The 61,088-nt window shown below is 56.6% G+C and overlaps 4 protein-coding genes and 1 long non-coding RNA gene across 11 annotated transcripts; all 5 read left to right on the plus strand.

The window, feature by feature from the left end:
* The first annotated feature begins 342 nt into the window (after window positions 1–342).
* LOC310892084 (snRNA-activating protein complex subunit 2-like) lies at window positions 343–2,845 on the plus strand. Of its 3 annotated transcripts, none has more exons than XM_083854253.1 (5): window positions 343–578; window positions 1,293–1,412; window positions 1,513–1,578; window positions 2,125–2,295; window positions 2,393–2,576. In XM_083854253.1, exons 1-5 carry the CDS (start codon window positions 381–383, stop codon window positions 2,567–2,569), a joined length of 732 nt encoding a protein of 243 aa, XP_083710379.1. In that variant the 5' UTR covers window positions 343–380; the 3' UTR covers window positions 2,570–2,576. The 3 variants fall into 3 exon arrangements, with proteins under 3 accessions (XP_083710379.1, XP_083710381.1, XP_083710380.1); XM_083854255.1 differs by lacking the exon at window positions 2,393–2,576 and adding an exon at window positions 2,663–2,845 and having other exon boundaries at window positions 346–578; XM_083854254.1 differs by having other exon boundaries at window positions 346–578; window positions 2,125–2,576.
* A 342-nt stretch (window positions 2,846–3,187) lies between these two features.
* Window positions 3,188–5,029, plus strand: LOC310892085 (uncharacterized protein). The gene is made up of 3 exons (XM_083854256.1): window positions 3,188–3,873; window positions 4,482–4,586; window positions 4,659–5,029. Exons 1-3 carry the CDS (start codon window positions 3,555–3,557, stop codon window positions 4,757–4,759), a joined length of 525 nt encoding a protein of 174 aa, XP_083710382.1. The 5' UTR covers window positions 3,188–3,554; the 3' UTR covers window positions 4,760–5,029.
* Window positions 5,030–13,655: 8,626 nt separating this feature from the next.
* LOC310892086 (uncharacterized protein) lies at window positions 13,656–41,368 on the plus strand. The gene is made up of 20 exons (XM_083854257.1): window positions 13,656–13,796; window positions 16,067–16,363; window positions 16,729–17,070; window positions 17,679–17,783; window positions 17,856–19,477; window positions 19,874–19,948; window positions 20,255–20,320; window positions 20,758–20,829; window positions 21,129–21,200; window positions 21,560–21,661; window positions 22,676–22,783; window positions 23,254–23,325; window positions 23,415–23,516; window positions 24,525–24,632; window positions 25,103–25,174; window positions 25,264–25,365; window positions 38,474–38,575; window positions 38,935–39,042; window positions 39,859–40,010; window positions 41,029–41,368. Exons 5-20 carry the CDS (start codon window positions 19,369–19,371, stop codon window positions 41,362–41,364), a joined length of 1,758 nt encoding a protein of 585 aa, XP_083710383.1. The 5' UTR covers window positions 13,656–13,796; window positions 16,067–16,363; window positions 16,729–17,070; window positions 17,679–17,783; window positions 17,856–19,368; the 3' UTR covers window positions 41,365–41,368.
* LOC310892087 (snRNA-activating protein complex subunit 2-like) lies at window positions 30,466–35,140 on the plus strand. 5 transcript variants are annotated; one of them, XR_014577866.1, is made up of 8 exons: window positions 30,482–30,713; window positions 31,349–31,468; window positions 31,544–31,609; window positions 32,236–32,406; window positions 32,981–33,277; window positions 33,643–33,984; window positions 34,593–34,697; window positions 34,770–35,140. XR_014577866.1 is itself a non-coding variant. In XM_083854258.1 (5 exons), exons 1-5 carry the CDS (start codon window positions 30,516–30,518, stop codon window positions 32,678–32,680), a joined length of 732 nt encoding a protein of 243 aa, XP_083710384.1. In that variant the 5' UTR covers window positions 30,477–30,515; the 3' UTR covers window positions 32,681–32,687. The 5 variants fall into 5 exon arrangements, 3 of the variants coding, with proteins under 3 accessions (XP_083710385.1, XP_083710384.1, XP_083710386.1); XR_014577865.1 differs by lacking the exon at window positions 31,349–31,468 and having other exon boundaries at window positions 30,480–30,713; XM_083854258.1 differs by lacking the exons at window positions 32,981–33,277; window positions 33,643–33,984; window positions 34,593–34,697; window positions 34,770–35,140 and adding an exon at window positions 32,504–32,687 and having other exon boundaries at window positions 30,477–30,713.
* A 1,884-nt stretch (window positions 41,369–43,252) lies between the features above and the next one.
* On the plus strand, window positions 43,253–50,974 carry LOC310892088. The gene is made up of 2 exons (XR_014577867.1): window positions 43,253–43,390; window positions 48,409–50,974. It is a non-coding gene; the product is annotated as an uncharacterized lncRNA (long non-coding RNA).
* Window positions 50,975–61,088: the final 10,114 nt, after the last annotated feature.

Below are 61,088 nucleotides of genomic sequence, written 5' to 3' on the forward strand. Positions count from 1 at the left end.
TGGGGAGCCTTTACACAACCCCCCCACACAACGGGACTCTGCGCCTTCTCTCTCTCCAAACTACCCTAAATGTAACCCTAATTACGCCCCTAATTAAGCCTCCCAGCAGAAGCCTTTGGGTATACCTGATCTCCCTTGGGGAGCCTTTACACAACCCCCCCACACAACGGGACTCTGCGCCTTCTCTCTCCAAACAACCCCGACCCTAACCCTAATTACGCCCCTAATGAAGCCTCCCAGCAGCAGCCTTTGGGTAGACCTGCTGTCCCTTTCTCCTCCCCCCCCGAACCACATCTCCCAGCACCCCCCGGCGGGCCGTTCCCTCCCAGCTCCCCCCGTTTCCACCCCGTTTCGTCGCCCTGACGCCATCTCCCCGCGCCATGAAGCCTCCCCCCCGGCCCCGCCTGGTCCCGGCCCGCTTCGCCGAGGCCCCGGCGGGGAGGCCCCGGGCCGCGGCCTGGTCGCTGCGGGAGAAGCGATCGCTGCTGGCGGCGCTGCGGGCCCAGGCCGCCCTCGGCCTCCCGGAGCTCCAGGCCCGGCCGCTGCGGGAGAGCCTCCCCCGGCGGAGCGAGGCCGAGGTGGGCCCGGGGGGGGGCTTAAAATCCCGGGGGGGGGCTTAATGGCCCGGGGGGGGGGTCCTTAATATCCCGGGGGGGGGCTTAATGGCCCGGGGGGGGTCCTTAATATCCCGGGGGGGGGGAAGGGGGCTTAATGCCCGGGGGGGGGTCCTTAATATGCTTGGGGGGGTCTCAGGGAGGGTCCTTAATGGCTTGGGGGGGGGCCTTAGTAATCTGGGGGGGGGGGGGACTCCTGGAGAGGGTCCTTAATGGCTTGGGGGGGGGGTCCCTTAATATGCCCGTGGGGGGGGGGGTGGTCCTTAATAACACGGGGGGGTCCTTGGGGGGGGGTTGGAAGGGGTCCTGGGTCCCCAATTCCTCGGGGAGGGGGCTTGGGGGGGTCCCCGGGGGGGTCCCGGGTCCCTGCGTACCCCAAGGTACATGGGGGGGGCAATGGGGGGGTACAATGGGATGGGGGGGGGTCTGGGGGTGCACCGGGGGGAAATGGGGGGGTACATGGGGATGGGGGGGGTGCACGGGGGGGGCTGGGGGTACACGGGGGGGGGCAACGGGGGGTTTTGGGGTGGCAATGGGGGGGGGGGCATATCAGTGGGTCCTACGGGGTCGGGGTGGGTGGCAGCTCCCGGGGGCTGGAACTACGGGATATTTTTGGGGGGGGGCTATGGGGTATTTGAGGGGGGGGTCCCTAATTCCTGTGCCCCCCCCCCGGCAAAGATCCTCGGCCTGGTGTCGCGGCTGCGGGGCCGGGCGGCGCGCGAGGCCGTGGGCACCCAGCACCGCGCCTGCCTGGAGGAGCAGCGGCGCCGCCGCGCCCGGCGCCCGGCCCCCATCGAGGTGAGGACCCCCCGCCCCAGGGGGGGGGACACGATTTTTTGGGTGGGGGGGGGACACGGGGGGGTCATATTTGTGGGTTTTCGCCTCCCCCCCCCTCCAGGTGTGGCTGGAGCTGGCACAGACGCTGGCGGAGGGCGTGGAGGAGGCGGCGGCGGCGTTTTCGCAGGTGGGGGGGGGGTAAAAAATGGGGGGGGGGTAAAAGTGGGGGGGGTGGGGGTAAATGGGGGGGTGGGGGTAGATTGGGGGAGGTCGGGGGTAAATTGGGGGGGTTCAGGGGTAAGTTGGGGGGGTTCAGGGGTAAATTGGGGGTTTCAAATGAGGGGGGTGAGGGTAAAATGGGGGGGGTTAAATGGGGGCTGGGGGTAAATTGGGGGGGGGGACCAGGGGTAAAATGGGGGGGTGGGGTAAAGTGGGGGGGTTGGGGGTAAAGGGGGAGTAAATTGGGGGGGTTGGGGGAAAATTTGGGGGGTTGGGGTTAAAGGGGGGTTAAAATGGGGGGGGCTGGGGGTAAATTGGGGGGGGGGGACCGGGGGTAAAATGGGGGGGTGGGGGTAAAGTGGGGGGGGTTAAATTGGGGGATAAAATGGGGTTAAAAGGGAGGGTCCTTAATGGCTTGGGGAGGGGGAGTCTTAGTAATCTGGGGGGGGGGGGGGCCTTAACATCGCCAGATGGTCTCCGAGGAAGGTAACTCCTCTGGGGTCTCCTTAAACAGGGGCTGAGCTGCTGGGGGCACGGCTGGATTTGGGGTCCCACAGGTGTGACTGTCTGGGAGACCCTCAGCCTCATTCCCCCTCCCCATAACAACCCAGTGGTGAAATTGGGTGCTGGGGATTTTTCGTTATCTCACTTTGTTGAGGTCCTGCCTCGTGTCAACACACTGGTGGTGAGTGGAAACCCCTTGAGACCCAACCCCTTCCCGGCCCTCTCCTTCCCACACCTGCTCCTCCTATTTTGGGTGTGGGTCAATGGTATTTTTGTAGGGTTTGCAGCTGGGGGCAGGTAGGGAGGTGGAGACCAAACGTGTTTTCCCAGTGGCTGCTGTGGAGGAGCATCAGCGACGGGTTTTACCCTTCACCCTTAGCCTTTTCAACCCCCCTTCCCCATTTCCTATTTTCATAAATTACCAAGTTGCAGCAAAAAAAAATAAAATTGCTTGAAAGCACATTAAGGACATTTCTGCCGGCATGGCAAAGCTGCCCAGGGTGTGGAAAGGGTTTTTGCAGTCTCCTTTCTTTCATCACTTCCCGCAGCGGGACGCAACCTTGTGCTGAATCCCAAGGAGATAAAATGAGTCCTAGCCCAGAGACATTTCTGCTTTACGAGGTCCCCTCTGTGCTTTATTGTATTCCTTGAAATGAAAGCCAGTTTCTTTTCTTTGCGTGGAGTTAGTCCCTTCTGCCTCTGCTCCTTGCACCTCACCTCCGTCCCCCCTGCCTGTCTCCCTCTCTATCCCCCAGCCGCAGTCCCTGCCCCGACCCTCTGGGTGCTGCAGGGACAGAAGGAATATTTCTTTGGAGACGCTGTCACGCTGGTGTGCACCACTCCCCCCAGCATCACTGGGAAGCTGACGTACCAAATTTTTGGCGAGGCTGGCTGGGCAGTTTCAGGATTTAGCTCGACGAATAACTACACGTTTGAGTTCGTCCTCTCCCGAATGCAACACAGGGGGCCACATTTCTGCAGCTATTCCCTCAAGCGAGGTCGGAAGCAGCTCATATCCCCAGCCAGCGAAAAACTGGTGATCAAGATTGGAGGTGAGCTGTGTGATTTCTTTATCTTTCTCTCTGCTTTCTCCCTCCTCTCTGAGAACTATTCAGATGCCCAAACGTGGGTGTCAGCTATCGCCCCGCAATGTGACAACTCACCTGGAAATCAGGATTGGTGGGCTTTGTGGTTTAACCCAGCCCATCGCCAAAATCAGTAGGATTTCTGGGTGGAGGATTTATCTTTCTGGGACCAGCATGGTCTGGAAGGTGGCTGCCACTGGCGCTCTTCTCATGTCGTGGCAGGAAGCCTACAATCCCAAGCTTTGCTGCATGCAGTGGGAAGGCAAACAACTGGAGATCCGTTTGTGCTGTCCTTATTGCTACGTCTCCATTTATTCCTCCCCTTTTCTCAGACCACCTTCCCCAGCCCCTGCTGATGGTGGAGTCCCCGCTGGGAGAGGTGATGGCAGGAGATCTCCTGAGCATCATCTGTAAGGCCCCTGGAGACGCCACTGTACGGAGGTTTCACTTCTACAGGGATGGCCAAGAGGTCCTCCCTACGACAGAAGGCTCTGAGGACAATGCAGCAGATCACGGGGGCAATTTAAGGACTTCCATGGTCCTCCAGCTCCCACGTGCTGGTCCCCAACAGAGTGGAAACTTTACCTGCAAGTATGAGGAAGAAAAGCCTGAGAGGTGGATCCCGTCCTTCACAAGCCAAGCCGTGTCTATCAGTATAAATGCCCAAAAGAAAGGTGAGCTGGCCATCCATCCACCCACCTAACAATCTGTCAGTCCATCCACCACCAACCCATCCATCCATCCACCCATCCATCCATCCAGTAACCAGCCCATTAAACCATCCCTCTCTCCATCTGTCCATCCGTCTGTCCCTCCCTCTCTCCATTTTTTCCTGAAACGATTCCATTCCAGTCCCTGTACATTCCTCTCCAAACTAGCTGATTTTTGCACCGGGCAGCTGCTCTATCTATCCGATCACCATCCTTCTGTCCATGACTCAGCCCACCCAGTCTTGCACCCACCTCTCCCTCCCTCTCAGCCCTTCCATCACCCCAACCACCCCAAACAAGTATCGAGCATCCCTCTGTCCACCTTTATGGCTCAGCAGCCTCTCCTTGGCCTCCCGAGCCATTGTTCCCAAATTTCTCAGTGCCTCCTGCAGAGCCAAGCAAGCGGGGAAAGTCTTTGGGTGTTCAGCACTCAGGACCTGAGCAGAATGCCTGGAGACGGAGGGGTGGGGAAAGGGAAAGAGAGATGGTGGCGGAACGATGCTCACAGCCTTCCCTCCGTCAGCACGCATGAACTGTGTCTACATCTCCTAACCTGTCCCACCCTCTTGCAGGGAAGAGCTGCTTCCTTCTTCTACGGCTCCTGGTTGTGGGCGGCTGCTTCCTCACCATCAACAGCCTCATCCTCCTCTTCTTCTGGGCCCGGGGGAGAACCAAAGGTACACCCTGAGCTGAGGGGGGAATCGCCCCACCTTTGGGCTCCCCACCACCCACCTCGCTCCTTCCCGCAGACGCCTCGTTCCTGTCTGGAGCCAGCCCTGCCGGGATCTCCCAGCTGCACGCCAGATCCCCACACACCCTTCAGGAGGAGAATAAGTATGAGGAACACTAATGAGAGGAAGATGCTGTGGGCGATTCCACCCCCTAAAGACCGCTCCCTGCTGAAGACGCATCCCAAAAGACTGGTGTGCAGCCAAACAGGTGCTCACCTGTGGGAAAACAAAGCAAGAAACGGTTCCTGGGAGGATGAAAGAAGTAGAAAGGGGTCGTTTCACGTGGTAGAGGGGAGGGAGGAGACATGGACGTTGTCGGGAAGGGTGATTGTGAAAGAGAAAATGAAGAAAGACCAGAAATAAAAATGGAAATTGTGAGGAAAAAGAAAGGAGTGAGAAAGGGTGAGAAATGAAATGGAGAGACAAACAGTGTGAGTGAAAAATGAAAGCATGGACAGAGGCTGAGACAGAGTGAGAGAGGGATGGGGAAGAAAAGGGATGCCAGGAGCATCGAGGAGGGCACGACGGTGGGAAGAGCAGGTTGGAGAGGTGAAGGAGAAGAAAAAAGGTGGAAGGAGAGCCCCCAAATCAGAACAAGCCCTTGTGCGGGTCATTAACTGGATGGCCACCGCTGTCACCTCGCCTGGTTGTCCCGGTGTGTTAGGGATGTTAGGGCATCCAGGGAGGGGTGGGAGAGCCGCTGCAGGTGGGGTGGGTGGCTGGGGGCTCTGGTGTTTGGGCTTTTGGAGGGGAATGTCCCATAGCCCATATACGTGGGAGCTGTGGGGCTGCAATAGGAGGATGCTGGAAATGCAGAGACTGGGAACGTGTGAAAATGTGGAGGTGGCATTTGAGCCCCTGGGGGTGGCGTACAGGGAACTGGGGGGATATTGGGGTGGGACGTTAAGGAGTGAGTGGTGGATATTTGGGGCATGTGCGGGGCTATGGGATATGGCATGCCACCAGCACTGGATATGAGGGGAATGCAGGGATGTGGGGAAGCTGCGTGATCAATATGGGAACCTGAGCTGATGGGGGCGCGCTGGGAAATCTGGCTATGGATGGCACTAAGGACAGGGGGCTTTGGGGATACGGCAGGCTGCTGGGGAGGGATATGGGGGCAGGAAGGAGATGGCGACCCTGCCGATGGGATACAGAGCGACTTTGGGGCAGTATGAGGCTGTGAGATATGAGGATAGCGGAACCGCTCTCTCCTGTCCTCCGCGGCCTTATCTCCACCTCGCAGCCTTCCTTCCCCTCCAGCCTCTTTCTGCCATGCCCTCAGCCCCCGGCAGCCAGCAGTGGATGAGAAAGAATCGATAGAGGGGAGGGAGCGTGCTGCCGGGCCATGAGGTCCCAACGCTGCTCCGTGACACCGGGAGGGCTGCGAGGTCACAATACCTCTCGGTGATGCAGTGCTGGGCCGTGACATCCCGACACCCCATTGTGACGCTGGGCCAGCCCACAGGCACTGCTCCGCACCGGTCCTGACAGCAGCAGTAGCTGCAGCTGCAGCGGCGGTGGTGGAAGCATGGTGCGAGTGTGGGGAGCCACGGCCCCTGCCTGCGTCCTCTTCCTCCTCCTGGTGGCCCTGTGTGCCCGGGGTGCCCAGGCTGCGCCATGGCGACCACCGGGAGCAGGTGGGTGGGCAGGGCCGGGGCCAACACCAAACCCTGGGCGGCATGGTGCTGCGCGGCACGCGTATGGATGGAGGGGACGGGGACGGGATGGCAGCAGGGCCGGGCGGGCACCGCGGGCAGGGGGCAGGCAGGAGGCAGAAGCCCCGCAGGGTGGCACGGTGGGGCCGTGGCTGCTGCGGGGTTGTTTCCTGCCGGGGGGGCCGGGAGCGGCGCTGGGGCCGAGAAGCCCGGGTCTGAGCCCCTGTGGGGCTGAGGCCGCTGGCCCCTCTTGGGAAATTTCCACCTGCATCTTTGTCCCGTGACATTGCCTCAGCCCCCTCAGTCACTGCAGGGTGCTGGGGAAGAGGGAGAGCACAGCATGCCATGGCAACGTCTCTCATCTCTGCTTGATTTTAGATGATGACGATGTTGGCTCTCGATATCCAGCTTCTCAGCTGGATCACGGTTTGGAGCCTCAGGAGGATCCCCGAGGTACGTTGCGAGTGTGCTTCCTTGAAGGAAGATGGCTAATGGGCTGTAATAGTTTATTCAGGGTCTTCCAAGCGCGTTTGTGCCGTGAGGGGGCTTGCACAAATGAGCCCTGAATATTTCTTCACTTGGAGAGATGCCACCCCTGCCCCTCTCCACAGAGAGGGAAGAACCCAGGCTTTTCTTCCTGTTTGGGCCATGTCATTACCTGAGCCCCAGCCAGTGCCTCCCGGTCACTGAGGAAGAGGCAGGCCCCAAGAGGCAATGGAAGCTCCCCTTACCTGTGTCTGATCCCACTTGTGCCCACAGGCAGTACTGGTCAAGTGCCTCCATGGAATCCTGCTCCTGAGCCTGCCAGTATGGGTCCCACAGGTGGTAAGTTGTCCGTGTTCATTTCCTTGCTGTTTGTTAAGGGTTTGTTGAGCTAGCTCAGCAAGGGTTCAGCTGCTCACTGGCCAGGGGGCTTCTCCATGACAAACATGGATGATCATTTTTCCCGGGGTCTGCACGCTCCCCCTGCAGTGGGGTCTTCCTTTGTGTCCAGCAGAGATCTTCCCGTAAGAAACACCTGAGGGGCCACATCTTTGGCGGCGTGGTCCCTGCGGGGTGTTGCGCACAGCCTGGAGAGAGGATTTGGGAAGAGGCCAAGAGGGAGCCTCCAGCTCAGCAGGCCCCTTTGCGGCTTTGGAAATCCTGGCTCGTGTCTGGGTCCCACATCCTTGCCTGAGCCCCCTCCAGTCGCTGCAGGTCACTAAGGAAGAGGTAGATCACACCATGCACGGGGAATGTTTCTCTTCTGTGCTTGATTGCAGCAGTTCTCGTAGGCTCTGGCTACTCGACACCTCAGCCTGATGTGGACCACGAGCCTCAGGTTAATCTGCCAGGTAAGTCAGCGGAAGGCAGGAGCATCTAGGTGCTGCAGAGCCAGCAGGCACCTTGCGCTTGAGTTGAGACCTGGGGTGGGCACGGGGAGGGCCCTTCTCCGGGCAGCTCCACGCACGCTTAGTTTGTACCAGCACGGTGCCACTGCAGGCACCCAGCAACTGTTTGCAAGATGCTCTGGAGTGGCAGGGAGAGACGAGTGCCGTGGAGCAGTCCCCTCTTTGAACCGCATTCTCTGTCACTCTGGTCAGAAGGAGTATGTTGGCGTAGTTCACAGGAGGGACTCCACTTGTGTTTACAGATGGGACCGAAGGCGAAGGTGATCCAGGCTCCCAGATGGGTTCCAGGACTGAAGCTCTGGGAGATGGCCTGGGTAAGTTGTGGCTTTTGACTTCCTTTGAGAGCTGCCAGCTCAAAGCCCAAACGTCAGCCAGGCATCTCTGCAGGTGGGAGGGTATAGACCGGCACGTGTGTGTGCCCTGTCAAGGCACGAGCCCTGGTATGCTCTCCTACCGAGCTATTGATGTAGATGGCGCTGGGACAGAAACTTCTCACGGGGCTTTGGTTGCAGAAGTGTCCCCAGGGAGGGCTTTGCCAGATCCTCGGCTGCTTCCTGCGCTGGAGCCCAGCTGGTATCCCAGGGGTGGGAAGTCATTTCACTGACTTCACAAACGAAGCCCTGGTCCTCCAAATTGCACTGGTGCCAAAGTTAACTTCCTACTTTCTGTTCAGGTCCTCTAAGAGCGAAGGACAATGCTGAAATAAGAAAATCTTCCCCAACATCCCCTGACATCGTAGAGGATCTCATAAAGGAGTTAGACGAGGCAGCACATGGTGGGTATATTTCACTCTGTCCGCCATAAGACTTGGGAAGCTGAGGTTCTAAATCCATGTGTGGACACACCGTAACCTGCACAGCAGGAAGGGATGGATCAGAGCGGAGACACTCAATTTCACACCTGGCAGGCACTGGTGAGCGCCAGAGAAGGCCGAGAGCCTCTGCTGCCGCTTGTGGGTCACGCCGTGTCCCAGGGGCAGCTGCTAGCCCAGCACTACCATAAGTGGTCCGAGCTGTTCCGTGCAAACATTGGTATCCAGCCAGCAGCAAAGGGCTTCTGCTGAACTTGTGTTCAGCTCCTGCACAGCGCTGCTTGCAGCTGGGCGAGTTCAAGGCAGGAGGCACAGCCCAAGCAGTCCTTGCTGTCTCATTTGCCGGGAGACACATGTCACTGCAGGGGAAAAGCACCCTTGGCGCTTACCTCAGTTTCAGCTGATTTAGCTGTCCAATTCTAGTTGGGTTTCAAATGACTTGGCTGTGCTTCTCCTCTTGTTTGGGGACTGTGGGCTCTTCCCTGATGCCCACAACTGTGCCCACAACATGGTTCAAGAGCTTGCGGCTCAGCCTGATGTGTGTGACTCTTGCCCTTCCCATGGGATGGAGTCAGCATGATGGGATGGACATGCTTCTCAGAAGGGCTGTTCCTGCCTCTGAACTGGATGCAGCTTTTTTCTGTCCTCTTTGAAGGCACGAATTGAGCAACATCTTGCAGTGTGCCAAAAATGCACTATGTGCGATGTGAACAAGAAGATCTCCTGCAATCTCCTGGTCTCGCAGCAGGCCAGATTTTGCTGTCTGTGCTGGTAGACTGCCAGGAGTCGAACACTTAGATTTTTCTTTGTGAATGACATGTTGTTTGGAGTAGTGAGTACCTCCCCCAGAAGCCCAGGCCGTAGCTTCTAAACTTTAGGGATGTCTTTTGAGAAGCACTACCTTTCAAAGATACCGTCCTCGAAAGGAGGAGCGGTTCCTTAGGGTCACACTGTCCTGCTTTCTTTCTAAAGGGCTGGTTAGAGAGACTGTGCCGAAGAAGGTGCTTTGGCGAGGAAGCGGTCGCACGCTGCCGCTCCCTGGCAAAAGAACAGAGCCAGTGAAGTCAACTGCCCCACCAGGTAAAGGCTGTTTCTTGGTCATCCGCTGTCACCAACCAGAACCAGCATGCGTGTGCAGGTTCTTGCCCTGGTACCCGCTCTTGCAGCTCATGTCAGCAGCCAAACCCAAGAGTGTCAGTAGGCAGCAAGTGTTGCAGAGGAAGGCAGGAGTGGCTCCCTGAGGATGGCTGTCTTCCCCGGGCTGTGACAGCATGTGAGAGCAGTGCAGCGGAGAGACGCTCACAAAGCTCTGTGGCTGTGGCTAGAGAGGGGTCACCTCCCAGCGCACCCAGTTCCCAGGGATTTTGGAACCTTGCTCTTGGGGGAACGAGGCCGTCAGAAGCCCACTGAGCAGACGATGGGAAACAGGACCCCTCCTGTGAGCTGAGGCCCAGAGTGATGCCCTGACCCAGTGCAAACAGGGCACTGCCTCACTGGCACTCCTGGGCTCCCGAATTTTGTTCAGTTTTGTCCCTAAGGCTCCGAGTGTGCCTCGAGCAGCGAAGGTGGGCAAGCGCCTAAGAACTTTTAGAACTCCAAAGAGCTGGGGAAGCAAACCTGAGACACTGGGCCCTCAGCATTATGGCAGGGGAAACAAAGGATGGAGGGAAAACAAAGCTGAGAGGCAAAAGGGAGGCTCCAGAGTGCCTTGAGTTGCAGTGCCTTTGGCAGATTCCCCAGCTTCTGCTGAACCTCAGGAAGCATTGCGGCCTGAGGATTTTCACTTGCTCAAAGATGCTAACCAAATGAAACAGAACACTTCCTGGCAATGTCAGACCTCCGGTGAGATTACCAGTAGTGCGCAGGACACAGCAATGTCCACAATTGTTCTTGCAGGCGTGGATGGGGAGAACAATGCAAACACTGCGAAGCGCCAATATTTCCTAAGTTCCTGGATAGCAGGCACTGTGGCATTCTCGGCTCCCCTCCTGTTTTTGATAGTTGTGTGCTGCGTGCGTGCTTATCCGGCGTTGGAGGCATAAAAATCAGTGAGTTGTTGTTCCCCCGCTCCCTCTCCTCCTCTCCCCCTCCCAAATTCGTTACCGTATCTTTGTCAACATTATTATGTGGCTGCTGCCAGCCAGGAAGCAGTTGTCGTTAGCGTATTGTGAAGTGAGCAGTTAGTTTTTGACCAGACTCTTCTGAAATTTCTGCTGTCCAGTGCTTTAGGTGGCCTCTAATTCCTGGGCATTCTGTTCTGGAGCCCATTTTTCTGTTGCTGGTCTTAGCGAAGCTTGGCCCTTCCGCAGCAAGAGCAGAGCCAGGGACAGCCGTAGGCAAAGCGAGGTCAGGAAGAGAAATGCAGGAGCTGAGAGAGGGTGCCATCAGAGAGAGAAGCGCAGCAGTGCCAGTTCCCCCCCAGCACAAGGCACCCTGTTCTGGGATGCCCTGAATTGCAGGTGTCCGCCTCAGCCAAGGTGTGCCAGCTACTGGGAGCATGGGGATGAGCCCTGCCAGCTGCGGGCATTGCCTTGGAGAGGGGCAGTCGGTGTGTCACAGCCGCACCTGAGCGCTGCCAGCGTGCGTGTCCTCAGCACACACAGAGCTTGTGTGTTTAATTACACATCCCAAAGAGCGGATGGGCAGCACCTCCCCGAACAGGGAGCCGAGGCCGTCACCTTGTTGGGCCAGGGCCAGGGCCGGGCAGGGAGCTGAGTACTGGTCCTTGCAAGGCGCTCTGAAAAAGGGCAGCCGGTGGCTGTTGGGACCCGGTCGTGCTGAGCCCGGCTGTGGACCCCTGTCTCTGCGGGGGCCAGGTCTTCTTGCTGGGACAGCACGTGCAGAGCAGGCAGGTCAGGATGGCTGGCGAGGCGCTGGGGAGGAGACAAGCTGGGGCAGGATGTGGAAGGGAGCAGAGTCCCAGCCGAGGGCACAGGGCACCCTGTTTTCTGCACAGAGCACTGTGTGCCCACAGCTCACGCACAGCCGGGTGCCTGCACCCTGCTGCCTCGCACCCGCCTGGCACCGCAGCCGCAGCACAGCCTCAGCAAGTTCCTGTCTCCGCAGGCGCCTCGCCGCAGCCCAGGCAGCCCAGACATTGACACCCGCAGCCGCTCCGTGAGCCCGTACAGGCAGCCTGACCACCGTGGTACGCCTGAGAGCCAGGCCCGACGCCAGCGGCCACCATCAGTGCCTGGAAGAGCGGCCCGCCTGCCACCAGCCCGGCCTCCACGGCCCCCACGCCCGGCAGCGGATCAGTGGAAGGTGCACGACCGGCCCAGTACCCACCAGTCCTCGTGGGCACAGACGCCGCCCCCACGGCCCCCCCCAACCTCCTCCAAGGGCTGGGGCAGGCCCCCCCGGGGTGCAGCCTTGGCCACACTTCCAATAAATATTGTGTAATACAGCACAGCAGTCCGGGTCTTATGTACAGCGACACCCAGGAACCCACAGCAGGACTTTGTGACTGATCGACAAGTAAGCCTGAGGGTCCTCGGTGCTGGGGGTCAGCCAGACTGTGCCCACCATGCAGGGAACGCAGGGGAAGGGAGCTGGGGAGCAGCACAGCAGGAGCAGACAGAAGGGCTGCGAGCGCGGCAGCGACCCTGCACAGCGCTCACCCGAGAACCCCCTGCTCAAACTGGCAGTGCCGCAGCCACACACAAGCGCGGGCCCTTCCTGATCCTGGGCCGAGGCCAGGCTCCCCACAGCCAGCCCTCCTCAGGTCCTGACCCTGCACGGATGGCCGATTTTGGCCAGGGCGCCCCATGCCAACGCTCCCACGGCTCAGCTCTCCTCAAAGGGTACAAGAAAAAAATCCCAGCTCATTGCCCAAGTCTCCCTTGTGCTGGGCCCCACAGCTGGATGCTCTGCTCTGGGGAGGGGGGTTTCACGAGGGCACAGCACACGGGGAGAACGGCTTTTCACTGGTGACGATAGCAAGATTGAGTGGCTGAGCAATTACAAAGACAGCTCTTCCTTTCCGTAGCATATTCTCCCCTTTTTAAAGGACAGGCTCAGCTCAGTTTTTACCAGATTGTGGTGTTTTTTATTTATTTCTTTACATCATGCAAACAGTGTGCAATATACTTCTTTTTGCTGCACTACCATCCTGAGTGGAACAACAGCTATTAAGACTAGAGGTAGAAAGAGGCGACTGAGGGGAGGCCTCACGGCGGCCCTCAGCTTCCTGAGGAGGGGAGTGGAGGGGCAGGCGCTGATCTCTTCTCTCTGGGGACCCGAGGGAACAGCACGGAGCTTCATTGCCTCAGCCCCCTCCAGTCGCTGCAGGTCACTAAGGAAGAGGTAGATCGCAGCATGCTCCACACACGCTTACTTTTGTACCAGCACGGTGCCACTGCAGGTGCCCAGCAGCCGTCTGCAAGGCGCTCTTGAGTGGAAGGGAGAGACGAGTGCCGTGGAGCAGTCCCCCGATTCTCCCATCAAAAAGTGCCCCCATTCCGAAGCCTTTGGGTACACCTGAACTCCCCTGGGGAGCCTTTATGCAACCCCACACAACAGGACTCTGCGCCTTCTCTCTCTCCAGACCCTAACCCTAATTAAGGCCCCCCCCATAGCCACTAAGACCCCCCCCCCCAAGCCATTAAGGATCCTCCCTGGGACCCCCCCAACCCCCCCCCCAGGATATTAAGCCTAACCCTAATTACACCCCTAATTAAGCCTCCCAACCCAAGCCTTTGGGTAGACCTGATCTCCCTTGGGGAGCCTTTACACAACCCCCCCACACAACGGGACTCTGCGCCTTCTCTCTCTCCAAACTACCCTAAATGTAACCCTAATTACGCCCCTAATTAAGCCTCCCAGCAGAAGCCTTTGGGTATACCTGATCTCCCTTGGGGAGCCTTTACACAACCCCCCCACACAACGGGACTCTGCGCCTTCTCTCTCCAAACAACCCCGACCCTAACCCTAATTACGCCCCTAATGAAGCCTCCCAGCAGCAGCCTTTGGGTAGACCTGCTGTCCCTTTCTCCTCCCCCCCCGAACCACATCTCCCAGCACCCCCCGGCGGGCCGTTCCCTCCCAGCTCCCCCCGTTTCCACCCCGTTTCGTCGCCCTGACGCCATCTCCCCGCGCCATGAAGCCTCCCCCCCGGCCCCGCCTGGTCCCGGCCCGCTTCGCCGAGGCCCCGGCGGGGAGGCCCCGGGCCGCGGCCTGGTCGCTGCGGGAGAAGCGATCGCTGCTGGCGGCGCTGCGGGCCCAGGCCGCCCTCGGCCTCCCGGAGCTCCAGGCCCGGCCGCTGCGGGAGAGCCTCCCCCGGCGGAGCGAGGCCGAGGTGGGCCCGGGGGGGGGCTTAATGGCCTGGGGGGGGCTTAATGGCCCGGGGGGGGTCCTTAATATGCTTGGGGGGGTCTCAGGGAGGGTCCTTAATGGCTTGGGGGGGGCCTTAGTAATCTGGGGGGGGGGGGGCTTGGGGAGGGGGGGGGACTCCTGGAGAGGGTCCTTAATGGCTTGGGGGGGGTCCCTTAATATGCCCGTGGGGGGGGGGGTGGTCCTTAATAACACGGGGGGGTCCTTGGGGGGGGGTTGGAAGGGGTCCTGGGTCCCCAATTCCTCGGGGAGGGGGCTTGGGGGGGTCCCCGGGGGGGTCCTGGGTCCCTGCGTACCCCAAGGTACATGGGGGGGCCAAGGGGGGGGTACAGTGGGATGGGGGGGGGTCTGGGGGTGCACCGGGGGGAAATGGGGGGGTACATGGGGATGGGGGGGGTGCACGGGGGGGGGCTGGGGGTACACGGGGGGGGGCAACGGGGGGTTTTGGGGTGGCAATGGGGGGGGGGGCATATCAGTGGGTCCTACGGGGTCGGGGTGGGTGGCAGCTCCCGGGGGCTGGAACTACGGGATATTTTTGGGGGGGGGCTATGGGGTATTTGAGGGGGGGGTCCCTAATTCCTGTGCCCCCCCCCCCGGCAAAGATCCTCGGCCTGGTGTCGCGGCTGCGGGGCCGGGCGGCGCGCGAGGCCGTGGGCACCCAGCACCGCGCCTGCCTGGAGGAGCAGCGGCGCCGCCGCGCCCGGCGCCCGGCCCCCATCGAGGTGAGGACCCCCCGCCCCAGGGGGGGGGACACGGGGGGGTCATATTTGTGGGTTTTCGCCTCCCCCCCCCTCCAGGTGTGGCTGGAGCTGGCACAGACGCTGGCGGAGGGCGTGGAGGAGGCGGCGGCGGCGTTTTCGCAGGTGGGGGGGGGGGTAAAAGTGGGGGGGGTGGGGGTAAATGGGGGGGTGGGGGTAGATTGGGGGAGGTCGGGGGTAAATTGGGGGGGTTCAGGGGTAAGTTGGGGGGGTTCAGGGGTAAATTGGGGGTTTCAAATGAGGGGGGTGAGGGTAAAATGGGGGGGGTTAAATGGGGGCTGGGGGTAAATTGGGGGGGGGGACCGGGGGTAAAATGGGGGGGTGGGGTAAAGTGGGGGGGTTGGGCGTAAAATGAGGGGGGGGTTAAATGGGGGAGCCCAAATTGGGGGGGGTGGGACAAGGGGGGTGAGGGTAAAGTGGGGGGGGGGGGGTTGGGGATAAAGTGGGGGGGGTAAAATGGGGGGGTTGGGGGTAAAGGGGGAGTAAATTGGGGGGGTTGGGGGAAAATTTGGGGGGTTGGGGTTAAAGGGGGGTTAAAATGGGGGGGGCTGGGGGTAAAATGGGGGGGTGGGGGTAAAGTGGGGGGGGTTAAATTGGGGGATAAAATGGGGTTAAAAGGGAGGGTCCTTAATGGCTTGGGGAGGGGGAGTCTTAGTAATCTGGGGGGGGGGGGCCTTAACATCGCCAGATGGTCTCCGAGGAAGGTAACTCCTCTGGGGTCTCCTTAAACAGGGGCTGAGCTGCTGGGGGCACGGCTGGATTTGGGGTCCCACAGGTGTGACTGTCTGGGAGACCCTCAGCCTCATTCCCCCTCCCCATAACAACCCAGTGGTGAAATTGGGTGCTGGGGATTTTTCGTTATCTCACTTTGTTGAGGTCCTGCCTCGTGTCAACACACTGGTGGTGAGTGGAAACCCCTTGAGACCCAACCCCTTCCCGGCCCTCTCCTTCCCACACCTGCTCCTCCTATTTTGGGTGTGGGTCAATGGTATTTTTGTAGGGTTTGCAGCTGGGGGCAGGTAGGGAGGTGGAGACCAAACGTGTTTTCCCAGTGGCTGCTGTGGAGGAGCATCAGCGACGGGTTTTACCCTTCACCCTTAGCCTTTTCAACCCCCCTTCCCCATTTCCTATTTTCATAAATTACCAAGTTGCAGCAAAAAAAAATAAAATTGCTTGAAAGCACATTAAGGACATTTCTGCCGGCATGGCAAAGCTGCCCAGGGTGTGGAAAGGGTTTTTGCAGTCTCCTTTCTTTCATCACTTCCCGCAGCGGGACGCAACCTTGTGCTGAATCCCAAGGAGATAAAATGAGTCCTAGCCCAGAGACATTTCTGCTTTACGAGGTCCCCTCTGTGCTTTATTGTATTCCTTGAAATGAAAGCCAGTTTCTTTTCTTTGCGTGGAGTTAGTCCCTTCTGCCTCTGCTCCTTGCACCTCACCTCCGTCCCCCCTGCCTGTCTCCCTCTCTATCCCCCAGCCGCAGTCCCTGCCCCGACCCTCTGGGTGCTGCAGGGACAGAAGGAATATTTCTTTGGAGACGCTGTCACGCTGGTGTGCACCACTCCCCCCAGCATCACTGGGAAGCTGACGTACCAAATTTTTGGCGAGGCTGGCTGGGCAGTTTCAGGATTTAGCTCGGCGAATAACTACACGTTTGAGTTCGTCCTCTCCCGAATGCAACACAGGGGGCCACATTTCTGCAGCTATTCCCTCAAGCGAGGTCGGAAGCAGCTCATATCCCCAACCAGCGAAAAACTGGTGATCAAGATTGGAGGTGAGCTGTGTGATTTCTTTATCTTTCTCTCTGCTTTCTCCCTCCTCTCTGAGAACTATTCAGATGCCCAAACGTGGGTGTCAGCTATCGCCCCGCAATGTGACAACTCACCTGGAAATCAGGATTGGTGGGCTTTGTGGTTTAACCCAGCCCATCGCCAAAATCAGTAGGATTTCTGGGTGGAGGATTTATCTTTCTGGGACCAGCATGGTCTGGAAGGTGGCTGCCACTGGCGCTCTTCTCATGTCGTGGCAGGAAGCCTACAATCCCAAGCTTTGCTGCATGCAGTGGGAAGGCAAACAACTGGAGATCCGTTTGTGCTGTCCTTATTGCTACGTCTCCATTTATTCCTCCCCTTTTCTCAGACCACCTTCCCCAGCCCCTGCTGATGGTGGAGTCCCCGCTGGGAGAGGTGATGGCAGGAGATCTCCTGAGCATCATCTGTAAGGCCCCTGGAGACGCCACTGTACGGAGGTTTCACTTCTACAGGGATGGCCAAGAGGTCCTCCCTACGACAGAAGGCTCTGAGGACAATGCAGCAGATCACGGGGGCAATTTAAGGACTTCCATGGTCCTCCAGCTCCCACGTGCTGGTCCCCAACAGAGTGGAAACTTTACCTGCAAGTATGAGGAAAAAAAGCCTGAGAGGTGGATCCCGTCCTTCACAAGCCAAGCCGTGTCTATCAGTATAAATGCCCAAAAGAAAGGTGAGCTGGCCATCCATCCACCCACCTAACAATCTGTCAGTCCATCCACCACCAACCCATCCATCCATCCACCCATCCATCCATCCAGTAACCAGCCCATTAAACCATCCCTCTCTCCATCTGTCCATCCGTCTGTCCCTCCCTCTCTCCATTTTTTCCTGAAACGATTCCATTCCAGTCCCTGTACGTTCCTCTCCAAACTAGCTGATTTTTGCACCGGGCAGCTGCTCTATCTATCCGATCACCATCCTTCTGTCCATGACTCAGCCCACCCAGTCTTGCACCCACCTCTCCCTCCCTCTCAGCCCTTCCATCACCCCAACCACCCCAAACAAGTATCGAGCATCCCTCTGTCCACCTTTATGGCTCAGCAGCCTCTCCTTGGCCTCCCGAGCCATTGTTCCCAAATTTCTCAGTGCCTCCTGCAGAGCCAAGCAAGCGGGGAAAGTCTTTGGGTGTTCAGCACTCAGGACCTGAGCAGAATGCCTGGAGACGGAGGGGTGGGGAAAGGGAAAGAGAGATGGTGGCGGAACGATGCTCACAGCCTTCCCTCCGTCAGCACGCATGAACTGTGTCTACATCTCCTAACCTGTCCCACCCTCTTGCAGGGAAGAGCTGCTTCCTTCTTCTACGGCTCCTGGTTGTGGGCGGCTGCTTCCTCACCATCAACAGCCTCATCCTCCTCTTCTTCTGGGCCCGGGGGAGAACCAAAGGTACACCCTGAGCTGAGGGGGGAATCGCCCCACCTTTGGGCTCCCCACCACCCACCTCGCTCCTTCCCGCAGACGCCTCGTTCCTGTCTGGAGCCAGCCCTGCCGGGATCTCCCAGCTGCACGCCAGATCCCCACACACCCTTCAGGAGGAGAATAAGTATGAGGAACACTAATGAGAGGAAGATGCTGTGGGCGATTCCACCCCCTAAAGACCGCTCCCTGCTGAAGACGCATCCCAAAAGACTGGTGTGCAGCCAAACAGGTGCTCACCTGTGGGAAAACAAAGCAAGAAACGGTTCCTGGGAGGATGAAAGAAGTAGAAAGGGGTCGTTTCACGTGGTAGAGGGGAGGGAGGAGACATGGACGTTGTCGGGAAGGGTGATTGTGAAAGAGAAAATGAAGAAAGACCAGAAATAAAAATGGAAATTGTGAGGAAAAAGAAAGGAGTGAGAAAGGGTGAGAAATGAAATGGAGAGACAAACAGTGTGAGTGAAAAATGAAAGCATGGACAGAGGCTGAGACAGAGTGAGAGAGGGATGGGGAAGAAAAGGGATGCCAGGAGCATCGAGGAGGGCACGACGGTGGGAAGAGCAGGTTGGAGAGGTGAAGGAGAAGAAAAAAGGTGGAAGGAGAGCCCCCAAATCAGAACAAGCCCTTGTGCGGGTCATTAACTGGATGGCCACCGCTGTCACCTCGCCTGGTTGTCCCGGTGTGTTAGGGATGTTAGGGCATCCAGGGAGGGGTGGGAGAGCCGCTGCAGGTGGGGTGGGTGGCTGGGGGCTCTGGTGTTTGGGCTTTTGGAGGGGAATGTCCCATAGCCCATATACGTGGGAGCTGTGGGGCTGCAATAGGAGGATGCTGGAAATGCAGAGACTGGGAACGTGTGAAAATGTGGAGGTGGCATTTGAGCCCCTGGGGGTGGCGTACAGGGAACTGGGGGGATATTGGGGTGGGACGTTAAGGAGTGAGTGGTGGATATTTGGGGCATGTGCGGGGCTATGGGATATGGCATGCCACCAGCACTGGATATGAGGGGAATGCAGGGATGTGGGGAAGCTGCGTGATCAATATGGGAACCTGAGCTGATGGGGGCGCGCTGGGAAATCTGGCTATGGATGGCACTAAGGACAGGGGGCTTTGGGGATACGGCAGGCTGCTGGGGAGGGATATGGGGGCAGGAAGGAGATGGCGACCCTGCCGATGGGATACAGAGCGACTTTGGGGCAGTATGAGGCTGTGAGATATGAGGATAGCGGAACCGCTCTCTCCTGTCCTCCGCGGCCTTATCTCCACCTCGCAGCCTTCCTTCCCCTCCAGCCTCTTTCTGCCATGCCCTCAGCCCCCGGCAGCCAGCAGTGGATGAGAAAGAATCGATAGAGGGGAGGGAGCGTGCTGCCGGGCCATGAGGTCCCAACGCTGCTCCGTGACACCGGGAGGGCTGCGAGGTCACAATACCTCTCGGTGATGCAGTGCTGGGCCGTGACATCCCGACACCCCATTGTGACGCTGGGCCAGCCCACAGGCACTGCTCCGCACCGGTCCTGACAGCAGCAGTAGCTGCAGCTGCAGCGGCGGTGGTGGAAGCATGGTGCGAGTGTGGGGAGCCACGGCCCCTGCCTGCGTCCTCTTCCTCCTCCTGGTGGCCCTGTGTGCCCGGGGTGCCCAGGCTGCGCCATGGCGACCACCGGGAGCAGGTGGGTGGGCAGGGCCGGGGCCAACACCAAACCCTGGGCGGCATGGTGCTGCGCGGCACGCGTATGGATGGAGGGGACGGGGACGGGATGGCAGCAGGGCCGGGCGGGCACCGCGGGCAGGGGGCAGGCAGGAGGCAGAAGCCCCGCAGGGTGGCACGGTGGGGCCGTGGCTGCTGCGGGGTTGTTTCCTGCCGGGGGGGCCGGGAGCGGCGCTGGGGCCGAGAAGCCCGGGTCTGAGCCCCTGTGGGGCTGAGGCCGCTGGCCCCTCTTGGGAAATTTCCACCTGCATCTTTGTCCCGTGACATTGCCTCAGCCCCCTCAGTCACTGCAGGGTGCTGGGGAAGAGGGAGAGCACAGCATGCCATGGCAACGTCTCTCATCTCTGCTTGATTTTAGATGATGACGATGTTGGCTCTCGATATCCAGCTTCTCAGCTGGATCACGGTTTGGAGCCTCAGGAGGATCCCCGAGGTACGTTGCGAGTGTGCTTCCTTGAAGGAAGATGGCTAATGGGCTGTAATAGTTTATTCAGGGTCTTCCAAGCGCGTTTGTGCCGTGAGGGGGCTTGCACAAATGAGCCCTGAATATTTCTTCACTTGGAGAGATGCCACCCCTGCCCCTCTCCACAGAGAGGGAAGAACCCAGGCTTTTCTTCCTGTTTGGGCCATGTCATTACCTGAGCCCCAGCCAGTGCCTCCCGGTCACTGAGGAAGAGGCAGGCCCCAAGAGGCAATGGAAGCTCCCCTTACCTGTGTCTGATCCCACTTGTGCCCACAGGCAGTACTGGTCAAGTGCCTCCATGGAATCCTGCTCCTGAGCCTGCCAGTATGGGTCCCCCAGGTGGTAAGTTGTCCGTGTTCATTTCCTTGCTGTTTGTTAAGGGTTTGTTGAGCTAGCTCAGCAAGGGTTCAGCTGCTCACTGGCCAGGGGGCTTCTCCATGACAAACATGGATGATCATTTTTCCCGGGGTCTGCACGCTCCCCCTGCAGTGGGGTCTTCCTTTGTGTCCAGCAGAGATCTTCCCGTAAGAAACACCTGAGGGGCCACATCTTTGGCGGCGTGGTCCCTGCGGGGTGTTGCGCACAGCCTGGAGAGAGGATTTGGGAAGAGGCCAAGAGGGAGCCTCCAGCTCAGCAGGCCCCTTTGCGGCTTTGGAAATCCTGGCTCGTGTCTGGGTCCCACATCCTTGCCTGAGCCCCCTCCAGTCGCTGCAGGTCACTAAGGAAGAGGTAGATCACACCATGCACGGGGAATGTTTCTCTTCTGTGCTTGATTGCAGCAGTTCTCGTAGGCTCTGGCTACTCGACACCTCAGCCTGATGTGGACCACGAGCCTCAGGTTAATCTGCCAGGTAAGTCAGCGGAAGGCAGGAGCATCTAGGTGCTGCAGAGCCAGCAGGCACCTTGCGCTTGAGTTGAGACCTGGGGTGGGCACGGGGAGGGCCCTTCTCCGGGCAGCTCCACGCACGCTTAGTTTGTACCAGCACGGTGCCACTGCAGGCACCCAGCAACTGTTTGCAAGATGCTCTGGAGTGGCAGGGAGAGACGAGTGCCGTGGAGCAGTCCCCTCTTTGAACCGCATTCTCTGTCACTCTGGTCAGAAGGAGTATGTTGGCGTAGTTCACAGGAGGGACTCCACTTGTGTTTACAGATGGGACCGAAGGCGAAGGTGATCCAGGCTCCCAGATGGGTTCCAGGACTGAAGCTCTGGGAGATGGCCTGGGTAAGTTGTGGCTTTTGACTTCCTTTGAGAGCTGCCAGCTCAAAGCCCAAACGTCAGCCAGGCATCTCTGCAGGTGGGAGGGTATAGACCGGCACGTGTGTGTGCCCTGTCAAGGCACGAGCCCTGGTATGCTCTCCTACCGAGCTATTGATGTAGATGGCGCTGGGACAGAAACTTCTCACGGGGCTTTGGTTGCAGAAGTGTCCCCAGGGAGGGCTTTGCCAGATCCTCGGCTGCTTCCTGCGCTGGAGCCCAGCTGGTATCCCAGGGGTGGGAAGTCATTTCACTGACTTCACAAACGAAGCCCTGGTCCTCCAAATTGCACTGGTGCCAAAGTTAACTTCCTACTTTCTGTTCAGGTCCTCTAAGAGCGAAGGACAATGCTGAAATAAGAAAATCTTCCCCAACATCCCCTGACATCGTAGAGGAGATCATAAAGGAGTTAGAGGAGGCAGCACCTGGTGGGTATATTTCACTCTGTCCGCCATAAGACTTGGGAAGCTGAGGTTCTAAATCCATGTGTGGACACACCGTAACCTGCACAGCAGGAAGGGATGGATCAGAGCGGAGACACTCAATTTCACACCTGGCAGGCACTGGTGAGCGCCAGAGAAGGCCGAGAGCCTCTGCTGCCGCTTGTGGGTCACGCCGTGTCCCAGGGGCAGCTGCTAGCCCAGCACTACCATAAGTGGTCCGAGCTGTTCCGTGCAAACATTGGTATCCAGCCAGCAGCAAAGGGCTTCTGCTGAACTTGTGTTCAGCTCCTGCACAGCGCTGCTTGCAGCTGGGCGAGTTCAAGGCAGGAGGCACAGCCCAAGCAGTCCTTGCTGTCTCATTTGCCGGGAGACACATGTCACTGCAGGGGAAAAGCACCCTTGGCGCTTAGTTTCAGCTCAGTTTCAGCTGATTTAGCTGTCCAATTCTAGTTGGGTTTCAAATGACTTGGCTGTGCTTCTCCTCTTGTTTGGGGACTGTGGGCTCTTCCCTGATGCCCACAACTGTGCCCACAACATGGTTCAAGAGCTTGCGGCTCAGCCTGATGTGTGTGACTCTTGCCCTTCCCATGGGATGGAGTCAGCATGATGGGATGGACATGCTTCTCAGAAGGGCTGTTCCTGCCTCTGAACTGGATGCAGCTTTTTTCTGTCCTCTTTGAAGGCACGAATTGAGCAACATCTTGCAGTGTGCCAAAAATGCACTATGTGCGATGTGAACAAGAAGATCTCCTGCAATCTCCTGGTCTCGCAGCAGGCCAGATTTTGCTGTCTGTGCTGGTAGACTGCCAGGAGTCGAACACTTAGATTTTTCTTTGTGAATGACATGTTGTTTGGAGTAGTGAGTACCTCCCCCAGAAGCCCAGGCCGTAGCTTCTAAACTTTAGGGATGTCTTTTGAGAAGCACTACCTTTCAAAGATACCGTCCTCGAAAGGAGGAGCGGTTCCTTAGGGTCACACTGTCCTGCTTTCTTTCTAAAGGGCTGGTTAGAGAGACTGTGCCGAAGAAGGTGCTTTGGCGAGGAAGCGGTCGCACGCTGCCGCTCCCTGGCAAAAGAACAGAGCCAGTGAAGTCAACTGCCCCACCAGGTAAAGGCTGTTTCTTGGTCATCCGCTGTCACCAACCAGAACCAGCATGCGTGTGCAGGTTCTTGCCCTGGTACCCGCTCTTGCAGCTCATGTCAGCAGCCAAACCCAAGAGTGTCAGTAGGCAGCAAGTGTTGCAGAGGAAGGCAGGAGTGGCTCCCTGAGGATGGCTGTCTTCCCCGGGCTGTGACAGCACGTGAGAGCAGTGCAGCGGAGAGACGCTCACAAAGCTCTGTGGCTGTGGCTAGAGAGGGGTCACCTCCCAGCGCACCCAGTTCCCAGGGATTTTGGAACCTTGCTCTTGGGGGAACGAGGCCGTCAGAAGCCCATTGAGCAGACGATGGGAAACGGGACCCCTCCTGTGAGCTGAGGCCCAGAGTGATGCCCTGACTCAGTGCAAACAGGGCACTGCCATAGAGCTACTGATGTAGGTGTCGATGTGACAGAAACTTCTCACGGGGCTTTGGTTGCAGAAGTGTCCCCAGGGAGGGCTTTGCCAGACCCTCGGCTGCTTCCTGCGCTGGAGCCCAGCTGGTATCCCAGGGGTGGGAAGTCATTTCACTGACTTCACAAACTAAGCCCTGCTTCTCCAAATTGCACTGGTGCCAAAGTTAACTTCCTACTTTCTGTTCAGGTCCTCTAAGAGCAAAGGACAATGCTGAAATAAGAAAATCTTCCCCAACATCCCCTGACATCATAGAGGATCTCATAAAGGAGTTAGACGAGGCAGCACATGGTGGGTATATTTCACTCTGTCCGCCATAAGACTTGGGAAGCTGAGGTTCTAAATCCATGTGTGGACACACCGTAACCTGCACAGCAGGAAGGGATGGATCAGAGCGGAGACACTCAATTTCACACCTGGCAGGCACTGGTGAGCGCCAGAGAAGGCCGAGAGCCTCTGCTGCCGCTTGTGGGTCACGCCGTGTCCCAGGGGCAGCTGCTAGCCCAGCACTACCATAAGTGGTCCGAGCTGTTCCGTGCAAACATTGGTATCCAGCCAGCAGCAAAGGGCTTCTGCTGAACTTGTGTTCAGCTCCTGCACAGCGCTGCTTGCAGCTGGGCGAGTTCAAGGCAGGAGGCACAGCCCAAGCAGTCCTTGCTGTCTCATTTGCCGGGAGACACATGTCACTGCAGGGGAAAAGCACCCTTGGCGCTTACCTCAGTTTCAGCTGATTTAGCTGTCCAATTCTAGTTGGGTTTCAAATGACTTGGCTGTGCTTCTCCTCTTGTTTGGGGACTGTGGGCTCTTCCCTGATGCCCACAACTGTGCCCACAACATGGTTCAAGAGCTTGCGGCTCAGCCTGATGTGTGTGACTCTTGCCCTTCCCATGGGATGGAGTCAGCATGATGGGATGGACATGCTTCTCAGAAGGGCTGTTCCTGCCTCTGAACTGGATGCAGCTTTTTTCTGTCCTCTTTGAAGGCACGAATTGAGCAACATCTTGCAGTGTGCCAAAAATGCACTATGTGCGATGTGAACAAGAAGATCTCCTGCAATCTCCTGGTCTCGCAGCAGGCCAGATTTTGCTGTCTGTGCTGGTAGACTGCCAGGAGTCGAACACTTAGATTTTTCTTTGTGAATGACATGTTGTTTGGAGTAGTGAGTACCTCCCCCAGAAGCCCAGGCCGTAGCTTCTAAACTTTAGGGATGTCTTTTGAGAAGCACTACCTTTCAAAGATACCGTCCTCGAAAGGAGGAGCGGTTCCTTAGGGTCACACTGTCCTGCTTTCTTTCTAAAGGGCTGGTTAGAGAGACTGTGCCGAAGAAGGTGCTTTGGCGAGGAAGCGGTCGCACGCTGCCGCTCCCTGGCAAAAGAACAGAGCCAGTGAAGTCAACTGCCCCACCAGGTAAAGGCTGTTTCTTGGTCATCCGCTGTCACCAACCAGAACCAGCATGCGTGTGCAGGTTCTTGCCCTGGTACCCGCTCTTGCAGCTCATGTCAGCAGCCAAACCCAAGAGTGTCAGTAGGCAGCAAGTGTTGCAGAGGAAGGCAGGAGTGGCTCCCTGAGGATGGCTGTCTTCCCCGGGCTGTGACAGCATGTGAGAGCAGTGCAGCGGAGAGACGCTCACAAAGCTCTGTGGCTGTGGCTAGAGAGGGGTCACCTCCCAGCGCACCCAGTTCCCAGGGATTTTGGAACCTTGCTCTTGGGGGAACGAGGCCGTCAGAAGCCCATTGAGCAGACGATGGGAAACGGGACCCCTCCTGTGAGCTGAGGCCCAGAGTGATGCCCTGACCCAGTGCAAACAGGGCACTGCCATAGAGCTACTGATGTAGGTGTCGATGTGACAGAAACTTCTCACGGGGCTTTGGTTGCAGAAGTGTCCCCAGGGAGGGCTTTGCCAGACCCTCGGCTGCTTCCTGCGCTGGAGCCCAGCTGGTATCCCAGGGGTGGGAAGTCATTTCACTGACTTCACAAACTAAGCCCTGCTTCTCCAAATTGCACTGGTGCCAAAGTTAACTTCCTACTTTCTGTTCAGGTCCTCTAAGAGCAAAGGACAATGCTGAAATAAGAAAATCTTCCCCAACATCCCCTGACATCATAGAGGATCTCATAAAGGAGTTAGAGGAGGCAGCACCTGGTGGGTATATTTCACTCTGTCCGCCATAAGACTTGGGAAGCTGAGGTTCTAAATCCATGTGTGGACACACCGTAACCTGCACAGCAGGAAGGGATGGATCAGAGCGGAGACACTCAATTTCACACCTGGCAGGCACTGGTGAGCGCCAGAGAAGGCCGAGAGCCTCTGCTGCCGCTTGTGGGTCACGCCGTGTCCCAGGGGCAGCTGCTAGCCCAGCACTACCATAAGTGGTCCGAGCTGTTCCGTGCAAACATTGGTATCCAGCCAGCAGCAACTGGTGTGTGCTTGCAGCTGTGCCCAGAATATGGTTCAAGGAGGAGCAGTTCCTTGTAGTCACACTGTCCTGCTTTCTTTCTAAAGGGCTGGTTAGACAGACTGTGCTGACGGAGGTGCTTTGGCGAGGAAGCGGTCGCACGCTGCCGCTCCCTGGCAAAAGGACAGAGCCAGTGAAGTCAACTGCCCCACCAGATAAAGGCTGTTTCTTGGTCATCCGCTGTCACCAACCAGAACCAGCATGCGTGTGCAGGTTCTTGCCCTGGTACCCGCTCTTGCAGCTCATGTCAGCAGCCAAACCCAAGAGTGTCAGTAGGCAGCAAGTGTTGCAGAGGAAGGCAGGAGTGGCTCCCTGAGGATGGCTGTCTTCCCCGGGCTGTGACAGCATGTGAGAGCAGTGCAGCGGAGAGACGCTCACAAAGCTCTGTGGCTGTGGTTAGAGAGGGGTCACCTCCCAGCGCACCCAGTTCCCAGGGATTTTGGAACCTTGCTTTTGGGGGAACGAGGCCGTCAGAAGCCCATTGAGCAGACGATGGGAAACGGGACCCCTCCTGTGAGCTGAGGCCCAGAGTGATGCCCTGACCCAGTGCAAACAGGGCACTGCCTCACTGGCACTCCTGGGCTCCCGAATTTTGTTCAGTTTTGTCCCTAAGGCTCCGAGTGTGCCTCGAGCAGCGAAGGTGGGCAAGCGCCTAAGAACTTTTAGAACTCCAAAGAGCTGGGGAAGCAAACCTGAGACACTGGGCCCTCAGCATTATGGCAGGGGAAACAAAGGATGGAGGGAAAACAAAGCTGAGAGGCAAAAGGGAGGCTCCAGAGTGCCTTGAGTTGCAGTGCCTTTGGCAGATTCCCCAGCTTCTGCTGAACCTCAGGAAGCATTGCGGCCTGAGGATTTTCACTTGCTCAAAGATGCTAACCAAATGAAACAGAACACTTCCTGGCAATGTCAGACCTCCGGTGAGATTACCAGTAGTGCGCAGGACACAGCAATGTCCACAATTGTTCTTGCAGGCGTGGATGGGGAGAACAATGCAAACACTGCGAAGCGCCAATATTTCCTAAGTTCCTGGATAGCAGGCACTGTGGCATTCTCGGCTCCCCTCCTGTTTTTGATAGTTGTGTGCTGCGTGCGTGCTTATCCGGCGTTGGAGGCATAAAAATCAGTGAGTTGTTGTTCCCCCGCTCCCTCTCCTCCTCTCCCCCTCCCAAATTCGTTACCGTATCTTTGTCAACGTTATTATGTGGCTGCTGCCAGCCAGGAAGCAGTTGTCGTTAGCGTATTGTGAAGTGAGCAGTTAGTTTTTGACCAGACTCTTCTGAAATTTCTGCTGTCCAGTGCTTTAGGTGGCCTCTAATTCCTGGGCATTCTGTTCTGGAGCCCATTTTTCTGTTGCTGGTCTTAGCGAAGCTTGGCCCTTCCGCAGCAAGAGCAGAGCCAGGGACAGCCGTAGGCAAAGCGAGGTCAGGAAGAGAAATGCAGGAGCTGAGAGAGGGTGCCATCAGAGAGAGAAGCGCAGCAGTGCCAGTTCCCCCCCAGCACAAGGCACCCTGTTCTGGGATGCCCTGAATTGCAGGTGTCCGCCTCAGCCAAGGTGTGCCAGCTACTGGGAGCATGGGGATGAGCCCTGCCAGCTGCGGGCATTGCCTTGGAGAGGGGCAGTCGGTGTGTCACAGCCGCACCTGAGCGCTGCCAGCGTGCGTGTCCTCAGCACACACAGAGCTTGTGTGTTTAATTACACATCCCAAAGAGCGGATGGGCAGCACCTCCCCGAACAGGGAGCCGAGGCCGTCACCTTGTTGGGCCAGGGCCAGGGCCGGGCAGGGAGCTGAGTACTGGTCCTTGCAAGGCGCTCTGAAAAAGGGCAGCCGGTGGCTGTTGGGACCCGGTCGTGCTGAGCCCGGCTGTGGACCCCTGTCTCTGCGGGGGCCAGGTCTTCTTGCTGGGACAGCACGTGCAGAGCAGGCAGGTCAGGATGGCTGGCGAGGCGCTGGGGAGGAGACAAGCTGGGGCAGGATGTGGAGGGGAGCAGAGTCCCAGCCGAGGGCACAGGGCACCCTGTTTTCTGCACAGAGCACTGTGTGCCCACAGCTCATGCACAGCCGGGTGCCTGCACCCTGCTGCCTCGCACCCGCCTGGCACCGCAGCCGCAGCACGGCCTCAGCAAGTTCCTGTCTCCGCAGGCGCCTCGCCGCAGCCCAGGCAGCCCAGACATTGACACCCGCAGCCGCTCCGTGAGCCCGTACAGGCAGCCTGACCACCGTGGTACGCCTGAGAGCCAGGCCCGACGCCAGCGGCCACCATCAGTGCCTGGAAGAGCGGCCCGCCTGCCACCAGCCCGGCCTCCACGGCCCCCACGCCCGGCAGCGGATCAGTGGAAGGTGCACGACCGGCCCAGTACCCACCAGTCCTCGTGGGCACAGACGCCGCCCCCACGGCCCCCCCCAACCTCCTCCAAGGGCTGGGGCAGGCCCCCCCGGGGTGCAGCCTTGGCCACACTTTCAATAAATATTGAATAATACAGCACAGCAGTCCGGGTCTTATGTACAGCGACACCCAGGAACCCACAGCAGGACTTTGTGACTGATCGAGAAGTAAGCCTGAGGGTCCTCGGTGCTGGGGGTCAGCCAGACTGTGCCCACCATGCAGGGAACGCAGGGGAAGGGAGCTGGGGAGCAGCACAGCAGGAGCAGACAGAAGGGCTGTGAGCGCGGCAGCGACCCTGCACAGCGCTCACCCGAGAACCCCCTGCTCAAACTGGCAGTGCCGCAGCCACACACAAGCGCGGGCCCTTCCTGATCCTGGGCCGAGGCCAGGCTCCCCACAGCCAGCCCTCCTCAGGTCCTGACCCTGCACGGATGGCCGATTTTGGCCAGGGCGCCCCATGCCAACGCTCCCACGGCTCAGCTCTCCTCAAGGGGTAGAAGAAAAAAATCCCAGCTCATTGCCCAAGTCTCCCTTGTGCTGGGCCCCACAGCTGGATGCTCTGCTCTGGGGAGGGGGGTTTCACGAGGGCACAGCACACGGGGAGAACGGCTTTTCACTGGTGACGATAGCAAGATTGAGTGGCTGAGCAATTACAAAGACAGCTCTTCCTTTCCGTAGCATATTCTCCCCTTTTTAAAGGACAGGCTCAGCTCAGTTTTTACCAGATTGTGGTGTTTTTTATTTATTTCTTTACATCATGCAAACAGTGTGTAATATACTTCTTTTTGCTGCACTACCATCCTGAGTGGAACAACAGCTATTAAGACTAGAGGTAGAAAGAGGCGACTGAGGGGAGGCCTCACGGCGGCCCTCAGCTTCCTGAGGAGGGGAGTGGAGGGGCAGGCGCTGATCTCTTCTCTCTGGGGGCCCGAGGGAACAGCACGGAGCTTCATTGCCTCAGCCCCCTCCAGTCGCTGCAGGTCACTAAGGAAGAGGTAGATCGCAGCATGCTCCACACACGCTTACTTTTGTACCAGCACGGTGCCACTGCAGGTGCCCAGCAGCCGTCTGCAAGGCGCTCTTGAGTGGAAGGGAGAGACGAGTGCCGTGGAGCAGTCCCCCGATTCTCCCATCAAAAAGTGCCCCCATTCCGAAGCCTTTGGGTACACCTGAACTCCCCTGGGGAGCCTTTATGCAACCCCACACAACAGGACTCTGCGCCTTCTCTCTCTCCAGACCCTAACCCTAATTAAGGCCCCCCCCATAGCCACTAAGACCCCCCCCCCCCAAGCCATTAAGGATCCTCCCTGGGACCCCCCCAACCCCCCCCCCAGGATATTAAGCCTAACCCTAATTACACCCCTAATTAAGCCTGTCAACCCAAGCCTTTGGGTAGACCTGACCTCCCTTTGGGAGCCTTTACACAGCCCCACACGCAACAGGACTCTGCGCCTTCTCTCTCTCCAAACAACCCTGACCCTAACCCTAATTACGCCCCTAATTAAGCCACCCAACGGAATCCACTGGGTATACCTGACCTCCCTTTGGGAGCCTTTACTCAACCCCACACACAACAGGACTCTGCGCCTTCTTTCTGAACAACCCCGACCCTAACCCTAATTACACTCCTAATTAAGCCTCCCAACCCAAGCCTTTGGGTAGACCTGACCTCCCTTTGGGAGCCTTTACACAGCCCCACACACAACAGGACTCTGCGCCTTCTCTCTCCAAACAACCCTGACCCTAACCCTAATTACGCCCCTAATTAAGCCTCCCAACGGAAGCCTTTGGGTAGACCTGATCTCCCTTGGGGAGCCTTTACACAACCCCCCCACACAACGGGACCCTGCGCCTTCTCTCTCTCCAAACTACCCTAAATGTAACCCTAATTACGCCCCTAATTAAGCCTCCCAGCAGAAGCCTTTGGGTAGACCTGATCTCCCTTGGGGAGCCTTTACACAACCCCACACACAACAGGACCCTGCGCCTTCTTTCTGAACAACCCCGACCCTAACCCTAATTACGCCCCTAATTAAGCCTCCCAGCAGCAGCCTTTGGGTAGACCTGACCTCCCTTTGGGAGCCTTTACACAGCCCCACACACAACAGGACTCTGCGCCTTCTCTCTCCAAACAACCCTGACCCTAACCCTAATTACACCCCTAATTAAGCCTCCCAGCAGAAGCCTTTGGGTAGACCTGATCTCCCTTGGGGAGCCTTTACACAACCCCCCCACACAACGGGACCCTGCGCCTTCTCTCTCCAAACAACCCCGACCCTAACCCTAATTACGCCCCTAATGAAGCCTCCCAGCAGCAGCCTTTGGGTAGACCTGCTGTCCCTTTCTCCTCCCCCCCCGAACCACATCTCCCAGCACCCCCCGGCGGGCCGTTCCCTCCCAGCTCCCCCCGTTTCCACCCCGTTTCGTCGCCCTGACGCCATCTCCCCGCGCCATGAAGCCTCCCCCCCGGCCCCGCCTGGTCCCGGCCCGCTTCGCCGAGGCCCCGGCGGGGAGGCCCCGGGCCGCGGCCTGGTCGCTGCGGGAGAAGCGATCGCTGCTGGCGGCGCTGCGGGCCCAGGCCGCCCTCGGCCTCCCGGAGCTCCAGGCCCGGCCGCTGCGGGAGAGCCTCCCCCGGCGGAGCGAGGCCGAGGTGGGCCCGGGGGGGGGCTTAATGGCCTGGGGGGGGCTTAATGGCCCGGGGGGGGTCCTTAATATGCTTGGGGGGGTCTCAGGGAGGGTCCTTAATGGCTTGGGGGGGGCCTTAGTAATCTGGGGGGGGGGGCTTGGGGAGGGGGGGGGACTCCTGGAGAGGGTCCTTAATGGCTTGGGGGGGGTCCCTTAATATGCCCGTGGGGGGGGGGGTGGTCCTTAATAACACGGGGGGGTCCTTGGGGGGGGGTTGGAAGGGGTCCTGGGTCCCCAATTCCTCGGGGAGGGGGCTTGGGGGGGTCCCCGGGGGGGTCCTGGGTCCCTGCGTACCCCAAGGTACATGGGGGGGCCAAGGGGGGGGTACAGTGGGATGGGGGGGGGTCTGGGGGTGCACCGGGGGGAAATGGGGGGGTACATGGGGATGGGGGGGGTGCACGGGGGGGGGCTGGGGGTACACGGGGGGGGGCAACGGGGGGTTTTGGGGTGGCAATGGGGGGGGGGGCATATCAGTGGGTCCTACGGGGTCGGGGTGGGTGGCAGCTCCCGGGGGCTGGAACTACGGGATATTTTTGGGGGGGGGCTATGGGGTATTTGAGGGGGGGGTCCCTAATTCCTGTGCCCCCCCCCCCGGCAAAGATCCTCGGCCTGGTGTCGCGGCTGCGGGGCCGGGCGGCGCGCGAGGCCGTGGGCACCCAGCACCGCGCCTGCCTGGAGGAGCAGCGGCGCCGCCGCGCCCGGCGCCCGGCCCCCATCGAGGTGAGGACCCCCCGCCCCAGGGGGGGGGACACGGGGGGGTCATATTTGTGGGTTTTCGCCTCCCCCCCCCTCCAGGTGTGGCTGGAGCTGGCACAGACGCTGGCGGAGGGCGTGGAGGAGGCGGCGGCGGCGTTTTCGCAGGTGGGGGGGGGGGTAAAAGTGGGGGGGGTGGGGGTAAATGGGGGGGTGGGGGTAGATTGGGGGAGGTCGGGGGTAAATTGGGGGGGTTCAGGGGTAAGTTGGGGGGGTTCAGGGGTAAATTGGGGGTTTCAAATGAGGGGGGTGAGGGTAAAATGGGGGGGGTTAAATGGGGGCTGGGGGTAAATTGGGGGGGGGGACCGGGGGTAAAATGGGGGGGTGGGGTAAAGTGGGGGGGTTGGGCGTAAAATGAGGGGGGGGTTAAATGGGGGAGCCCAAATTGGGGGGGGTGGGACAAGGGGGGTGAGGGTAAAGTGGGGGGGGGGGGTTGGGGATAAAGTGGGGGGGGTAAAATGGGGGGGTTGGGGGTAAAGGGGGAGTAAATTGGGGGGGTTGGGGGAAAATTTGGGGGGTTGGGGTTAAAGGGGGGTTAAAATGGGGGGGGCTGGGGGTAAAATGGGGGGGTGGGGGTAAAGTGGGGGGGGTTAAATTGGGGGATAAAATGGGGTTAAAAGGGAGGGTCCTTAATGGCTTGGGGAGGGGGAGTCTTAGTAATCTGGGGGGGGGGGGCCTTAACATCGCCAGATGGTCTCCGAGGAAGGTAACTCCTCTGGGGTCTCCTTAAACAGGGGCTGAGCTGCTGGGGGCACGGCTGGATTTGGGGTCCCACAGGTGTGACTGTCTGGGAGACCCTCAGCCTCATTCCCCCTCCCCATAACAACCCAGTGGTGAAATTGGGTGCTGGGGATTTTTCGTTATCTCACTTTGTTGAGGTCCTGCCTCGTGTCAACACACTGGTGGTGAGTGGAAACCCCTTGAGACCCAACCCCTTCCCGGCCCTCTCCTTCCCACACCTGCTCCTCCTATTTTGGGTGTGGGTCAATGGTATTTTTGTAGGGTTTGCAGCTGGGGGCAGGTAGGGAGGTGGAGACCAAACGTGTTTTCCCAGTGGCTGCTGTGGAGGAGCATCAGCGACGGGTTTTACCCTTCACCCTTAGCCTTTTCAACCCCCCTTCCCCATTTCCTATTTTCATAAATTACCAAGTTGCAGCAAAAAAAAATAAAATTGCTTGAAAGCACATTAAGGACATTTCTGCCGGCATGGCAAAGCTGCCCAGGGTGTGGAAAGGGTTTTTGCAGTCTCCTTTCTTTCATCACTTCCCGCAGCGGGACGCAACCTTGTGCTGAATCCCAAGGAGATAAAATGAGTCCTAGCCCAGAGACATTTCTGCTTTACGAGGTCCCCTCTGTGCTTTATTGTATTCCTTGAAATGAAAGCCAGTTTCTTTTCTTTGCGTGGAGTTAGTCCCTTCTGCCTCTGCTCCTTGCACCTCACCTCCGTCCCCCCTGCCTGTCTCCCTCTCTATCCCCCAGCCGCAGTCCCTGCCCCGACCCTCTGGGTGCTGCAGGGACAGAAGGAATATTTCTTTGGAGACGCTGTCACGCTGGTGTGCACCACTCCCCCCAGCATCACTGGGAAGCTGACGTACCAAATTTTTGGCGAGGCTGGCTGGGCAGTTTCAGGATTTAGCTCGGCGAATAACTACACGTTTGAGTTCGTCCTCTCCCGAATGCAACACAGGGGGCCACATTTCTGCAGCTATTCCCTCAAGCGAGGTCGGAAGCAGCTCATATCCCCAACCAGCGAAAAACTGGTGATCAAGATTGGAGGTGAGCTGTGTGATTTCTTTATCTTTCTCTCTGCTTTCTCCCTCCTCTCTGAGAACTATTCAGATGCCCAAACGTGGGTGTCAGCTATCGCCCCGCAATGTGACAACTCACCTGGAAATCAGGATTGGTGGGCTTTGTGGTTTAACCCAGCCCATCGCCAAAATCAGTAGGATTTCTGGGTGGAGGATTTATCTTTCTGGGACCAGCATGGTCTGGAAGGTGGCTGCCACTGGCGCTCTTCTCATGTCGTGGCAGGAAGCCTACAATCCCAAGCTTTGCTGCATGCAGTGGGAAGGCAAACAACTGGAGATCCGTTTGTGCTGTCCTTATTGCTACGTCTCCATTTATTCCTCCCCTTTTCTCAGACCACCTTCCCCAGCCCCTGCTGATGGTGGAGTCCCCGCTGGGAGAGGTGATGGCAGGAGATCTCCTGAGCATCATCTGTAAGGCCCCTGGAGACGCCACTGTACGGAGGTTTCACTTCTACAGGGATGGCCAAGAGGTCCTCCCTACGACAGAAGGCTCTGAGGACAATGCAGCAGATCACGGGGGCAATTTAAGGACTTCCATGGTCCTCCAGCTCCCACGTGCTGGTCCCCAACAGAGTGGAAACTTTACCTGCAAGTATGAGGAAAAAAAGCCTGAGAGGTGGATCCCGTCCTTCACAAGCCAAGCCGTGTCTATCAGTATAAATGCCCAAAAGAAAGGTGAGCTGGCCATCCATCCACCCACCTAACAATCTGTCAGTCCATCCACCACCAACCCACCCATCCATCCACCCATCCATCCATCCAGTAACCAGCCCATTAAACCATCCCTCTCTCCATCTGTCCATCCGTCTGTCCCTCCCTCTCTCCATTTTTTCCTGAAACGATTCCATTCCAGTCCCTGTACATTCCTCTCCAAACTAGCTGATTTTTGCACCGGGCAGCTGCTCTATCTATCCGATCACCATCCTTCTGTCCATGACTCAGCCCACCCAGTCTTGCACCCACCTCTCCCTCCCTCTCAGCCCTTCCATCACCCCAACCACCCCAAACAAGTATCGAGCATCCCTCTGTCCACCTTTATGGCTCAGCAGCCTCTCCTTGGCCTCCCGAGCCATTGTTCCCAAATTTCTCAGTGCCTCCTGCAGAGCCAAGCAAGCGGGGAAAGTCTTTGGGTGTTCAGCACTCAGGACCTGAGCAGAATGCCTGGAGACGGAGGGGTGGGGAAAGGGAAAGAGAGATGGTGGCGGAACGATGCTCACAGCCTTCCCTCCGTCAGCACGCATGAACTGTGTCTACATCTCCTAACCTGTCCCACCCTCTTGCAGGGAAGAGCTGCTTCCTTCTTCTACGGCTCCTGGTTGTGGGCGGCTGCTTCCTCACCATCAACAGCCTCATCCTCCTCTTCTTCTGGGCCCGGGGGAGAACCAAAGGTACACCCTGAGCTGAGGGGGGAATCGCCCCACCTTTGGGCTCCCCACCACCCACCTCGCTCCTTCCCGCAGACGCCTCGTTCCTGTCTGGAGCCAGCCCTGCCGGGATCTCCCAGCTGCACGCCAGATCCCCACACACCCTTCAGGAGGAGAATAAGTATGAGGAACACTAATGAGAGGAAGATGCTGTGGGCGATTCCACCCCCTAAAGACCGCTCCCTGCTGAAGACGCATCCCAAAAGACTGGTGTGCAGCCAAACAGGTGCTCACCTGTGGGAAAACAAAGCAAGAAACGGTTCCTGGGAGGATGAAAGAAGTAGAAAGGGGTCGTTTCACGTGGTAGAGGGGAGGGAGGAGACATGGACGTTGTCGGGAAGGGTGATTGTGAAAGAGAAAATGAAGAAAGACCAGAAATAAAAATGGAAATTGTGAGGAAAAAGAAAGGAGTGAGAAAGGGTGAGAAATGAAATGGAGAGACAAACAGTGTGAGTGAAAAATGAAAGCATGGACAGAGGCTGAGACAGAGTGAGAGAGGGATGGGGAAGAAAAGGGATGCCAGGAGCATCGAGGAGGGCACGACGGTGGGAAGAGCAGGTTGGAGAGGTGAAGGAGAAGAAAAAAGGTGGAAGGAGAGCCCCCAAATCAGAACAAGCCCTTGTGCGGGTCATTAACTGGATGGCCACCGCTGTCACCTCGCCTGGTTGTCCCGGTGTGTTAGGGATGTTAGGGCATCCAGGGAGGGGTGGGAGAGCCGCTGCAGGTGGGGTGGGTGGCTGGGGGCTCTGGTGTTTGGGCTTTTGGAGGGGAATGTCCCATAGCCCATATACGTGGGAGCTGTGGGGCTGCAACAGGAGGATGCTGGAAATGCAGAGACTGGGAACGTGTGAAAATGTGGAGGTGGCATTTGAGCCCCTGGGGGTGGCGTACAGGGAACTGGGGGGATATTGGGGTGGGACGTTAAGGAGTGAGTGGTGGATATTTGGGGCATGTGCGGGGCTATGGGATATGGCATGCCACCAGCACTGGATATGAGGGGAATGCAGGGATGTGGGGAAGCTGCGTGATCAATACGGGAACCTGAGCTGATGGGGGCGCGCTGGGAAATCTGGCTATGGATGGCACTAAGGACAGGGGGCTTTGGGGATACGGCAGGCTGCTGGGGAGGGATATGGGGGCAGGAAGGAGATGGCGACCCTGCCGATGGGATACAGAGCGACTTTGGGGCAGTATGAGGCTGTGAGATATGAGGATAGCGGAACCGCTCTCTCCTGTCCTCCGCGGCCTTATCTCCACCTCGCAGCCTTCCTTCCCCTCCAGCCTCTTTCTGCCATGCCCTCAGCCCCCGGCAGCCAGCAGTGGATGAGAAAGAATCGATAGAGGGGAGGGAGCGTGCTGCCGGGCCATGAGGTCCCAACGCTGCTCCGTGACACCGGGAGGGCTGCGAGGTCACAATACCTCTCGGTGATGCAGTGCTGGGCCGTGACATCCCGACACCCCATTGTGACGCTGGGCCAGCCCACAGGCACTGCTCCGCACCGGTCCTGACAGCAGCAGTAGCTGCAGCTGCAGCGGCGGTGGTGGAAGCATGGTGCGAGTGTGGGGAGCCACGGCCCCTGCCTGCGTCCTCTTCCTCCTCCTGGTGGCCCTGTGTGCCCGGGGTGCCCAGGCTGCGCCATGGCGACCACCGGGAGCAGGTGGGTGGGCAGGGCCGGGGCCAACACCAAACCCTGGGCGGCATGGTGCTGCGCGGCACGCGTATGGATGGAGGGGACGGGGACGGGATGGCAGCAGGGCCGGGCGGGCACCGCGGGCAGGGGGCAGGCAGGAGGCAGAAGCCCCGCAGGGTGGCACGGTGGGGCCGTGGCTGCTGCGGGGTTGTTTCCTGCCGGGGGGGCCGGGAGCGGCGCTGGGGCCGAGAAGCCCGGGTCTGAGCCCCTGTGGGGCTGAGGCCGCTGGCCCCTCTTGGGAAATTTCCACCTGCATCTTTGTCCCGTGACATTGCCTCAGCCCCCTCAGTCACTGCAGGGTGCTGGGGAAGAGGGAGAGCACAGCATGCCATGGCAACGTCTCTCATCTCTGCTTGATTTTAGATGATGACGATGTTGGCTCTCGATATCCAGCTTCTCAGCTGGATCACGGTTTGGAGCCTCAGGAGGATCCCCGAGGTACGTTGCGAGTGTGCTTCCTTGAAGGAAGATGGCTAATGGGCTGTAATAGTTTATTCAGGGTCTTCCAAGCGCGTTTGTGCCGTGAGGGGGCTTGCACAAATGAGCCCTGAATATTTCTTCACTTGGAGAGATGCCACCCCTGCCCCTCTCCACAGAGAGGGAAGAACCCAGGCTTTTCTTCCTGTTTGGGCCATGTCATTACCTGAGCCCCAGCCAGTGCCTCCCGGTCACTGAGGAAGAGGCAGGCCCCAAGAGGCAATGGAAGCTCCCCTTACCTGTGTCTGATCCCACTTGTGCCCACAGGCAGTACTGGTCAAGTGCCTCCATGGAATCCTGCTCCTGAGCCTGCCAGTATGGGTCCCCCAGGTGGTAAGTTGTCCGTGTTCATTTCCTTGCTGTTTGTTAACGGTTTGTTGAGCTAGCTCAGCAAGGGTTCAGCTGCTCACTGGCCAGGGGGCTTCTCCATGACAAACATGGATGATCATTTTTCCCGGGGTCTGCACGCTCCCCCTGCAGTGGGGTCTTCCTTTGTGTCCAGCAGAGATCTTCCCGTAAGAAACACCTGAGGGGCCACATCTTTGGCGGCGTGGTCCCTGCGGGGTGTTGCGCACAGCCTGGAGAGAGGATTTGGGAAGAGGCCAAGAGGGAGCCTCCAGCTCAGCAGGCCCCTTTGCGGCTTTGGAAATCCTGGCTCGTGTCTGGGTCCCACATCCTTGCCTGAGCCCCCTCCAGTCGCTGCAGGTCACTAAGGAAGAGGTAGATCACACCATGCACGGGGAATGTTTCTCTTCTGTGCTTGATTGCAGCAGTTCTCGTAGGCTCTGGCTACTCGACACCTCAGCCTGATGTGGACCACGAGCCTCAGGTTAATCTGCCAGGTAAGTCAGCGGAAGGCAGGAGCATCTAGGTGCTGCAGAGCCAGCAGGCACCTTGCGCTTGAGTTGAGACCTGGGGTGGGCACGGGGAGGGCCCTTCTCCGGGCAGCTCCACGCACGCTTAGTTTGTACCAGCACGGTGCCACTGCAGGCACCCAGCAACTGTTTGCAAGATGCTCTGGAGTGGCAGGGAGAGACGAGTGCCGTGGAGCAGTCCCCTCTTTGAACCGCATTCTCTGTCACTCTGGTCAGAAGGAGTATGTTGGCGTAGTTCACAGGAGGGACTCCACTTGTGTTTACAGATGGGACCGAAGGCGAAGGTGATCCAGGCTCCCAGATGGGTTCCAGGACTGAAGCTCTGGGAGATGGCCTGGGTAAGTTGTGGCTTTTGACTTCCTTTGAGAGCTGCCAGCTCAAAGCCCAAACGTCAGCCAGGCATCTCTGCAGGTGGGAGGGTATAGACCGGCACGTGTGTGTGCCCTGTCAAGGCACGAGCCCTGGTATGCTCTCCTACCGAGCTATTGATGTAGATGGCGCTGGGACAGAAACTTCTCACGGGGCTTTGGTTGCAGAAGTGTCCCCAGGGAGGGCTTTGCCAGATCCTCGGCTGCTTCCTGCGCTGGAGCCCAGCTGGTATCCCAGGGGTGGGAAGTCATTTCACTGACTTCACAAACGAAGCCCTGCTTCTCCAAATTGCACTGGTGCCAAAGTTAACTTCCTACTTTCTCTTCAGGTCCTCTAAGAGCAAAGGATAAAGCTGAAAGAGTAAAACCTTCCCTGAGGTCCTCTCACATCACAGGGAAAATCAGAAAGTACTTCGAGAAGGCAGCACCTGGTGGGTATATTTCACTCTGTCCGCCATAAGACTTGGGAAGCTGAGGTTCTAAATCCATGTGTGGACACACCGTAACCTGCACAGCAGGAAGGGATGGATCAGAGCGGAGACACTCAATTTCACACCTGGCAGGCACTGGTGAGCGCCAGAGAAGGCCGAGAGCCTCTGCTGCCGCTTGTGGGTCACGCCGTGTCCCAGGGCAGCTGCTAGCCCAGCACTACCATAAGTGGTCCGAGCTGTTCCGTGCAAACATTGGTATCCAGCCAGCAGCAACTGGTGTGTGCTTGCAGCTGTGCCCAGAATATGGTTCAAGGAGGAGCAGTTCCTTGTAGTCACACTGTCCTGCTTTCTTTCTAAAGAGCTGGTTAGAGAGACTGTGCTGACGGAGGTGCTTTGGCGAGGAAGCGGTCGCACGCTGCCGCTCCCTGGCAAAAGGACAGAGCCAGTGAAGTCAACTGCCCCACCAGGTAAAGGCTGTTTCTTGGTCATCCGCTGTCACCAACCAGAACCAGCATGCGTGTGCAGGTTCTTGCCCTGGTACCCGCTCTTGCAGCTCATGTCAGCAGCCAAACCCAAGAGTGTCAGTAGGCAGCAAGTGTTGCAGAGGAAGGCAGGAGTGGCTCCCTGAGGATGGCTGTCTTCCCCGGGCTGTGACAGCACGTGAGAGCAGTGCAGCGGAGAGACGCTCACAAAGCTCTGTGGCTGTGGCTAGAGAGGGGTCACCTCCCAGCGCACCCAGTTCCCAGGGATTTTGGAACCTTGCTCTTGGGGGAACGAGGCCGTCAGAAGCCCACTGAGCAGACGATGGGAAACGGGACCCCTCCTGTGAGCTGAGGCCCAGAGTGGTGCCCTGACTCAGTGCAGATGGGGCACTGCCTCACTGGCACTCCTGGGCTCCCGAATTTTGTTCAGTTTTGTCCCTAAGGCTCCGAGTGTGCCTCGAGCAGCGAAGGTGGGCAAGCGCCTAAGACCTTTTAGAACTCCAAAGAGCTGGGGGAGCAAACCTGAGACACTGGGCCCTCAGCATTATGGCAGGGGAAACAAAGGATGGAGGGAAAACAAAGCTGAGAGGCAAAAGGGAGGCTCCAGAGTGCCTTGAGTTGCAGTGCCTTTGGCAGATTCCCCAGCTTCTGCTGAACCTCAGGAAGCATTGCGGCCTGAGGATTTTCACTTGCTCAAAGATGCTAACCAAATGAAACAGAACACTTCCTGGCAATGTCAGACCTCCGGTGAGATTACCAGTAGTGCGCAGGACACAGCAATGTCCACAATTGTTCTTGCAGGCGTGGATGGGGAGAACAATGCAAACACTGCGAAGCCCCAAGATTTCCTAAGTTTCGGCATAGCAGTCACTGTGGTATTCGTGGCTCCCCTCCTGCTTGTGATAGTTGCGTGCTGGGTGCGTGAGTATTCGGCGTTGGAGGCAGAAAAATCAGTGAGTTGTTGTTCCCCCGCTCCCTCTCCTCCTCTCCCCCTCCCAAATTCGTTACCGTATCTTTGTCAACATTATTATGTGGCTGCTGCCAGCCAGGAAGCAGTTGTCGTTAGCGTATTGTGAAGTGAGCAGTTAGTTTTTGACCAGACTCTTCTGAAATTTCTGCTGTCCAGTGCTTTAGGTGGCCTCTAATTCCTGGGCATTCTGTTCTGGAGCCCATTTTTCTGTTGCTGGTCTTAGCGAAGCTTGGCCCTTCCGCAGCAAGAGCAGAGCCAGGGACAGCCGTAGGCAAAGCGAGGTCAGGAAGAGAAATGCAGGAGCTGAGAGAGGGTGCCATCAGAGAGAGAAGCGCAGCAGTGCCAGTTCCCCCCCAGCACAAGGCACCCTGTTCTGGGATGCCCTGAATTGCAGGTGTCCGCCTCAGCCAAGGTGTGCCAGCTACTGGGAGCATGGGGATGAGCCCTGCCAGCTGCGGGCATTGCCTTGGAGAGGGGCAGTCGGTGTGTCACAGCCGCACCTGAGCGCTGCCAGCGTGCGTGTCCTCAGCACACACAGAGCTTGTGTGTTTAATTACACATCCCAAAGAGCGGATGGGCAGCACCTCCCCGAACAGGGAGCCGAGGCCGTCACCTTGTTGGGCCAGGGCCAGGGCCGGGCAGGGAGCTGAGTACTGGTCCTTGCAAGGCGCTCTGAAAAAGGGCAGCCGGTGGCTGTTGGGACCCGGTCGTGCTGAGCCCGGCTGTGGACCCCTGTCTCTGCGGGGGCCAGGTCTTCTTGCTGGGACAGCACGTGCAGAGCAGGCAGGTCAGGATGGCTGGCGAGGCGCTGGGGAGGAGACAAGCTGGGGCAGGATGTGGAGGGGAGCAGAGTCCCAGCCGAGGGCACAGGGCACCCTGTTTTCTGCACAGAGCACTGTGTGCCCACAGCTCACGCACAGCCGGGTGCCTGCACCCTGCTGCCTCGCACCCGCCTGGCACCGCAGCCGCAGCACGGCCTCAGCAAGTTCCTGTCTCCGCAGGCGCCTCGCCGCAGCCCAGGCAGCCCAGACATTGACACCCGCAGCCGCTCCGTGAGCCCCTACAGGCAGCCTGACCACCGTGGTACGCCTGAGAGCCAGGCCCGATGCCAGCAGCCACCATCAGTGCCTGGAAGAGCGGCCCGCCTGCCACCAGCCCGGCCTCCACGGCCCCCAAGCCCGGCAGCGGATCAGTGGAAGGTGCACGACCGGCCCAGCAGCCCCCAGTCCTCGTGGACACAGACACCACCTCCACGGCCCCCTCCACCCTCTTCCAAGGGCTGGGGCAGCCCCCCCCGGGATGCAGCCTTGGCCACACTTCCAATAAATATTGTGTAATACAGCACAGCAGTCCGGGTCTTATGTACAGCGACACCCAGGAACCCACAGAAGGACTTTGTGACTGATCGACAAGTAAGCCTGAGGGTCCTCGGTGCTGGGGGTCAGCCAGACTGTGCCCACCATGCAGGGAACGCAGGGGAAGGGAGCTGGGGAGCAGCACAGCAGGAGCAGACAGAAGGGCTGTGAGCGCGGCAGCGACCCTGCACAGCGCTCACCCGAGAACCCCCTGCTCAAACTGGCAGTGCCGCAGCCACACACAAGCGCGGGCCCTTCCTGATCCTGGGCCGAGGCCAGGCTCCCCACAGCCAGCCCTCCTCAGGTCCTGACCCTGCACGGATGGCCGATTTTGGCCAGGGCGCCCCATGCCAACGCTCCCACGGCTCAGCTCTCCTCAAAGGGTACAAGAAAAAAATCCCAGCTCATTGCCCAAGTCTCCCTTGTGCTGGGCCCCACAGCTGGATGCTCTGCTCTGGGGAGGGGGGTTTCACGAGGGCACAGCACACGGGGAGAACGGCTTTTCACTGGTGACGATAGCAAGATTGAGTGGCTGAGCAATTACAAAGACAGCTCTTCCTTTCCGTAGCATATTCTCCCCTTTTTAAAGGACAGGCTCAGCTCAGTTTTTACCAGATTGTGGTGTTTTTTATTTATTTCTTTACATCATGCAAACAGTGTGTAATATACTTCTTTTTGCTGCACTACCATCCTGAGTGGAACAACAGCTATTAAGACTAGAGGTAGAAAGAGGCGACTGAGGGGAGGCCTCACGGCGGCCCTCAGCTTCCTGAGGAGGGGAGTGGAGGGGCAGGCGCTGATCTCTTCTCTCTGGGGACCCGAGGGAACAGCACGGAGCTTCATTGCCTCAGCCCCCTCCAGTCGCTGCAGGTCACTAAGGAAGAGGTAGATCGCAGCATGCTCCACACACGCTTACTTTTGTACCAGCACGGTGCCACTGCAGGTGCCCAGCAGCCGTCTGCAAGGCGCTCTTGAGTGGAAGGGAGAGACGAGTGCCGTGGAGCAGTCCCCCGATTCTCCCATCAAAAAGTGCCCCCATTCCGAAGCCTTTGGGTACACCTGAACTCCCCTGGGGAGCCTTTATGCAACCCCACACAACAGGACTCTGCGCCTTCTCTCTCTCCAGACCCTAACCCTAATTAAGGCCCCCCCCATAGCCACTAAGACCCCCCCCCCCCAAGCCATTAAGGATCCTCCCTGGGACCCCCCCAACCCCCCCCCCAGGATATTAAGCCTAACCCTAATTACACCCCTAATTAAGCCTTTCAACCCAAGCCTTTGGGTAGACCTGACCTCCCTTTGGGAGCCTTTACACAGCCCCACACGCAACAGGACTCTGCGCCTTCTCTCTCTCCAAACAACCCTGACCCTAACCCTAATTACGCCCCTAATTAAGCCACCCAACGGAATCCTCTGGGTATACCTGATCTCCCTTTGGGAGCCTTTACTCAACCCCACACACAACAGGACTCTGCGCCTTCTTTCTGAACAACCCCGACCCTAACCCTAATTACGCCCCTAATTAAGCCTCCCAACCCAAGCCTTTGGGTAGACCTGATCTCCCTTGGGGAGCCTTTACACAGCCCCACACGCAACAGGACCCTGCGCCTTCTCTTTCTCCAAACTACCCTAAATGTAACCCTAATTACGCCCCTAATGAAGCCTCCCAGCAGCAGCCTTTGGGTAGACCTGCTGTCCCTTTCTCCTCCCCCCCCGAACCACATCTCCCAGCACCCCCCGGCGGGCCGTTCCCTCCCAGCTCCCCCCGTTTCCACCCCGTTTCGTCGCCCTGACGCCATCTCCCCGCGCCATGAAGCCTCCCCCCCGGCCCCGCCTGGTCCCGGCCCGCTTCGCCGAGGCCCCGGCGGGGAGGCCCCGGGCCGCGGCCTGGTCGCTGCGGGAGAAGCGATCGCTGCTGGCGGCGCTGCGGGCCCAGGCCGCCCTCGGCCTCCCGGAGCTCCAGGCCCGGCCGCTGCGGGAGAGCCTCCCCCGGCGGAGCGAGGCCGAGGTGGGCCCGGGGGGGGGCTTAAAATCCCGGGGGGGGGCTTAATGGCCCGGGGGGGGTCCTTAATATCCCGGGGGGGGGCTTAATGGCCCGGGGGGGGGGTCCTTAATATCCCGGGGGGGCTTAAAGTCCATGGGGGGGGCTTAAAGGCCCGGGGGGTCCTTAAAGGCCCGGGGAGGGGGGCTTAAAATCCATGGGGGGGGCCTTAATATCCCAGGGGTTCCTTAATATCCCGGGGGGGGGCTTAATGGCCCGGGGGGTGTCCTTAATATCCCGGGGGGGGGGAAGGGGGCTTAATGCCCGGGGGGGGGTCCTTAATATGCTTGGGGGGGTCTTAGGGAGGGTCCTTAATGGCTTGGGGGGGGGGGGTCTTTAATATGCCTGGAGGGGGTCCTTAATTTCTTGGGGGGGAGGGGAAGGTGTGTGTGGGGGTGTTCTCTCTCTCCAGACCCTAACCCTAATTAAGGCCCCCCCCATAGCCACTAAGACCCCCCCCCTGTGGGAATGGAAATGTTTTTGCAGTGTTACATGGTACAGAAGGAAGGAATGGGGTATTGAGATGTGCTTACAGTGATAAGAAAGCTCAGCAGGTGACCTCCTAAAATGCAGACACCCAGCCTCCTTAGAGCGATCAGGTGGAAATCGCTGTGTTAAGTCAAGCCAGACAAGGGGAGAAAACATTGCCATCCCAAAAACAGGCCGGCAACTGAAGGCCAGGCATTGTCTGGGAAGCATCAGACAGATTGTGATCCTGGATTACCCACTCCAGTGGGGAAACTGGGGAGGGTCCTGTCATCAAAAAGTATATAAACTGGGTTTTGGAACTATGGGTGTGCTCTCCTGCTTGTGGGGCGCCCGCCACTGCGATCGCGAATAAATTCCTGCTTCGCTGAGCTCCTCGCCTGAGCCCAAGTTGTTGGCTACGGAGCGTTTCTCACAATTTGGGGCTCGTCCGGGATCCAGTCGCCTACCGGGGAGCCCCACCGCCGCAGCAGCAGGAAGGCATGCCCCGCTGATCTCAGGGTCCTGTGCAGCGACGGTGGCTCTGCGGAGAGCTGCCAGAGGGCCCGAGGCTGATGAAAGAGGCAGGATCCGTGAAGGAGTGGGGAAGGGAAGAAGGCAGGCACTGCGGGTTTGAGAACTGATCCGGTGACTCTGTGCACAGACCAAGGTAAGAAATAGGAAGTATTGCCTCGGGGGTCGGGTGAGACTCTGTGTGATGTGTGATGCGTGCTTGAGACGTACTTTTGTACGGAGCGAGTGTGGGGTCCTGATCCGCGGTGCCGCAGCTCCGCGAGGGGCGCAGGCAGAGACGGACGAAGCGTGAGATAAGGGAGAGAAAGGAAGAGTCTCGGGAAATGTGGTGTGCGGTAAGCCTTGCACGGGGTAGTGCTCGGAAGTACACCAGGGAAATGTGGTGTATGGTAAGCCCTTGCACAGGGAAGTGCTTGGCAGTACACCAGGGAAATTTGGTGTGCGGTAAGCCTTGCACGGGGAAGTGCTTGGCAGTACACCAGGGAAATTTGGTGTGCGGTAAGCCTTGCACGGGGAAGTGCTCGGAAGTACACCAGGGAATCTGGTAAACTCATAGGTGTGCGGTAGCCCTTGCACGGGGAAGTGCTTGGCAGTACATCCCCATTTTCCAGAATAGGAAAAATGGGAAATATGAGTTCCAGGGGACAGGGAGATATCCCTGGGGGAGTGCCTACCGAAAGTTCTTCCTGAAGAATTATAAGAAATTGGAAAAATAATCTCAAAATTGGAGGAGATGGTAAAAAAAAAAAAAAAAAAAAGGTTAAATATTGTGTATTAGTCTGGACAAAAGAACCGATTAAGGAAACAGCAGTATTTTGGCCAAAATACGGGCCTGATGAAAATTCAGGCTTGAAATTTATGTGTAAACAATAAGATTCCTTTTTTTTTTTTTGGAGGAGGAGCCAAGTTATGCTCCCTATAATCCTAATATTGCACCGGTGGCAGCAGCAGTCGCTCCAGGAAAGGAGACAGGGACTGCAATTAACACTGTCCCTAGAGAAGAGCGTACTCTAGGCTCTGGCAAGAATTAGAACAAGGCAGAAGAGGTACTGAGAATTTTGCCTTCCCTGATACTAACAGCACTAACACTAACTGTGTATCCTCTTAAGTGAACTTCCCCCCCTCCTTACCAGCAGAGAGGTTAGGAGTTTCCTAGGACCTAACTTATACTCTTGGGGAGGGGGAACTATGTATATAAATATGTTGTTTACAGGGAAAGAAATGGGAATGATCAGGAGGAGAGCTGCTATACAAAAATGGGAAAGAACTCATCCTCCAGGACCAGGGGTAATACCGGCAGGGCAGAAATAACCACTTGCCGATCCTGGCTGGAAGAATAATAGTGTGCAACACAGAAATCATACGAGAGACTTGGGGTCAGAATGAGAAAGTACTTGGGGATGAATCCTGAGGACCCGGTATCCCAAGGGCTCTTGAAAGTTCATTTTGTGATTGAAGCCTGGCAAGATGCACAGAAAATGCTCCAGAAGGTGGGGGGGATGTAGTGACCAGTCACTGGGGGGGCCCTCCTGCGGGAGGCCCTGAACGTGTGTGTCAAGAGGGGAGATGAGAAGGAAAGCAGAGGGTGAAACTAATGGTACTGACAGCGTAGCAGGTAGTCAGGCAGAGGGTTGGAGAAAGAGGAAGAAAATCTTCAGGGGGAGTCAGGGCCAGGATGGAAAAGAGAGGAAGAGAGATGAAGGAATGGCAGGCAAGGAAAGCTACCCGTGTTGCGGCCTGAATCTTAGCAGGGACAGGCTTTGATGGGATGTTTTAAGTGTGGGCAGGCTGGCCACTTCAGGTAGGAATATCCGGAGTGGAAGAAGGAAGGTATGGAATTAAGTTGGCTAATGACTGAGACTTTGGTGAAAGTACAGGCTGGAGAAAGATAAGAAGAAGCGTTAAAAAGGGTTATGGAAGGTGTTAAAGGTGTGGTATGTAATGTTTGACAGAGCTGTTTTTTGAATGAGTTGGGAAAGTTGAATGAGCAGGGAAAGAGGGTGTAGGCACTATCTAAGTAACAGTCTAGAGGTTTTGGTATATTTGCTGTGGTGTTTGGTCAGTTTCCCAAGTATCGAGAAGGGGGGGACGGGGGGGGCAGCCTGCTCCACCAGGGGCCTCTCCACAGGCCGCAGGGGGCTTCGGCTCCGGCGCCTGGAGCGCCTCCACCCCCTCCGTCTGTGCTGACTTTGGTGTCTGCGGGGAGGTTTCTCGCTCCTCGCTCTCCCAGCTGCTGTTGAGCAGCAGGTTTTTGTTTGTTCGTTTGTTCGTTTTCGTGGATGTGCTCTCACAGAGGCACGGACTGTGTTGCTCATGGCTTGGCTCTGGGCAGCGGTGGGCCCCTCTGGGGCCGGGTGAAATTGTCCCTTATCTGCCACGGGGCGGTTTCTGGATTCTCCTCGTGGGGGCTGCCACTGCAGCCCCCTCCCGAACCTCGCCATCAAACACAATACACAGGGGCAGCTAGGTCATTGCTGGCCTGTAAAGTATCAGGGATTAAATTAACTAATGAAACCCTAACGAGTGATGGGGGTAGAAGGGGCTGGGGTAACAGTGCCACCTTTGGGGGGTACCAAGCTGAGACTAGGGGATAAAATGATCTCTGGGCAATTATTGTATGTACCCAAGGCAGGGACTAACTTGTTGGGAAGGGATTTGATGATGAAATTGGGCATTCAAATAGTAAATTGGTAGACTGGAATAACAGTGGTATTAATGGAGTGCTCTCAGGCCCTGAGAGCAAAGATATATTCACCTCTGACTGGAAAGACTCTGAAGTGGGGGCGGAAGCAACAATACATATGGAATTTTTACCTCAGAGGTTTACAGGGCCACCGATTAATTTGGGCAAAGTTCTAGAACAGATTTTGGAGCAATTCCAACCTCCCAAGGAGGAATTTCTGTTACAAAACGTGTATGATCGTTTATTGTCAGGACAGGAGAAAACAGTTGTGAAGGAAGCTACTAACAAGCTATTCAACTTTCTGGGAAAGCAGGGCTTGGGAGTATTGAAAAATAAATTACAATACGTAGAAAGAGAAGTCAGGTATTTAAGGCATCTAATGTCTGAGGGAAAACTGAGAATAAATCCAGAGAGGATTCAGGGAATTGTTGAAAACTAAGAAAGAACTAAAAAGTTTTTAAGAGAGATTTCTTTAAGGAATCGGGAGCCACGAAGCCTGAGGGAAAATGGATACTCCCTGATGGGAGAGAAATGCTGAATAAAGCACCAATGAGGCAAATATGATGTTTTACATCAAGAGAGTCATTGGGAGATGCAAGCAATGTGTGATGTTGTGCTAAGAAAGTATGTCTGTGTAGGAATATACACTTTAGTGAAGCAAATATGCAGAGGATGTACCATATGTCAAAAGGCAAATAAAAAGGTCATTTGTAACTGACCTAGAGGGGGACGGGAGCCAGGGATTCGACCTTTCCAAAGTATACAGGTAGACTTCACTGAGTTACGTAAAGGAGGGAGATTTAAGTACTTGTTTGTCCTAATTGGCCACGTGACTGGATGGGTGTAAGCTTTCCCCTCTGTATCTGCCCCTGCAAACACGGTGGCTAAGGTATCACCGGAGCAAATAGTCCCTAGATATGGGATAGCTGAAAACATTGATTCAGACCAAGGAAATAATTTCACTTCACAAGTACTGCAAGGGTTAATGCAGGCCTTAGAGATTGAGTGGGCTTTTCACACCCCCTGGCACCCCTCCTCTTCTGGGAAGGCAAAGCGAATGAACCAGACATTAAAGAAGCAATTAACTAAATTAGCGTTAAAAACCCAACTTCCTTGGGTAAAATGTTTACTTTTAGCACTCCTACAGGTTCAAACAGCACCAAGAAACATATAGGAATTTCACCGTATGAGATGCTGTTCGGATTACCCTATCTGGGCAGAAGGGATGAGATACCACAATTCGAAACGAGAGTTTTCTTAAGAACTGTGTTCTGGGGTTGTCCTCTTCTTTGTCATCTCTCAGGACCCGTGGGAAATTGGGTCCTGATTCAGACCTGGAAAGGATCAACTCCGGCCCGAACGGGAAGGACACTTCCAAGTACTACCAACCACTGAAACAGCCATAGGAACTGCGGAAAAAGGTTGGACTCACTATACTCGAGTGAAGGCATCCATCGACCCTAGTACCTGGGAAGCTGTTCCTACAGAAGACTTGTTAGAAGCTGAAATCGAAGAGAAAAATCTCGTAGTGGACTCTGAGCGGGATAAGAGCTTGCGATTGTAAACTAACCTTTTATTTTCACAGGTAACTAATGAGCGTGACTTGTGATTGAGAGAAAGGACTGGCCTATAGTGAATTGAAGTGTTCCCAAGGGGGGGTTATATCTTATTCTTTGTATTGATAATTATTTGGAAACCTAAGGTTTAAAAATAATGACAGGGAAAAATCAATTATTAATTTTGTTTTTAGTGATTGTAGGCCTCAGAGAAAGCCTTGGTCAATTGGCAACTTGGAAAAGGCATGACCAGATAATAGTAAGACGGGATACCCCATAAAAATATGGGTGAATGTGACAGAGGGTTATGTACCGCAATCTGTCATGTTTGATGCTTGTGAGGTGTTAGCTTGTGGAGATTTAAATGCCCAAGGACAATTGAGCAGAGAGAACAAATAACTGGTAGAGACCCAACAGCCAGATTGAGAATAGCTGTATGGAAACGATCCTCTATCTCCATCAGAGAAAGGGAGAAACTCAAGGAGAAAACGGGAGAGAAAACAGGAGGCCCTCTTTGAAATGCAGCAGTTCAAACATTTGAGATTGAAACAGGGTATGGGGATGTGAATGCCTGGATAGAATGGGTCAAATCTGCTGTCCAGAGTCTCAACCACAGCGATTGCTATGCTTGTGCCTCGGGACGACCGATAGCCCAGATAGTGCCCTGCCCATTGGTGTGGACCGAGGACTCCCGAGGGATGCGATGTACGATTGCATTGTACCCAGAAAAGCCTGCCTGGGGAAATGAGGCCTGTAAGTCTCTCTTTGCTATTCCCTTCCTCGCACGATAGCAATATCAGGGCTCCCCCTGCATTCTCCACAGCTATAGGTAACCATACAGCTTGCCTCTCACGGCAGGGTGTGAGTGCTACCCGGCATCTGGGAGAATTTGCCTTGTGCACGAGGACCTTGAATGCTACCGAGGACTTGATGGGAAACTATTCAAGACTTGAGATCCCCAGGGCAGATCTCTGGTGGTACTGTGGAGGGAAGATCTTACGGTCCACCCTACCATCTAACTGGGGAGGCACTTGTGCACTTGTTCAATTAGCTGTACCCTTCACCCTGGCATTTGAAAGAGAAACATCACAAATACCCAGAAGAAGTAAAAGAGGCTTTGGAATATCATTTGATGATAGAGTGTAAATAGATTCTATTGGGGTGCCTAGAGGAGTTCCTGATGAACATAAAGCCAGGAATCAAATTGCTGCAGGGTTTGAGTCACTGTTCTGGTGGGTAACAATTAATAAAAATGTGGATTGGATTAATTATATCTATTATAATCAGCAGAGATTCATAAACTATACAAGAGATGCGATAAGAGGAATCGCTGAACAACTAGATGCCACCAGCAAAATGGCTTGGGAAAATAGAATAGCATTAGATATGATTCTTGCGGAGAAAGGTGGTGTGTGCGTGATGCTGGGCAACTGTCGTTGTACTTTTATCCCTAACAATGCTGCCCCGGATGGCACAGGAACTAGAGCATTGCAAGGGCTTACCACCCTTGCCAGTGAATTGGCAGAAAACTCAGGAGCAGACACTTCCATCACAGGACGGTTGGAATCTTGGTTTGGTAAATGGAAAGGGATGGTAGTGTCCGTATTTACGTCCTTGATTGTAGTAGCAGGAGTTTTGACAGCCATTGGTTGTTGCATTATCCCCTGTGTAAGGGGACTTGTCCAACGGTTAATTGAAACTGCACTTTCGAAACAAATGACCGTGGATCCACCACCCTGCTCAGATAAGATAATGATATTAGAGGAAATGGAAAGCAAAGAAAGTGAAGAAGAGGAAGACATCTACCAAATTACACCTTAGAGAAAAAAATTTTGCAAAAATCAACAAATTATAAAAAGAGAAAAGGGGGGAATTGTGGGAATGGAAATGTTTTTGCAGTGTTACATGGTACAGAAGGAAGGAATGTGGTATTGAAATATGCTTACAGTGATAAGAAAGCTTAACAGAAAACCTTGTAAAATGCAGACAGCCGGACTCCTTAGAGCAATTAGGTGAAAATCACGGTGTCAAGTCAAATCAGATAAGTGATGAAACATTACCACTTCAAACAGTAAAAAAGTCAAAAGAAGCTTGAAATTTAACAGGCCAGCAACTGAAGGCCAGGCATTGTCTGTGAAGCATCAGACAGATTGTGAACCTGGATTACCCAGTCAATGGGGAAACTGGGGAGGGTCCTGTCATCAAAAAGTATATAAACTGTGTTTTGGAACTAGTGGGTGCGCTCTCCTGCTTGTGGGGCGCCCGCCACTGCAATCGCGAATAAATTACTACTTCACTGAGCTCCTCGCCTGAGCCCAAGTTGTTGGCTACGGAGTGTTTCTCACAACTATCCCCCCCAGCCTCTCCCAGTAGCTTCCAGCACCCCCCAGTTACCCCCCCAATCTCTCCCAACCCCCCCAGTACCCCCCAGCCCCTCCCAGTTACCCCCCAAGGCCTCTCCCAGTTTCCCCCAGTACCCCCCTAGCCCCCCCAGTTACCCCCAGTGAACCCCAGTACCCCCCAGCTACCCCCACCCCACCAGAGGAGTGTGGCAGGGTGAGGGCTCATCACCCCAAGCCCCCTGCACCCCCCTCCTAACACCCCCGGTGAGCACGGCCTGTCCCCACCCCTCACCCAGCACGGGCTTGGCACGGGGCACAGCTGCAGGCTCTGAGGTAACGGCCGGGGGGGGAGGGGCAGCGGCACCGGCCTCTGAGGGGGACGGTGGGGGGCCCGGGGGGGAGCCGGGCGGCTCGGCAGGGCCCTGCGAGTCGCTCAGCATGGCCGCGGCCACCGGGGGGCGACAGCGGAGAGCACCGGGGGAGGCTGGTAACAGGCCTGGTCGCTGAGGGGGAGAGAACAGCGCCGAGCTCCGACCCTGTCGCCGCCGCCGCCGCTTTTGAGGGGGTTCTGCCCGGGGCTGCCTCGCCAACGGCCGCCAGGCTCCGCCCCCCCGGCTTCGCGCCTCGCCCGCGGCTCCCCATTGGCTGGCAGGGAGCGGGGGGGGGAGGGGAAGGGCGGCGATTGGGCGCGTTATATTTTGGCGTTATATTGGGTTATATTGGCGTTATATTGCGTTCTATTGGGCGCGTGGCGGGCACGAGGCGCGCGGCACCACGTGGGGGGAGGGATAAAGGCTGGAGCGGGGCGGAGCATGCGCGAGTGGCAGCGCCTGTCCCTCCCTGTCTCCCCCCTCCCCTCTCTGTTCGCGCATGCACAGAAGCGCCGCCGCGCTCATTTGTGTGTGTTAACATAAATGTACTTAACGTCAACGTCTGCGTTCGGCTGGGGGTGCTGCGCAGTGCCGGGCGGGGCAACGTTTGTACGTATTTAAAGAAATGTACGTTTTCATAGGTAAAAGCGTCCCGCACCTGTGGTGATTTGCATAAACTTTCATGATCTGGGCGTGGGGGGGGCGGAGGATTAACGAGGGCCTTGCCGGGCCGTTAATTGTCCTCATTACGCTCATTTGCATACAAGCCGGCGCTTCTCGCCGCGCCGTTGCCATGGCAGCCGCTCGCCCCCTTCCCAAGATGGCGGCGGGCGACGCTCTGCCCGCCGAGCCCCGTCTCTATGGCCGGGAGGGCCGCGCGCATGCGCAGTGCGGGCCGCGGGGTTGCAGCAGCCGGAGCGGCGGCGGCAGCAGGCGGCGGTTGGGCTCGCGGACGGGGGGGGTGAGTCCGGCGGGGAGGGGGGGAAAAACCGGGGGGGGTAAAATTTGGGGGGATCGGGAACCGACCCCCCCCCCCCAGCAGGGTGCCGAATGGGCTCGCCCGGCGGGGAGGGGAGGGGGAGCGAGGAAGGAGCGCGCGGGGCCCGCGTGGCGCCTCCCCCCCATAAGGCGCGGGCTCCCCCCGGGCCCCCTCAGACCGGCGGCGGCGGCCGCCCCGCGAGGGTCGGTCCTGCTGCTCCGCTCCGCTGCTGCTCCGGCAGCTTCTGGGTTTGTACCATAAGCTCAAAATGAAAAAGATTAAAGAAATTCTGGGAAAAGATGTACCTATCCCGCGGACATCCCCACTGGGGTGTTTGCTAGCACATTGGAAGGAGGGAGGTTTTGGTCAAGAACTGCGGAAAGGAAAGCTGATTGATTATCGTAATATTTGGTGGCCCCAGTATAAACTAGAGGACCGAGAAACTTGGCCTGAGAATGGAACATTGCAATATAATACGATTTTACAATTGATGCTATTTTGCAAGCGGGAAGGAAAATATGATGAACTGCCATACGTGGAATTATTCTTTTATTTGCGCCGAAAGCCTGAATGGCAGCGTGCTTGTGGAATAATGGTGCTTGAAGTTTCAACTGAGGAACGTTGTTGTGCGTGTACTAGGGAGGGACGCCGTATACAGCATCAGGCAATAGAGAATAATAAGTATTATGGGGAAATGAATAATGGAAATATTGATCTGGAAGTTGCGCCGTCGGCTCCGCCGGAAGAGCCGGGACAGGGAGGGAAAAGAGAAAAGGAAGATAGCAGTAGTGATGGAGAATCCCCGACTTTAGCCTCCCCTGTGTCACATAGGACCCGGCAACAGCGAAGGGCAGCAGAAACTATAAATGAACAAAGAGGGAAAATAATCGCTCCCCTCAGGCAAGGAGTGGGGACAGAAGGACCGGTATATGTTAAGGTGCCTTTTTCAGCTGGGGACTTAATGATATGGAAACAAGCAGCCGGCACCTACAGGGAAAACCCAGATAAAGTAGCCAGGGTAATGAAAATGATAATTAAAACCCAAAATCCCGATTGGGATGATCTCCAGGTGATCCTGGATACTTTGATGGACTCGACAGAAAAAGACATGGTATTGCGGGCAGCCAGAGAGAGAGCCCGAGAAGATATACGAAATGGATTAGTGCTTGGAAATCTAGATCAAAACTTCCCCACTGAGGATCCCCAATGGGATTATAACACGGGGGATGGAATAAGGAGGCTGAAGAGATATCAAGATTGGGTACAAGTCGGGGTACAGAATGCCATGCCCCGGACCATAAATTGGTCAAAATCGTATAATGTCAGGCAAGAAAAAGCGGAATCGCCTTCCGCCTTTTTAGAGAGATTGAAAGAAACCGCTAAGAAATATACAGATTTAGACGTAGAGACTGAGCAAGCTAAAGCTCAATTGGCGCTCATTTTCCTGGGACAAGCCCGAGAGGATATTAGGAAGAAATTGCAAAAGTTGGAAGGTGCAGATTTGAGAAATTTGGATAGGCTGTTGGAAATAGCCTGGAAAGCGTATAATAACAGAGAAACGGAAACGACAAAAAGGCAACAACAGAACTTATTAGCAGTAATTCAAGGGAGAGAACGCGCAGGATTAAGGGGCAGGGGAAGAGGAAATATTAACGGTCGAGGTAGAGGAACAGGGAGAGGCTACCCGAGCTCAGGGGGAAACCGGCTGGGTCTTAACCAATGTGCCCATTGTAAGGGGGAGGGTCATTGGAAAAACGAGTGCCCTCTCCGTGGACAGCTGATCGTTGGGGGGGGAAATTCGTTCCGAAACCGAGAAGCAGCCAAGGCGATGGTTCTGGGGGAATATAGTAGCTGACTAGGAGATCCGGTAGCAGAAACTAAAGAGCCCTTGGTAAAAATTCAAATAGGAAGTAAGGAAGTAAAATTTTTAATTGATACAGGGGCCACATATTCAGTACTCGATAGATTAAGTGGTAAGATAGGGGAAAGGAAAACTACTGTTGTAGGTGCCACCGGGAAGGAGGAAATACGGCCGTTCTTACAACCCCTTGATTTACGGTTTGGAGGTAAAGAAATTACGCGTGAATTTTTATATGTACCAGAATGCCCTATTCCTCTTTTGGGACGGGATTTGCTAACTAAACTAAACGCTACCATAACGTTTGAAGATGGAGAATTGATTATGAGAATCCCGGAATCAAAAGTGGGACAAATCTTAATGATTAAAGAGAAGGCTGTTCCTCATATACCAAAAGAGGTAGAAAATGCAGTAATGCCTACGATTTGGGAAACGGACGTGCCCGGAAAATCAAAAGTAGCCCAGCCAGTAAAAATTGAACTTAAGGAAGGGGCCCGACCGGTACGGATTAAACAGTACCCATTGAAGCTAGAAGCTAGGCTAGGAATAGTAAAGATTATAGATAAATTTCTTAGCTACCACATTCTGGAGGAATGCAAATCCGAATATAACACCCCAATTTTCCCAGTAAAGAAACCTAATGGGGAATACAGGCTAGTGCAGGACCTTAGGGCAATAAACGAAATAACAAAAGATATTCACCCGGTGGTGGCTAATCCTTATACATTGTTAACATCTGTAAAAGAGAAATATAAGTGGTTTACGGTAATTGATTTAAAAGATGCCTTCTTCTGCATACCCATTGACAAGGATAGTAGAAAACTCTTTGCTTTTGAGTGGGAAAGTCCACGGAACGGACGGAAGATGCAACTGACCTGGACAAGATTGCCTCAAGGATTCAAGAATAGCCCGACCCTAATAGCCCCAAATTGAGCGGAATAAAACAATTCAATGTAAAGCAGAAAAGACTGTGGAAACGGAAAAGATCGAGGGATATTATAGGGAAAAGGTAATTGCCTACTACTCACAACGCGAAAAGAAAAGAAACTATCAATTCACGAATTTAAACACCATGAGCAGACGACTAGGATGGTGTGAGTATGATGAGCAACGTACAAAATCACGGGAGAAAGTTAAATGGGAATGCGAGGAAGTAAGTGAATCAGGAGAATTAGAAGGCTGGGATAGCGCATGGACCATGAGCATACTGCAGAGATATCAATACGGAGGAAATACTCCCTGGTGCACACAGTGGGCTGGTAAGACAAATGATAGCCAAAGGGACCGAGAATATATGGCAGATCAGAGGGAAACGAGTAGTCGAGAACGAGTGAAGGCAGTCCCATGGTGGAACTGCGCCCAGATCCTGAATTGCGATACGGACCTGAAAACCATTCCTTTACTCCCAGTAAAAATAGCTTTAGCGACCGGATGTGCATGTAGGGGACTGCGAGTCAACGGAAATATAACCAGTCAGAAGAGCAACAAGAGAATCAAGGTAAATTGCAAATATTCAACGATACGGAGTATGGGACACTTCGTATGGGCTGCTAATGATGGAACCTGGACAACACACCTGGAACTAGATGGTCCGGCGAAAGAAATAACACTAGGCTTGCCCACCTTGTGTCCGCTCTGCAAGAAGTCTCCTTTTAAAGGGAGTTCGACAAACTTGCGAACTAGAATAAGAAGGGAGGTAGACCAAGATGATGACTGGCAAGACCCCTCAACTGCAATCAGGATAGGATGGGTGATAGAATCACTATTTGCCCCAACAGCAACATACCAGAAGAGGGAAATAATATATAGCTTAATGGGCCAAGTAAACAGGTTGGCAAAGGTGACCAAGAAGGGGTTCAAAGACTTAAACTTACAATTACAGGCCACAACCAAAATGACCCTGCAGAACAGAATGGCTCTGGACATGCTTTTGTTAAAAGAGCATGGGTGTGTGGATATTTGAAAGGCAGAATTGATCATTGCTGTGTACATATTCCACATGTAACTACAGATGTGGAAAATGACATATCCCAGCTAGCTCATGTGGAACACGAGCTAGAGGAAGAAAAGCAAGAAGCTGAGCAAAATTGGTTGGGAGCAACTTTTGAGGGACTAGGCCTTCATCTGGAAGGATGGCTCAAGTCCCTCCTACAAAGCATTGTGCTGCTGCTAATTGTATTCGCTGCAATGGGAGTAATGTTCTCGTGTGTGAAGGGAGAAATAGTTAGGAGTAGCGCATGGAATCGCCGAATAATGAGAGTCCTTACTGGGAGTCACCCAGAACACCCTATCCCACTTACTCCACCCCCATCCTATAGTACTAGCGTTAACAAGCAGGCATAGAGGAATCAATAAGATAGTAGACTAACGAAGATGCGTTAAGATTATACTTACTAATCTCTATATCAAGTTATACTCACTAACCTCTACTAACTTGATTCAACCTAATAGTAATGAAAATACTTGCTCTCGGTATGAGTGAAGTATTTTCAAAGGGGGGAAATGTTAGTGTTGGGGAGAATCGAATGGATGTTCTATTAATGTCTCTTAGGTGATGGGTCATACAGTATAATTAAGCATTGCCGAATGTACTTACATTATCAATTAATTTATGTATGCTGGGAAGTTTAGGGAGCATATTATCAAATAATCTATGTATACTGGGAAACTTAGGGAGTATACTGAACAGTCAAATGAATCTTTGGAGGGGAACCCTGGGAGGGAACAGGTACAGCCTGACCTTGGATAGGGGCCTGGAAGCGCTGAAATGAGGTGAAGCAGAACCAAGGAGCGGAGGGAGCATGCGTCGAGTGAGAAAGGGGAAAAGTTTAGCGGAGAGGAAGACTCCTTACTTCATCTGGACGACCACCTGGATGACCACCAGAGTGCGCCACGCATGTGCTAAGGGGAGGGGAGCTAATTAGAATGAAAAGCGAGGCTGCTGTTGCAACCTGTAATGAATATGTATACCTGACGCAATATTGTATGTATAAATAACGGCTGGGAAGTAACGGGACTTGAAGCCAGATTTGGGCACCTGCCCCGGCTTCCAGCGCTGAATAAAGCACCTTCATATAATCACTTGGTGCTTATGTGGCTGCTACGCTAACAGGGGGGCACCCAAAATGGTGGCCGGGGGGGGGCCACCCAAGGGGGAAGTTTTTGGGGGGGGGGGGGGGCAGGCACAAAGTAGGGGATTTGGGGGGGGGGGGGAAGGGGATTTTTGGGGGCAGGCCAGCCCCAAAAGGGAGGAGGGGGCAAAAGTGGGAGAAGGATTTGGGGGGGGGGGGGGGGGCAAAAAAGGGGGGAGAATTTGGGGGGGGGTCCAAAAAGGGGAGGAGGATTTGGGGGGGGTACCCCAAAAAGGCGGGGGCGGCACCCCAAGGGGGGGGGAAAGGGGGAGAATTTGGGGGGGGAGGGGACACACAAGGGGGGATTTGGGGTCCCAAGAGGACAATTTGGGGGGGTCACACACCCAGTTTGGGGGGGGCACGCCCCGTTTTGGGGTCTCACCTCCGGCAGGGGGGTCCCGGGGGGTCGGCGGCGCCTCGGTGCCCTTGGGCTCGGGGGGGGCGCTGGCCGGGGCGTCCCCCCCTGCGGCGGCCGAGCTGGGGGGGGGCAGCGGCGGGGGGGAGAGAGGGTGGGGGGACCCAAAATGGGGGGGGGAAGCCCGGGGACCCCCCCTCAGACCCCAAAATGGGGGGAGTCCCATGGGGTCGCCCCAAATCCTGGGGACCCCCCCCGGGACCCCGAAAAGGGGCTGGGGGCAACCCTAAAGGCCCCCCCACTCCCCCCCCCCTTAGGAGCCCCCCCGGGAACCCCAAAAGGGACCGGACCCAGCCCTATGGGGTCACCCCAAACCCTGGGCACCCCAAGGGGGGGGGCAATCCCATGGGGTCTCCCCCTACACCCCAAGGCCCCCCCGGGGGGATTTGGGGACCCCAAAATAGGGCCGGGGGCAGCCCTGAAGACCCCCCCCCCCCCGAGGACCCCCCCTAGGGACCCCAAACCCACCCAGGCCCGGTGCCGTGGGGTCACCCCGCAAATTAGGGACCCCAAAACGGGGTCGGGGGCGACCCTAAGGCCCCCCCCCCCCCCCGAAAAAATAAAGGGGGGGCGCCCAAGTGAGCCCCCCCCCCGAAAAAAAAGGGGGGGGCAAGTGAGAGCCCCCCCCCAAAAGAAATCGGGAAGGGGGTCCTCAGATGAGCCCCCCCCCCCCAAAATAAAGTGAGGGAGTTCCCAACTGAGGCCCCCCCCACCATAAAAATCTTGAGCGGGGGCCCCAATGAACACCCCCCCCCCCGCGAAAAAATATTTGAGGGGGGGCCACAATTGAGCCACGCGCCCCCAAATATGGAGGGGAGGGGCCCCAAATGAGACCCCCCCGAAAATCTGAGGGGGGGGCCTCAAGACCCCCCCCCCCACCATAAAATATTTAAGGGGGGCCCCAAATGACCCCCACCCCCTGAAAATATGGAGGGGGGGCACCAAAAGAGCTTCCCCCCCCCAAAATAAATTGAGGGGGGGTCCCAAATGAGCCCCCCCCAAAGAAATTTGACGGGGGGGGCTCAAATGGGAACCCTCCCCCCCAAAATTGGAGGGGGGGGTCCATAAGTGAGCCCCCCCCCGCCTCCCGAAAGAACCGGAAGGGGGACACCAAATGAGCGCCCCCCCCAATAAGGGGGGGGGGAGTCCTCAAATGAGCCCCCCCAAAAAGAAATCCCCCCCCCCCAAAAAAAAGCCCCAAAATCCGGGGAAACGGCCCCAAAATCCGGGGAAACGGCCCCAAAAGCTGCTGCTTGTGATCCGTTTAGCCCCCCCCCCCCCCCGAAAAAAACACTAAAATTTCAGGGAATTCCCCCCAAAAACCTCTTCCCCCCCCCCTCCAATCAGGGACCCCCCAAAAGCCCCGAATTTGGGGAAATGCCCCCAAAAAGCTGCTGCTTGTGACGCAAAGGGGGGGGGGGGGCACGGGGACACCCCCAAAAATGAAAAAACCAAAACCTTTTGGGGGGAAATCGCCCAAAACCTGCACTTTGTTACCCACGTTTGAGACCCCCCACACCGAAACCCCCCAAATTTGGGGAAATCCCCCCAAAAGTCCCAATATCGGGGGATATTCCCCCAAAAGCACTGCTTGTGGCCCCGTCTCGGGGACCCCCCCCCAGCAAAAACCCAAAATCTGGGGAAATTCCCCCAAAACCCGCCGCTTGCGACCCCTTTTTGAGACCCCCCCCCCCCCCCAAGAAAACCCAAAATTTGGGGAATTCCCCAAAACCGCTGCTTGTGGTGTGCCTGTAGGATTCCCCCCCTCCAACCCCAAATTTTGGGTGAAAATCCCCCAAATCCCTCCCCGTGACGTCACTTTTGGGGACCCCCCGTAAAAGACTCCCAAATTTGGGGGAATCCCCCAAAGCTGCTATTTGTGCCCCCCCCCCCCATTTTGGGGTGAAATCCCCCCGAAGCTGCTGCTGGGACCCCGCAAAACCCCAAATTTGGGGAAAACTCCCCCAAACCCATTTGTGACCCCAGTTACCCCCCCCCCCCAAAAAAAACCAACCCTTATTTTGGGGAGAAATCCCCCAAAACCCGCAGTTTTGCCCCCCCCCCTTAAAATTTGGGAAAATCCCCTAAAAAAAAATACATTTCTTACCCCTGCGCCCCCCCGACCCCAAATTTTGGGGGAAATCCCCTAAGTCCCGCTGTTTGGGACCCCCCCCACACCCAAACGATTTGGGGGGGGCATTTTGGGGTCCCCACCCCCACCCTGAATGATTTGGGGGGGCATTTGGGGTCCCCCCCTTACCTTTAGGGCCTTGGGGGGGGCATTGTAGGGCCCCTCCCACCCCAAATGATTTGGGGGGGGATTTTGAGGACCCCCCCCCACCCTAAATCATTGGGGGCAGATTTTTGGGACCCCCACCCCCACCCTAAATAATTTGGGGGGGGGTATTCTGGGGTCCCCCCTTCCCTTAAACACCCTGGGGGGGCATTTTGAGCCCCCCCCGACCCTAAATCATTGGAGGGGGCATTTTGGGGTCCCCCGCACCCTAAATAATTTGGGGGGGGGATTCTGGGGTCCCCCCCTCCCTTAAACACCCGGGGGGGGTATTTTAGCCCCAAAATAGGGGGCCATATGTGAGCACTCCCCCCCCCCCCCAAAAGAACCAGAAGGGGGGCACCAAATGAGCGCCCCCCCCCAATAAGGGGGGGGGGAGTCCTCAAATGAGCCCCCCCAAAAAAGAATTTAGGGAAATCCCCCCCCCACCAAAAAAAAAAAGCCCCAAAATCCGGGGAAACGGCCCCAAAAGCTGCTGCTTGTGACCCGTTTTGGACACCACCCCCCCCCCCCCCGCCGAAAAGAACCACTAAAATTTCAGGAATTCCCCCAAAACCTCTTCCCCCCCCCCCTCCAATCAGGGACCCCCCAAAAGCCCCGAATTTGGGGGAAATGCCCCCAAAAAGCTGCTGCTTGTGACGCAAAGGGGGGGGGGGCACGGGGACACCCCCCTGTAAAAAAAAACACACAAACTTTTTGGGGGAAATCCCCCAAAACCCGCAGTTTTGCCCCGCCCCCCCCCCTTAAAATTTGGGGGAAAAATCCCCTAAAAAAAAAATACATTTCTTACCCCTGCGCCCCCCCGACCCCAAATTTTGGGGCAAATCCCCTAAATCCCGCTGTTTGGGACCCCCCCCACACCCAAACGATTTGGGGGGGGGCATTTTGGGGTCCCCCCCTTACCTAAAACACCCTGGGGGGGCATTTTGGGCCCCCCCCTCACCTAAATCATCGTGGGACGATTTTAGGGCCCCCCCCCCACCCCAAATGACGTGGGGGGGCATTTTGGGGTCCCCCCCCTCCCAAGTGCCTCGTTCT

This window comes from Anser anser (genome assembly GCF_964211835.1).
Source record: "Anser anser genome assembly, contig: HAP1_SCAFFOLD_426, whole genome shotgun sequence".
NCBI classification, from domain to species: domain Eukaryota; kingdom Metazoa; phylum Chordata; class Aves; order Anseriformes; family Anatidae; genus Anser; species Anser anser.

Coding starts and splice junctions, on each gene's coding strand:
- LOC310892084 (XM_083854253.1), top strand. CDS start 381: ATGAAGCCTCCCCCCCGGCCCCGCCTGGTCCCGGCCCGCTTCGCCGAG. Junction 579..1,292: donor CCCGGCGGAGCGAGGCCGAG/GTGGGCCCGGGG, acceptor CCCCCGGCAAAG/ATCCTCGGCCTGGTGTCGCG. Junction 2,296..2,392: donor CTCGTGTCAACACACTGGTG/GTGAGTGGAAAC, acceptor GTATTTTTGTAG/GGTTTGCAGCTGGGGGCAGG.
- LOC310892085 (XM_083854256.1), top strand. CDS start 3,555: ATGGTGGAGTCCCCGCTGGGAGAGGTGATGGCAGGAGATCTCCTGAGC. Junction 3,874..4,481: donor TATAAATGCCCAAAAGAAAG/GTGAGCTGGCCA, acceptor ACCCTCTTGCAG/GGAAGAGCTGCTTCCTTCTT. Junction 4,587..4,658: donor GGCCCGGGGGAGAACCAAAG/GTACACCCTGAG, acceptor TCCTTCCCGCAG/ACGCCTCGTTCCTGTCTGGA.
- LOC310892086 (XM_083854257.1), top strand. CDS start 19,369: ATGGTGCGAGTGTGGGGAGCCACGGCCCCTGCCTGCGTCCTCTTCCTC. Junction 19,949..20,254: donor GCCTCAGGAGGATCCCCGAG/GTACGTTGCGAG, acceptor TTGTGCCCACAG/GCAGTACTGGTCAAGTGCCT. Junction 21,662..22,675: donor GTTAGAGGAGGCAGCACCTG/GTGGGTATATTT, acceptor TTCTTTCTAAAG/GGCTGGTTAGAGAGACTGTG.
- LOC310892087 (XM_083854258.1), top strand. CDS start 30,516: ATGAAGCCTCCCCCCCGGCCCCGCCTGGTCCCGGCCCGCTTCGCCGAG. Junction 30,714..31,348: donor CCCGGCGGAGCGAGGCCGAG/GTGGGCCCGGGG, acceptor CCCCCGGCAAAG/ATCCTCGGCCTGGTGTCGCG. Junction 31,469..31,543: donor GGCGCCCGGCCCCCATCGAG/GTGAGGACCCCC, acceptor CCCCCCCTCCAG/GTGTGGCTGGAGCTGGCACA.